This window comes from Scomber scombrus, chromosome 11, assembly GCF_963691925.1.
Source record: "Scomber scombrus chromosome 11, fScoSco1.1, whole genome shotgun sequence".
Classification (NCBI taxonomy): domain Eukaryota; kingdom Metazoa; phylum Chordata; class Actinopteri; order Scombriformes; family Scombridae; genus Scomber; species Scomber scombrus.
In genome coordinates, this window is record NC_084980.1 from 21,428,636 (window position 1) to 21,499,098 (window position 70,463).

Here is a 70,463-nt window from a genome sequence, read left to right on the forward strand (position 1 = left end):
AATGCAGTCAGTAGCAGTAGAATAGGAAACTGTGGCCGCTCCCACTGGGTGATGAGTGCAATGCCAGAGAGATACCACTCTGTGTTCACTGACATCGCCCAGAGCTCAGTGCAGCTGTGAGGAGAGAGCAAGAGAGAGGGAGGGAGGGGAGGAAAGGGGTTTAAGCATCACAGCCAACGAACAAGAAAAAGGAGGGGAATTCATGTGGAGGAGGGGTTTAATTAAGAGTGAGAGAGCTTAAAAAGGATGGTGAGAGAAAGCAAGTAAGAGAGAGTGATTCTGAGTGGGTGTGTGTGTGAGAAAGAGAGAGAGAGAGAGAGATGCTGTTGCCAGGGAACAGCGGTGAATTAGAAACGTCCATCTTTTCAAGCTCGCAGGAGGATAAAAACATGTTCAACCATGGATGCAAAATGGACTGAACGTGGCAAGAAGGAAAACAGTTGATCCTGACTCTGGGCGCTCCGCTCAGCCAAAGAAAATCAAAGAGAAGGAAGGCAGGTTTGATTACATAACTATCACAACACAGCTCCAGTACGGGTGACATCATCACAGCAGGATTAAAGGCTGGGGTGGGGGCATTAGTGTTGCTGGAGGGAGGAGGAGGGTAGAGGGGGATTCAGCAGAGACAAGCAGAGGTGAATGGGAGGAAAAGGGAGAGAGAGCGAGAGAGAGTGATCATCATGAGACAAACTGAGAGCACAGGCTGAGGATTATCCTTTGTCCAAAAAGCAGCATGGGATCTGACAGAGGAGACTGAAAAGATGAGAGCAGGATGGTGTTTGCTGTGTGATGACCCTGACTCTCCTAACTGTTCCTCTTTTTTACAGGAGGACAAGATTTCTCTCTCAGTCTCCATCAGAAGCATCAGCAGACAGCAAGAGTTGTCCAGCAGCTCCTATCCTGAGCACACGAGCGTCCCACCTGCAGATGTAAACAGTAATGAGACTCACTCTGCTGAAGCAGCTTTAAAGAGGAAGCGGGGAGAGAAGAGCGTCTGAGAGCAAAACAGAGACGCTTTCCAAGACGGTGAAGAGGAAATCTTCTTAATTACTCTATGTGAGTACCCTGCTTTTACATGACCCATATTTTTTCCTGATTACAGCTTGATAAAGTGCACAGAATGTGATTCACAAAGAGCACACACTCAATCAATGCTCCTTTTCATTCTGCTCCTATTTGTGGTTCAAATTACTGAGACAGTGTCTGTTTCCATTTGTCAGATAAGGAAAGGGCGGCAGTCGTGTCTGAATAGCTTCTCACACACTGATTAGCCCTGGAAACCTACTGTATGAGGAATTCAACTGTACAATCATACTATTCTCTGCCAAATGTATTTATTTATTCATTTATATTTGTTATTCCATCCCAGCTATTTATGTATTTCTTCTTCTGCTCTTCCAACTTATTCAAAGTGGATGGGGACCTTTAATCAAAATCTGATGACACCTGAAATACACAGCACCAATGAAGCATATTGCGGTTTTGAGTCAATGGATAACACCGAAAGATGTTTTTTGATCTTATTTAGTCATAATTATTTGATGTCATAAAGATTTCCAGCCAAGTTTTCAGAGGCTTTAAAGGCTTTTTGTATTACTGTCCTCTTGCCATAGATTGCAATCAGACAAGTTGAGGAAGGCTCCACTCATGATTTCTCTGGTGCCTTTTATCATCAGTCAGCTCTATCGATGCTTATCTACAATCTGCAAATCATGTAAATGATTTAATAGGGCAGAGGAGTATTAGCAAAAACATTTCGCTTAAATGTCATTCATGTTAGAAGAAAAGTACAGTTTTTTTTATTATTAAAGCATTATTCAGCAGTTGCATACATTTAATTTCCATCTGTGAGACAGACTAATAGGTGTTGGTTTTGGTAGACTGAGCACAGTCAATAACTCTGGAGATAGTGTTTGGAAAATAAATGCTGCCCTGCCATCTGGACTCAAATCCCTACCAAGCACGTGCTGCTGCAACATTACTTTGTGTCCATCAATCAGCAGCTGACTGTATGAGCAGTTTAGCCGGAACGAGAGACATCTGCACATATAACAATCCACATGCACTGAGTTGCTGTTTCCGTGTGAATTTCCCTCTTTTTTTCTCAGCTTGTCACACTCCTTCTTTCGTTCTTGATTTAGCAGGGAAAATGACCAATCCGTTTCAGGAGGCTTTTTTTATGTGAGTGTGACAACAAAGGAAGGCTACTTGAAGTGTAATTTACCCTGAAGGATCTCTATTAATCAAAAACAACTTTTAAGGAATTCCCTATCAAATCCCACATCCCATAGCCACGATATCCTCACGGGACTGATAAACAGCTCCACCATTTAGAATCCAATCACAACACAGCAGCACAAGCAACATGTAGCCTGAAGGCCTTTTAACCCACTTTTTTCCCCTCCATGCAGGCTCTGATTTTATCTCACTGTAGTTCATCAGTGCCATGCCAGTGGACAAATGGACGTCTGCTGCAGCATGATCAATGTCTGGGACAGTGATGTAGAAAGGACAGTCCCCCTCCACCCACCCACCCCCCTCCATACACATTTTTGACACGTGGCTCATACATGATGTCCACTCCATGCATGACTGATTCTTGTTTGACAGGCTGCAACAATTGACCAAAAGAGGAGACAATGTGTATGTAAAGCTTGATGTCACATACCAAGGAAAGGACAGTTCATTTCTGTCATTTCTCATTTGGTTATGTAAAATATGGAGATATTATTTGCTTGTATCACCCTCCGGGGATTGTATGAGCAATGTGTTGTTTTATTTTTGTCTCCTCACCCAGAGATGCAGAGGAAGAAAACCACACACAAGACCTAGTTTTGCCAACTTTGTATTTACACTGACTTGATTGTACAGTATTTATTAATGCCAAAATTGCATATGAGCTGTAAAAATGGGAAGCGTTGTCATTTTTTGGCTGGCTTTTTGGTATTTATCATGTTAGATAGAAGGATAAAAGTTGACTTTTCTTTGGATTCTTCATATGATCATTTCTGCTCTCCAGAATACTTCAATACTCCAGAATCAATTTGTTTAAACTAATATGTAGATGAGTCAGACATTACTCGGCCTATGAAAACAGCTGCACATATCTTCTAACAGTGTTCATAGCATGGTATCCTCCTGACTGATGCCATTTTCCCTGTTTGTCAACCATAGTGAGCTGAATCCCGTCCTCCCCGGCTGAGGATGGGTACAGCAGAAGCAACTTTACGCATGGATAGCATGGAAGTCAAGGACGAGTGGCAGGATGAGGATTTCCCCAGGTATTCCTACATGCGTATGAAAGCGAGAGTGTCTGTCGATGTGCAGTTTGTCTATTCGTTTATAGCCCTGGCAATGATGGAAAGTCACGCGCGTTGAAAGCTGAACGGCAGCAGGTGTGTTCTTTCCGTGATGTAGCCGTTACGTGATGCGTGATGAGGCTGGATCATGTCAGTGAGCAAACTAACAGCTTGCACAAAGAAAAAAAGACAGAAGGTAACACACATGGTAGTGACTCGCAATTAAAAATAGTTGGCCTCCCACACTCTTTAACTGGCAAGAAGCATTTCTAAAGCACTGGAAATGTGCTTGTAAAAATGAGGAAATTCCAGGATATCATCTCTCCTTTAATTTAGTTTATTTATTTATCTCACACGTGTTAAAATAACAAAATGAAATATGAAGTAGGCAGAAAAACATAACAAAATAGAAATGACAGCAAACTGTAGATAAACAACAAAATAATAACCATTCAATGTTTGAGAATGGTGTATGGGTCGATGAAGTAAGGAACTTTTAAAGTCCTACTCCCTTTTTTTAACATCTCCTGCAAGTCATCTTAGTACTAACACAATATGGTAATATAACAATGGTATCCTGTTTGCAGTTGATGAAAAGTCATACAGGGTAATTACATTATTGTGCCTTTTAATATGCAGTTCAGAATCATTAGTATGAGTCATCTCTATCTCTGACTAGCTAACAAGGCCAGAAATATCTAAAAAAACAAACATCAAATGTGGTGAAATTATGTAAAATTCAGACAGGAAATAAGACAAAATTTCATGTCAAATTTTTCTCGTGTCTCACCATGATTTCAACCGAGTATGAGTGTCGTTTCTTAAGGCTGTTTCTTTATGTAAGATGATGAACATACCTGAAAGCACTTTTTAACCAAGAGAATATTCAACATTGCTTCTCCACCACAAATAGTTTTTCTTTTCCCCCCTGTTTAATCTGCTTTTGAATATCTGTTGAGGCTGTCTTTAACCTGCCTCTACAAAGCTACTGACAACATAATAACAGTAATTATCTCAGCAGCTCCATCAGCGAGCCCATACTTGTGGTGTTTTAGGGTGTGTTTGTCTATGCATGCATGTCTGCCTTAATGTCTGTGACTTTCTTTCTTTCTGTGTGTGTGTGTGTGTGTGTGTGTGTGTGTGTGTGTGTGTGTGTGTGTGTGTGTGTGTGTGTGTGTGTGTGTGTGTGTGTGTGTGTGTGTGTCTGTCTGTTTGAGTGCAATCTACTATAATCTTGCCCTCCTATCCCCCAGCACTCAGCATTCAGTTGTCTTATTATAATGTCAGATGGGAGCTGAGAATTACTGGTAGTGCTTCTCAAACAACACATATTGTTTTCATGGACAAACTGTGGTTAAATCACAATAGAGCTTCAAAAACAAAAAGCTAAGAGAGAGGAACCACTTGTCATACAATACTTTATTGTTGATTTTTAAATGTTTCTATTATAGTAATTTATTTTGAATCTTCATATTAATAAGACCAACTATAATTCCAGAGGTCAGTCCATTTCTATTTTTTACTGTTTCTATTGTCATTGTATTTATGCCTAAATGTATTTATCTTCAGGCCACTACCAGAAGATGGAGATGTCGATTCTTCATGTGGCCTCACCGACATAAGAACCAGTATGTGAAATAAATAAACAGCATTGAATTTTTTTTTATTTTATTTTTTTTACTGTATATGCTGTTTTTAAACTTTCCTGACTTGATTTTCTTAGATCCCCCCACCTCTCTGAATGTGGGAGAGTCCCAGTGTAAACGCCGTACACTGATCGCCCCCGACATGAACCTGTCACTGGATCAGAGCGAGGGGTCAGTGCTCTCTGATGACTTCATGGAAACGCCCGACGACCTGGACATCAATGTGGATGACATCGAGACTCCTGATGAGACCGACTCGCTGGAGTTCATCAACAATGGCAACGAGCTGGAGTGGGAAGGTCAGACGGAGGTCCCATAATGATGATCATTTTAGAAACAAAGGCAAAGGATTCATGTTAGAAGCAAATCATATTACCTGTCTTTGATTTGCGCCCTGCCTCAGACCTCACGTCATCTTTCTTTGGCCTTAATTATTGCTTTTCACTTCTCCAAATGAAAAGAAACAGCGAATGGTCTCAGAAGTGCATGGCCAAAAAGCATAGACTGCTTTCTTATTTCACCAACGTTTGCTCCATTTAGCGTCTTTACTTGAGGACTAATTTGGTCTTTTCTCTTTGTTTCCATCATTGATCCAGTACAACAGTACCACTGACAACACTCATAATCCACCATAGAGTTGAATAAATACCTGTCTCACACAGTCTCAACAAAAACATACATTAAAGTGTCTTTTCAAATCTGACAAAAAATTATGTGAAGCGGAATTTTCACAGCTTTTTATTTTCACAGTGTTTCCACATTATGTAGTAAGTTAGATTTTTATTGGTTAAGACTAAAACATGTAGAAAATGTCTCAAGCTATGAGTCATGTTGAAGTTTGAAAGCGGATAGGTATGAAAATATTCAACCCCCTGCCCCTGATCCATCTCTTGTTGAACATATGATATCATATCATAAATGTTAGACAAGCAAAGAGGAGGATTACACGGTCTAACCAACAACTTTTTCACACCTTGCTTGCAGATGACACTCCTGTTGCCAGCGCTAAACGTCTTCCAGGTGAAAGTGATGAAGAGAGAGACTCATCCGGTCGTCTCTGGCGAACAGTGATCATCGGTGACCAGGAGCAACGGATCGACATGCAGGTCATCAGGCCGTACCTGAGGGTGGTTACACATGGAGGTAAGTCCAGGTCACAAATGTATATATGGGCATTTATAAATATGCAAGAGGCTGTATGTGCTTGCATGCAAATAAGTATGTTAAGCTGTTTGAAAGATAAACACTGTCAGGCTACAAGGTTTTTCCCCCCAGAAATTAAATATATTGTCAGGGTGGAAATGCCTCTGAAGCAGTATCAAGGGACATTAAGAGTCATAAAAGCAAAGATGCAGAGCAAAGCAAACTATTTATATGGCTCACTTTACACACAAGGGAAACTCATGTGCTTCATATTAAAAATACATGCTTAATGTTTGCTTAATGGGATTAAAACCCAACTACTGATTCTAAATAAGTACATACAGCTAATTCAATTACCAGAATGTAATAGTTGTTGAAATAAGGCAACAGAAAATAGAAAAAGCTTTACGGCTGCTTTGATATCATAAGTGAGCAATTAAGTGAGCTAAAGTAATTTTTAGAGTTATTTTGTAGACTTCCATAGTTTTTCAGACTATGATAGAGCTGATATCAATATTGATTTTTAGTAAAATGCCTCTGCTTGTATCACTGTTAAAATGCCATTGCCATCATGCTGAATGTGTCTCTCTCCTCTCTCAGGTTATTATGGTGAAGGTCTAAATGCCATCATCGTGTTTGCAGCCTGTTACCTTCCTGACAGCAGCTGTGAGGACTACACATACATCATGGAGAATCTCTTCCTGTAAGAAACTCTCTCAGAGTTAGCAAGCTTTATCATTAATCTTTTTATAAAATTTTTCTTTGTTCTGTTTTTACTGCATTAAAGAATAATTGATTAAAAGACATGACTGGAGATGATTTGTCTATGAAATGCGCATGTCAAATCATGTTTGAAATGATATGCTGGAAATTAAAGATGACTCAGTTTAACAGCGCCGTTTTGGCTTCAAAAAGTTTCCTTTTACAAGCATATCTAAACTGGATCCGCTCCAAATCACAATTTGAAAGCAGGAATTCTGTGTAATTGATATTTCTAATATGCTGCTGTATCGTCTGAAGATCTGAGTGTGTTTGTTCTGTCACCAGGTACGTTGTGAGCAGCCTTGAGCTGCTGGTGGCAGAAGATTACATGATTGTTTACCTAAATGGAGCAACTCCTCGCAGGAAGATGCCCGGCATCGGCTGGCTGAAGAGATGCTACCAGATGATTGACAGGAAGTAAGAAAGAAAAAAACACTGTGATTGGGCTAACATGATGAAATTGTTGATGAGGATGATGATAAAAAAGTAGTGATGTTAAAAATGGTGATGAGAAATATGAAAACATCTCAAACAATTCTGATCTGAATGTCTACTGCAGACTGAGGAAGAATCTCAAGTGTCTCATCATTGCTCACCCAACATGGTTCATCCGGACAGTCCTCGCCATCTCGAGACCCTTTATCAGGTGAGGATATGTTAATGATCCATCAGTCTATCCCTGTCTCAGCATATCTAAGAAACAGAGAGAAGATAGAAAATGACTACATCATGTCGTAAAAAGCCTGTGGTGTATTTATTCAGACCATGACAAAATTTAAAATATATTAAAATATCATAATTCGTCATGTCCTGGTGGCCAAGAGGTTAAAGCGCAGACCATGCAATTACAGTGTCCGTGGTTTGAATCTTGCATAAAGCTTTGTAGTTTGTCAACCCCCTTCTCTCTCTCTGTCGTCAAAACACAGAAAAATAATTTAGAAAAGAAAAACTATAGTCGTTCCTAAATCATTTAACTCAGTTGTAATGTGCTGGCATCTGTCTCAAGTGTCTTCACTGCTTGAGTCTCCTTCAAATGTCAGTGACTGTACCTTTGCTGATTAAAGAATACAGGACCTCGACCTCTTCATTAACTAACACTGTTTTTAGTTTTTATTTGTATTTATTTGTGTTTCTTTTTAGTTTTTATTTCGTTTTGAAACATTTGTTGTCCTCTGTAGTGTGAAGTTCATGGATAAGATCCGTTACATTCACACCCTGGAGGAACTCAGCCAGATCATCCCCATGGAGCACGTGCAGATCCCTGAGTGTGTGCTGCAGTAAGTAATCTCAGCCACCAAGGGTCACTACTGAGACACTACATGTGTCTGTGGCAACTAAAGTAATGTGTTGCATGCATACGGTAATCATGTAAGAATGCTTACAGTACTGCATTCAAACCAAACCTGAGTCAAACTCTCTTTGTGGATCATTAATTAATATTAAGTACTGTAAATTGCTTGCATGTATTTAATTGTATAGTTGCTGCTACTTATTTTAATGAACTTAGCTGAAACAATAGATGGTCAAAATAGTGTGCAGTATAATAGCAGTCACAAAACCTACTCTAAATCAGCATTCACTCTGTCAGCTTGCTGTCTTTTATGGCAAACACCGGGTATCGAAAATACAATGACAGTTAAGTCCTCTACAGCATACAGTATACCAGAATGTCTAAAAACTCATCATTTTAAAAAACTGTAGGTGGCTGTACCTTTAAATTCATGAGTGAGTCTCATAACCAGAACACTGCAGTGAATGCTTAAACAGTCAATAGTGTACAGAAATGTATTATCATTTTCTTTATACATCTGTTGAGAAGTATATGTTTATGTAATGACACATCAGTCAGAATTTTCTATTCTACTTTTTTTTTCCTAAGGTATGATGACGAGAAGCAAAGAACACAAAGGGAAAGGTGAGCAACAGATTTTAATGTGATTTCACGTTAAAAGGATTTAGAGTTCATGCTCTTGATGTAGTATTTATATCCATCTGTCTGACTTACAGGCTTGAGCAAGAGCATCAGCAGACCAACCCAACGCAGCCCAAAGAAAGGTGACCCCATATTTTGCAGTACATACAGTCCAATGCCATTTTTGAATGAATTAAATATTGTTGCTGCTACAGAACTATAATACTACAACATGAAAAGTGTTAAGATGTATTTGTTATTTAATTTAATCCATTAAGAGACTGAAATAAGGCAGCTTCCATCTTTAGTGTCAAGAAAATGTTATGTAAGACTTCTGCAGCCACTTGAATTTATTATGGCTCAACCTAACATGAGTTAGACAGATATTAATAATAATTTAATCTGTCACTTTCAGGCCAAAGTCAGTGATAGCAGAGGTGGGCAGTGACATCTGACATTAAGGTAAGGGTTCTCGTTGACTTAATTGCCCCTCCATCAGCTTTGCAGGCTGGTTTGTAATGTCAGCCCACTGTAACTAATCTCTGACATAAATGGAAATGTTCTCTTCTGCGCATACACACATGCTTATGTTTGCAAAAGGGACACGATACAGTAAATCACTGAAATGCTGGGCGATGTCCTGTCTGGAGTATTGGATCACCAACCAAAGGTCCACAGGGTCACCTCACACTCACCACTCCAAGATCCAGTTTACAGTATAACATCAAGTCAAACCAGACGATGGGATGACTTGGATTTTAAAAAAATGAAATCACATCTGCAAAAGAAAACTGAAGCAGACCACTGTTTCTTTAATTCAATAAATATATACTCAATAATCATTTCATTTTCAAGAAGATGTACATCATATCAAAACATTGGCCATTGCACCTAAATAAAAAGACTTAAAGACACAACTTTTTGATTGCAGGTCTTTGATCCCTCTCCAAGTGTCCAAAGCTAAAGGATAAAGTACAAAACATATTGCTGAATAAGTACTGCAAAATGTTTTGACAACAGAACTCATCAAGGCAAGGCAAGGCAAGGCAGCTTTATTTATATAGCGCATTTCATACACAATGGCAACTCAATGTGCTTTACATAAAACTAACATTTTAACAGTAAGAATTGGAAATAAAAAAACATAAAAAAATGCGATTTGAGAAATAAAAATAAAACCCAATAATACTAAACACATGGAAACATTAAAGTCAAGTGCAGCTTATTTCTTCTTTTGCCAAGTAATGCTTTAACTCAGACTACAAGAGAGTCAAAGAAATGCTAGCTGTACCTCAAACATAGTATTCCCTCAGAACATCATGTTACATAAGACACAGCTGCTCATCTCTTTAAGCCTGCCTGTTCACAACTAATCACTTCTATTTTAAATGGCTTGTACAACCAAGGTCTGGCAAATTGATCCACGCCACGCACTATGTGTTAAAATCAAGGGAAATACCCGCCGCGGCAGGTCGCAGCAGGTTGGGGTTAGTTAGGATGGGTTATTTTAGAAGCTCCCCACCCCCTCTGGTGTACTGTGCTACTGACCATTCCTATGTACCTCCATATATCACAGGACCTATCAACCGGAGGATTGGCTGACATCCCAGGAATGGACAGAGGCACTATCCCCTAACCAAATGCTAGGCGAGGAAGCACGAGAAAAATATATAGACAAACCTGATATGTGTCATGCTAGACTGAGGAGAATAGTTCATGCCCAATGACATACAGCAGATTTTAAAATTGTATCAGGAACATTATATTTGTGCAGGTGCAAAATACCTAAATCATTATCAAATTATCGTTCGGACTGTCAGGACAGAGGTCAGTCGGAGAGAGAGAACTTAACTCTCTGTATTTGCATTACAGCACTTTGAATCCAAAAGCCACTGGGGAACATCCATTCATTAAAACGGGGGCCAGCCGAGACCATCACTTGTTACACTGGATTAAATCACCCGACTGGATTAGGTGCAAGACAATCATTTCTCAAAACATTATTTTCAATATCCTACTTGCTTCTAACAGCTGAAAGCTAATTTACACTAAAGCTTTAAAAAGTAAAAGCTAAATCAAATATATCTGCTCCCTGCATGTCAACCTGAGCTTGGACTTGGATGAACTCTCAAGCACATTCCGATGGAGCCAGGAATGTCGGATGTTTCAAAGTGTACATACTTGTAATATATTTTTGAGACAGGTGTTTGCACAGATATTTGGTTTTGATAAGAACAGCATGGGTAGTGTTTGGTTTCATGATCATTTACAGAAAAATAACGCGCAATGATGTTGTTTCTTCTTAGACCTACAGTCGATGTTACTGATGCAAACATGTATTACAGTTTTCAAGTTTTCCAGAGTTTGATATGCAGGTGGCATGCTTGTTTATATCCTTCTGTCTCTGTTACATTTGTTTTTGTCAAGTTTTTAAGTCATTTTCCATCATGTTTGAAGAGGTACTTTTACAAGAATAAAGAAAAGCATACATTGTTGCAAATGAAATATATTTAAAGAAAGAGTAAAATAATTGAAAGTGTTATTTATGAAAATGTGCCATTTACTGTTTGTAAAAAAATAAATAAATAAATGAATTCATTAAAATAAGCTTTTGTCATGATTACACACGCCCTGTATCCCTCTTGACTCCTACAACACAACAAATATTGTGCAAGGAAAGCTTGCCGATGTACTTTAAAACTTATATTTTAATATTTTTTATTGCCGCCTAATGTCTTCCAGTTTGGTCCAGAATGTTTGGAACATTTTCCGTGTCGTTATCAGCGAACATGGGTATGATTTATGATAAGGCCCTGGTAGCCAAGTTGGTTGATGTCACCTGACAGTCCTGTGCTGCTGTTCCTTTCGGATCCCTTTTTATTTTTATATGCAAGGTTACTGTGATCACAAGGTTATTAGGATGATGTATAACTGATAATTAACTGTATTGTCACTGCCATCTGTCAGCACTAAAAGAGATGTTTGCCTTTGTCCTGCATATTCTTTCCTACCATTGATGAAAGTCTATAATGTAAAATCCATCAGTCTAATCTGATTAATTGGTTTGGTTGGTTTTTATTATATGACATTACTTCATATGTCTCTTGACCTATAATAATATAAAATTAGTTTTCAGCAATAATAGATTGTATACTGAACATATGTTCATGATATCGGCATCTGCGAAAATATGACGAAACAATAATTTATTTCATTTTAAAGGAATCGTTTAGTAAAGTACACTTATTTGCTTTCTTCCTTAAGCTGCATTCAGACCAAAAGCGTCTGACGCAAATTGAGCAGCAAGTCTACATAGAAAATCAATGTAAATGGCACGATAACACGCAATTTCGTATCAGGTGGCGCAAATGAAGCGTCTGAAGCATTGCGAATAAAGTTGGAAAAATGTAACTTTTCAGGCGACATCGCGCCGCGACATCCAATCAGCGGCGACTTTCTCCCGACGTCACATCCGTGACGCAAGCGCGAATGAAGCGATGATCCAAAAATTTTGATTTATGATCAAGCAGCGCGATACAAGCGATTTTTTCACGTTAGGTGTGAACGCAGCTTTAGACTTCGATGACAATATCGAGACCACTCTGAAGTCAGTATGAAGCTACAGCTAGCAGTTGATCAGTTTAGCAAGCTTCAACAAGGAGGAAATCGCAAGCAAAACCAAAATAAAAAAATACACTTATTAACACTTCTAAAGCTTGTTAATAACACATTTTGTTTAATCTTTGTGACAGTTTATGGTTTTACATTGATTTGTGTGCTACTTCTTGATGAATGACTGGGTTCAGAGTCTTGTCGTGACTGTCGTGTCTGCTTCAAGAAGCAGTCACATTTTGTAACTCCCTCTAAAACCACTAATTGTTGTTTTCACAGTTCTTTCTCTATGCATAAAACACATAAGACATACATTGTGTTAATTAGTGAGCTTTTGGGGTATTTTTGAATTTCAGACAGAGCCTCGCTAGCACTTTCTCACAGACTGCAGAGTCTTTATGCTAAGCTTTGCTAACCACTTCCGGACATGAGGTTGATATCAATCTTCTTATCTTGGGCTTGGCATAAAAGCAAACAAGTGTATTTCCCAAACTCAGTCAAACTATTCCTTTTTATCCTTGACATGTAGGTCATTTTTCCATTTATCTTAGCCCCATGGTATCATTAAGACTTTAACAGTAACATTTAAGTCATATTTTAACTGTAAAAATATAATAATTCGACGAAATAGTCATCCAAAGGTCTGTCTGTCCTCTCAGTGTACAGAGAGAAAAAGTATGTGCACCACATGCTTTACACAGTGGACCACATGGTTTGGTGCTTATGTGTGAGCAGAGATATATGGGACAGTTTTGTAACAGTTTTGTAATCTGATTCTTCTTAAAAAAAACATATTGTATGTAACAATTTCTGTTTACTAACATCAGACTACTACAAAATATGAAGGTTCAACCAATCCTTTTGATTTAAGAGATGAAAAAATATTATCATCACATAGTGTCAGCAGCGAAACATGACACCATGTGCTCTGATAGCTGGAACTCAAAGTTCGCCTCTCTCACTCTTGCAGTGATAAGAACAGTTAATTATTTTGTTCAAATACTCAAACAAAAGGTTGGACTAATGTACACATAGATGTGTAATAACTGAGGCTGATAAAAGCTGTACTGTTTAAATTCAAAGAGATAGACCTGTTCTATAGACGCTTTGATAAATATATCGAGGCACTCTGGTCACATGGCTGGTGGTCATGTACTCCAGCTGGTTGCATCAGAAATATGCGTGACACAGCAGGCAGACACACAAAAGCCGACTAAATATAGTGCTTCTGGTGTTCACCCACCCAGAGCTGTCTAAGCATGGAAATCTTTCCCTCCAAAAACCCAAATAATGAGGTTTTCCTCTGTGCTGTGTCACAGATGTTTCAGAAACAGGACATGACTTATATACTCTGGCATGTTTTACAGTAAATTTAAAAAATATATATTGTACAGTTCTTAGCCTGTTCTCCACACAGTTCCAAAACTTTTATTTGGAATTTAATCTATGACCTCAAATTTATAACAAATTAAGATCTGTCAGCATTGTCAGTCTACAGCAGCTTCCTGCTGTAAAGTCTCTAGTATCTTTGGAGAACTGTTAGGTGTGTGGTATTTGTCAGGTATTCAGCTGGCAAGTGTTCACAGACCCCCTGACAGCAGTTGGAAAATTTGGGGTCTACTTTCATGCAAATGTAACGCTCCTAAGTCCCCCCCCCCCCCCCCCCCCCCCATTGGTGCTGTGGGCTGTAAAGTGGTAGTTTATTGGCTGCAGGAAAAGGAGGCTGATTGGTTTGACAGGCTGTGATGCGGCAGCTGAATCCTTTATATGCTCGGCAGGGAGATAGTCTATCAATGAAGTAGTAAAAGGGGGGAACGTTTGTGGCAGAAGAGAAGGAAGGGTTTTTTGAGCCTTTGAGAGACGGTTTGCTTTGGCTGGGTTCCCTTCTTTTATTTACTGAATTCCAGAGGTGACCAATATCCAAACTAAGAAAATGAAGCTAATTATCGGCATTGGAGGGTAAGTATTGTTTCCTGTATTTTCCCGTGTGTCTATAAATGAAAATTTAAATCCTATTTGTGTGGCATGAATTTCATCTTATTTTTCAGAGTGACCAACGGTGGGAAGACCACTTTGACAAATAGACTGCTAAGGACATTACCCAACTGTTGTGTGGTGCATCAGGATGACTTTTTCAAGGTAAAGAAAATTAAAGTAATTATTCTTGTAAGCTTTGAGGTTTGTATATTAAATTTAAAGCTACAATAAATATAATTTTAATGCATCAATGTTTAATTTATAAAAGTATTATGTCCTTGTGACATTTAATGCTCAGAAATAACCCGCTAGTCTGACCTGCAGATGTCCTGTCATGGCCGTAGCCTAGTAATACATCTGGCTGATTGTGTCCTGGACAGCCAATGAAAGGGTTGAGCGTCCCCACTTAAAGTCAGACTTTGTCCAAGCATGTTACAAATTCTGCACCCAATTTATTTGCCCATTTTTTTAATATTATTAACATCATTTGGCATAAAACATGCCATTTTATTTCTACCTCATCCATCGTCCATCGCAAAGGTTGATTGACCGCCAATCACCAATCATGTTTTTTTAAAACATTAGTGTCACTTCATCTCATCACATGTGTTATACCACTACAGCAAGACAACAAGGGTGTCGTTTAGGGCGCATTACTGGAAAAAAATCGCAAGTTCCAAGTCGCAAGTGTCCGAGACCCTCGCGAAATAAGCTAGCTAGAAGTTTCATCCCTAAAAACATCCCTCTTTTCATCAAAGTGAAGCAACAACGAGTGTTTTCACCCTACTTTATAGTTTTTAGATGTTGTAAAACACATTATGTAGAGAAAGGTGGGGTCCTATCGCAATTTCAATTCTGTTTTAAAGCGCACCAAAAAAAATTCACCGTGTGCTGCTTTTGGTGGAGACGAGTCCCTGACTTATCCTGTCCAGGTGTGATCAGCTCCGACTAGTTACTAGGTTGCAGCAATGTTTTACTGTTATTTCAGAAACCCGATCAAATAGAAGTCGGGGAGGACGGCTTTAGACAGTGGGATGGTAAGAATGGATTTCGCATAGGAAAACCATGCAGTAATGTACTTTTTCTTTCCTGCACATTTTTGTAGTTTGGTAACCAATCAATCCTAAACTTTGATATTCTGTCATCTATTCTGTGAATGCTACAGACATTCACTAACCGTGACTAATGTGTTTAAGCACATTGGTGATGAGCGTTGATTGCATGTGTGGTGAAGCCTGCTGTTCTTTCTTTCCAACTTGTTCTTTATTAGTGATCACTGCCATGGACATGGAGGCTATGATCAACACTGTGAAAGGCTGGCAGGAGAACCCAGTCAAGTTTGCCCGCTCCCACGGCGTCAGCCTGTCACCTGAAGCCGAGTTGTCCGACTCGGAGGAGGGGATCCATTTTCTCATCGTGGAGGGATTCCTCATCTACAACTACAAGTGGGTCACTTGCCAACATCAGCTTAACTTCCCACCACGTTTTCTCTCAAATTTAAGCACAAGGTCCCTGATCTCTAAAGCTTTTCATTAATCAGAGCATTGCCTCCCCTCTGCAGGCCTCTCCTTGACGTCTATGACAAATGTTTCTACATTTCCATTCCTTATGAGGAGTGCAAAAGGAGAAGAAGGTAACGGTCTTGTGGAGTGACGCTGACACATTGCACAAGTGTTGCACACAGTATTGCAGGTGTAGGCTATAATGTGACTTGATTGATTATATTTCCTGCAGTACAAGGACATACACAGTCCCCGACCCCCCCGGCCTCTTCGACGGCCATGTCTGGCCCATGTACTTGAAACACAGAAAAGAGATGGAGAGCAATAGCGACAGAATAGGTATGTTAAGACAGTTCCTCACCTGTGGATCTAAATATCAATGATCCCGCAGGTTTCTCCACAACTCTGACTCCCTATTTCCATCCTTACTGCCTAAATACAAACAACTTGACTATAAATGATTCTTATTCACAACTGATTTCCCTTTCTGCACAGAGTACCTTGACGGGATGTCATCAAAGGAAGATATGTACAACCAAGTATATGAAACTATTCAGAACGCCCTGCTGAACAACTTATAGGTAAATAAACTTGTAAACATTGATTAGCTTGAACATTATCCTAGTCAGATCATGAATCACTGTTTTCTTCAGTGTGAGTAACTCCTCTTTCTCTCTCTCTCTACAGCAGGACGGGGACAACAGAGGATTTGTGTATAGACTTGTAAATATATTTTGAGTAAATATGTAACACCAGTTCTGTGCTTCTAGCCTATATGATTTCTGATTTGTAAATAGTTAATCATGTAACTTATTAAGACCGAACAGCAAAAGTGTTGTTTTGTATAAGCTTGTGTAACTTTTTTTCTAAAAGAAGAAGCCACCTCTGGATTGCCCAGTGTTCAACATCAGGGACAGATCTCAAGTCTGATCTGGTTGTACTGTACGTTAAAGTGAAATGCCCACTGGGAAGAAGGATTTATGTCTCGCAACATAAAGAAATGACTGAATCCACTTTATGTCTCCTGTTCTTATTCCCTACTCACTTCAAACACTCATAAAGTTGCCATAAAAGTCCTGCTCTCATTCACAAACCTCACGTTTTCCAGCTCAAATATTTACAGATATTGATGAAGACTGATAAAATCCTTTCTTGAACGAGCCTCTTTATAAACCAGATAAGATTAAGTGCCATAGTAAAAGTGGCTGTAATCATCTCCTCAAAAAGATAATACACGGTCGCCCATAAAGTTGGAATAAAATATTTTTTACTTCTTCTCATGAAATGATTGTGACAAGGTGATTTATTGTTGATAGATAAAGTGTATATATTCTCAAAATTGTATTGATCAATCTCATTGCACCTGGTGAAAGGTGATTACTGATGTGTATAAATAGAAAATAAAAAGAGGAATGTGTCTGAAAACAAAACTATTCCAACTTTATGGGTGCCCGTGTAGATTAACTATTATAGTATACATGAAGAAAAAAGTACAAATACATTAATTTTACTGCCCTAAAGCTACATTGTTTTATTGCATTTGAAATTGTCTTTATTAATTTCAAATAGTAGCTTAATTGTCTGGTTTTATACATCTTGCTCTTGTATGCATGTTGTGTGGTTGTTTAAATGTTTTTTGTTCTCGTGTCACTCTTGAAAAAGAGATCTTAATATCAATGAGACTACATTATTAAATGACCTTTTTAAAGAATTACCATTTTAAAGATCTGGATACACAAATATGAAATGGTCACTTTAATCATGACCATAATTTAAGCTTGTGGTATATACAATAGGAAAAATAGTTACTCTACCTATATCTTAAACATAAAAAATTACATGAATATTGATTCTCCAGACTGAATTTGTTTTAGTGTATAATACAACTAAACTCAAGTATAACACTAAATACAAAAACGAAGGAAGAAAATCTGTGTCTACTGATAAGTAACAATCAGTGGGCATTGCAGGAGCACTTCATGATAATAACTACGGGATATTCAATCATTTTATTTGCACTCTGAACAAGGAGGTCATAGGCCGCCACAAAAACACATTGTCTACCTCAAGGACACAACAGGAGGGCAAAGCCGTAATAATACTACATCATTTACAACGCCCCAAACATGCCCTTGTCTCTTTATTCTTGCCCGTAGCCAAGTGGAAGAAAGGTTTGATTACTGGAATCGGTTTCATCAAGACATGCAATGGGCACACCAACAAATGATCAGGTTACCCACATTGCTCTACCGTCAGCCAACACTGTCTGCACAAAAAAGGAGGGGAAACATGAGCAGTGTAATTCACATTTATTGATATTTCAATATCAAAAACCCCAATGAATTATATACTAACCTTGAAGGTTGTTTTTCCTATCTGCTGCTGATTGTACGTCACTTTGAAGCTTAAAACAAATACTTGTGTCTGACAGGAAGTGATGACTAAGATGTCAGGATTTATACCCAAAGCTTATAATAATGGATTCGCCACCAATCAATAAACACATCTATAAGACTTGCTAAATCTCTCCCTGTTCTTCTTATGATCACAGATCTCCTCACACTGTACATTAATATGAGAAAAGACTTGGGCGGCTCAGGCCCTGGCAGAGCAATGCAGGGTGTGCATGGGAGGGGTTGGGGGGTGAGGGGGCGTTTGGTTCAGGATCTCGTGATGCGTTTCTGGGAGTTTTTACATGCCAGCAGTTGTCCTGGAGCAGAGGGGAGCTGGTCTGTTTATATTTAGGCTAAGTGCCTGAAGTGTCAGGGGAATATATATTTAACGACTGTACAGCCAATTACTGATTGCCACACACACCCACTCCGCTGGTCTGACTCAAGTCGGGCCAGTCCCAACGCACCACCACATGGGCGGGTAAGGTGAGAACCTTGTGGGGTGGCATGCGCTCCCACGTCAGCCTCCACCATGACAACCCAGAAAGGGCAGGGTGTCTACGTTTGGGCCGAGAGGCAGGGATACAGGAGATGAGCAGCTGTCACATGCTCTGCAGAACCCCCCTTGAGTCAGCGAGGACCCACGAGCCAGTGAACAGTTGTGGTTATGCCACCGAATGACAGAAATACTTACGGCTGCCTCGCTGCGTCAAACACATGTGAACAAGTGAATTCATGCCTGTCATAAAAGAACAGGTTGGCCTTATGTTTCTAATTGATTTGAGTTTTTAAAAGACTGTGAAGTGATTTGGTAAGTGACACTTTGTAGTTTCATACTGATTTAAAACCCATAACACAAAAAGAAATTACATCTGGTGCTTTTAAGCCCATCAGAAGAAACATCTTTATTCTTTTTTCCTCTTGAACTGCTCTAATCCTAAAAGTTAAATCCCAAAAATCATATAATTAAAATTGAATTGTTTCAATAATGATGAAGAAAAGAAGAGCAGGCCCCCACCAAAGTACATATAATAATCATAAAATAGTCAGTTATTTCAGTTGATTTATCACCATTCCTCTGCCAATCTAAGTTCATGTCTTATATTTGTCATTGATATTAATGTTTCTACTGTGCAGCGATGTTTTACCACAGGTTCTCCATATTAGTACTCAACATGAATATTTTCCTCACCACCATCACCCACATGTACAGTCTTCATGTCCAACTCTGCCTTTATTGTTTGAATTTTGATCCAGAGCAGTGACGCTGGAGCGCAGCACTAAATTATGTGCATGAATGACTTTCTGTCATTTTTTCTGTCTCCAGCACTGTACTGATGCTATAATGATACTTTTCTACCTTTGTTTTAATGTATTATGTATCTACGGTGAATATGGTACAGTTAATACTTTAAAATTAATTCATAAAAATGTATGGTAAAATAGGTCATGTAAAACATTAAAATATATTAAATCTGTTGCCCACAAACTCCACCAGAAGGCATTCTGGTGGTGTTTGTGTTTTATTTATGTGGTCTATAAACTTTATTTGATAAATATATATATCCAAAAAAAATAGTGGTAGCCAACATAAACCTTGAGGCAAAAGTAATCCCTTTAAAAAAGCAGTTTATTAAGCTTGAGATCAAACTAATGTTAAAAATTAATTAACATTAAAGTTTGGAAAGAAGTCTGGAGAGCTCACATATTAAGTTCTCTCAACACTAATTTGTCACATGTTGATAGCAAAACGTGAAGAAACACCAGCATGTTGCTCAAATCTGAAACACGAGGAGCATAAGAGAGCTGACCACGCTTATTATGGTGTCAAAGATAAGCGAGACATGTGTCACAAGAAACCTGATGGTCGAGATGACCTATATATCTGATATATCTGCATTTCTATTTCTACTCATGTTTGGCTGCAAAACCGGCTCTGTTGTATTTTAAAAGGTTATGGTTTTTACTCTCAGGAGGAACCAAACGGCCACATAATGGGAGACTCACCCACAACAGAGGTTATTAATTTTCATGTACTTCAAACATTGTTTCATCAGCATCTCACCTGTATTGTCTCCCCATGATCTGTGGTAAACCCTCTGGATTTATCATTTACTCCTCAGAATGGCAGTGTGAGGCCTCAGGGGAAGACCATAGGTATAATCCATGTGAGAGAGTTTCTTGTGGTAAAACCATTTTAAGACCATCATCTTCGTTAAATCTCACAAGAAGCAAAGCTGTGAGCAGCCCTGGAAACCTAGATTCATGGGATAAGATATATTCAAAGCGTAAAAGAATTAGTCTTTTGTACGGGGAACCATCTGCTGCTTCTGCTTCTGCTGCTGCTGTAGGCGTACCATGAAAACAACCAGAAACTGTTTATTTTATTTTCAAACACTCCTAATTTACAGTACAGATTAGTTTTTGTGGCAACATTATGTTGTGATTTGTTTACTTTCAGGCACACAATAAAGACTCAATTCAACGTCAATACTTACTGGCTACATTTTGTGGGTTACATGTCTTGCTCGGGAGATCTTGTGCCAAACCAGTGCCGAGGATCTGTCTCTCTTATAAATCTGGACTGCAAGGCGGGGTCTGACACAGTAAAGGTCTATTTGGCTAAGAATAGTTCACCATCTTGATGCCCTATTTGGCTGAGGAAACGTACACCCGAGCGCTCCTTCTGAGGGGTGACAAATACTGGGCTGTGTGTGACGCGTCTGTACATCAGTGTGTGTGTGTATCTGTGACTCATATCAATCAGCTGAGCAGAATATTTAAAAACATCTCAAAGTATAAATATTAAAGTTATGAGAGTGCTGCTAATAGCACTTTTATGACTTTGTAAATCTGTATCATATCACCATTAATATACTGTATTATAATATAAAGAGTTTCAGGTTGTCACAAATAAACCATTTATGTTTGTGGAGCTCTATAATAACTTCATGTCAACTTTATGGATCACAGCTTGTAATTAGTTGTTTAGCACTAAGGAGTAGGATATTCTCAGTGGTGCAAATTGACCCCGTTTATAGTGTTATATTAATCACAGTACTGTGCTAAAATTTTGGGCACTTTAAGTGTTTAGATTCTTACACATGATGCAATACCTCCCATGGAGGCATCTGATCGGTTTCACATTTATTCCGCCACATTACAACGACCGCAAACATACAGCCAGAGTCATTAAAATCTATCTTCAGTGACAAGAAGAAGCCCTGTGACAGATGGTTTGGCCCGACAGAGCTCTGATGTCAACATCATGGAGTCAGTTTGGGTTTACATGAAGACACTGAAATGAGTAAATTTACAGATGAACTGTGGCAGGAACAAAGTACCTTGAACAACTGTGTACTTTGTATAAAGTTAACTGAATTTAACAGTTAACTTTAACTGTTAAACTATTCATGGCATTACTTTGAAAGCCTAACTTTACTTTTAGTGCCTAAAGCTTTTTCACAGTAGCCTACTGTATGAACAGTACATATTATTACAAAATTAATACTAATTCATGTACATGTGAGCATCATTTTAATGTCAATGTAAAGCCAATTTTAACATTAAAATGATGCTGTTGGCTGTACTGTGGGTATATATTGCATATTTTATAAACTGATAATATGTTTTAGTGAATAACTGCATCTGTGAAATAAAATCTAAACTGTAGTGGAGCAGAAATAGCACAAAATGGAAATACTCAAGTTCAGTACTTGCAAGTACTTACATTACATTGTACCACTGTACCATTGACTTCTTTTTTTTTAACAAATCTTACATTTAGTATCTTAATGTTTATTATATAACTTTTTTTAAATTGTTGACCCAATGCCATCATCTGCCATTATGCAAAGTTAAATGTCTTTTTCAAGATCTAAACATGAAAATATGTATCTTTAGCTTTTAAAATCATTTGTAAGGTTTATCAAAAGTGTACCTAACAACATAAATGAGAATTTTAATTCATGAAACTGCAAAAATGAATGAATAATATAAGGAAGGTCACCTGTTTGAATCACCTAATGAGTCACTGAGTTTGTTTCATTGTGTGTTGCTGCTGAAGGTGCTTTTGACACATATCACCAATAATCAAAATGTGTCAAAATTTGGACCCAAACTGCGCCTGTGCTGAACTTTTTGTGCACAGCCAATAAACTGTGCTGAATTAGCTCCAATTGAAGATGATCCAGGTGAGTGACTGAGGCGAATCAGTGGATGGATGAATGTTGAAACTGAGTGGACTGAAAATAAACTAAAAAATATATCGGAAAAAGAATACATTCAAAGAGTTTCAAGATTTTGACACATATGTCACAGGAAACTAGATGAATTTACTATGAAATGATGAATAAAAGTGACAAATTTGTTTAACTGGGGCAGTACTGAACAGGGTGTGTTAAGGTTGTTTGCAGTACATGTCCATGTTAGTATTTTGACTCCAGTGTAAAACAGCTGAACACACAAATAAATAAAGATTAAAAACAGACTTTTAAAACATAACTTTGTAAATTATCCAGCAACAGCGCAAATACCTGTTTGTCATGAAGGATCTTGGTCATGAAAAAGGAACACCGGCTGATCAATGGATTTTTTTATGGACCTGGACTGACAGATTAGCCCAGGAGGGCCCCCAGCGGATAAACGGATCATCAAGTGTTCATCATGGTAACACAGATACAGACTGCCGCCTTGTGGAGAAGTTTATGGTCTGCATGAGGCCATCAAGCCTCTCTGTGCAGTGCTGTATCACGGTTGTTGCACAATGTTGGAAAATGTATGCTATTAACTGATATTTGTTTATTAATCTTGATTAGTAATGGCCGTGTATTTGATTTTAATGGCTTGGTGATAAATTAAACCTGATATTTATGTTACTTAGGTTTTATAATGACATTTTAATACAGCAACAATTCTCTCTGTGAAAAGTTTACATATTTGTCTTCTGATGTTTATATGTTCAGAGTTCAGGAAAAAGTAAAAAAGGCTTTTTTTCACAATTTGATTTAATTATTCAGTTTTTCACTCACTGGATGAACTGGTCCTGGAAAAAAACCAGATTGAAAGGTAACATTCAGATGACTTCAGTTAACACCCGTGCGTAAAGTTTACTCAGCAAACGTCCTTGTGTAAGTCTTGTGTAACAGATCTTAACCGCGGCGAGGGATGGGTTAAATTTTCTTGCTAGAAAGTTTGACTTTCTGTGCATGCGTAAGTATCTGGGCTGAATTCGATAAATGACCAGGGGAAAAAAGCTCCAGCCCTCCTCTCCTCTGCAGTTGTCAGTCCTTCTGAGAACTGATATGTTGTGCTGCTTAAGAGCTGGAACCGAGAGCGTGCGCCTGCTTTTCATCCAGTTTCCACAAAGCAACATCTGTGCGTGCAATTCATGCCATAAAGTAACTTATCATTGATTTACAGCAGGGGTTTCAGTTTTAGAAGGTTTATTGCGATGGCAAAATGGTCTCTTCTATTTTTATACTTTTCCCAAGGACTACTTCCACTCATCACAGGGCAGCAGCATCAGCGCACCGGGCCTTGGCGGCAGCGGATTCAGTGGGAGAACAACGGGCAGGTATACAGCTTAATGAGCACTGGATCAGAGTACCAGCCTGCGGTTCGGTCCAGAAGCCAGTCGAGGGTTTATGTGAGCGGCAGGGATGGCATGAGGAGCCAGATGGCGGGAGCGCACAGAGGAGGTACCATTGTAAGAACCGCACAGTCTGAGTCCAGACAGTTCAGGTATGACCAGGGTGTAGAACCAGGATCTTTTGCCCCTGGTCGCGCGCCAGGGGCCAGACAGCAGCCTGAGCACCCTCACCGAGCAGGAGCTACAGGTTATCCAGGTGCACGACGCTTTAACCCTGAAAATAGCATGAACGCCTCAGCTGTGGGGAGCTATACAGACTTCACGGGCAGAAGAGGAGGTGTTGCCCGCGTGGATGCTACTGCACTACACACCAGAGGAGGTGAGCCGGGGCCCGGTGCGCAGTACCAGCAGTTACGCACGGTGCCAGAGGCGATGCCTGTCTCCAGGCAACCCGCGCAGACCAACCATCCAATCCCAGTAAATCCCACAATTTTGGAGAGAGAATCTGAGGCTCCTGCTCCTTTCCCTGCACTTAGTGAGGATGTTTCAAACCAGGCAACCAGTAATGGAGAGGACATGGTTAACGATGACCCTCGAAACCCGTTAAAAAACCACAGGAATTCAGTCCTCTATAACATGTATCCCACGAGAGGGAGGTCAGCGGCTCGCACGCGCCGTCCACCTGGCACAGGACATGGAACAAGATATTTCCAAAACGGTGAGTTTAATGTCTTAATCATATGTAATGAGCTCAGGCAGCTTAATTGGACTAAATGTAAATGGTTTTAGACTAACCTGATGGTCCAGTGGATGTCTTAATTAGGATAAAGGCTAATGAAGATTAATAATCATCTATTCATTAAAAAGAACATTTTTAAATCGGTTCTTTGCAAGAAAACCATGCATGACAAGAAAGGAAAATATTTTTTTTGGGTTTGGATCCCTGACTGCTCAGGAATGTAAAATATTTAAAATTATGCCAACAAACACAAACAGCTACTCTGTGTTTCAGTGGAATATTCTCTCTGAGACTAACTGAGTCCCTTTCATCTCCTCTCCCAGGACTGCCAGACCTGGTGCCAGACCCTTATGCCATCCAAGCAGGTGCTTACATCCAGCGCATGCAGATGTATGCGCTGCGCTGTGCAGCAGAGGAGAACTGTCTAGCCAGGTAACTTGTGGTGCCAAAAGTGATTCACCTCTTCAGTATCCACACAGCAGCACGTAGACACACGCACCCCCACACACTGTTATTTCCTGTGTTTTCACTCCTCATTGTTCATGTTAATTTTACATGTTTGAGCAGAACTTTTGGCTGTTTTAAGATAACTTCTCATTCACTCTGACAGTTTAATTGTGTTAAATGTGTTAGAATAACCGGTCTTTTGATAAAGCTACAATGACTGTTTGATCATATTATGGAGGAATTATTCTCATCAACATGATGTCCTGCCAAGACATAAATGTTCTGGGTTGGTTTTCCCAAAAGCATTCAGCACAATGGAACAAACCGTCTGCGCTCGGTTACTTATAAGAACACTAGCCCTGGGAGCTCAGCCAGAATCACTTTCCAACTCAGTTTATGCCCATTTCCCTGTGATCCATCCAAGGTCGGCTTATGGACCTGCTGTGCGAGACATCGACTTCAGAGTCCTCCTGCGGTTCCCACAGAAAGTGAAGAATCAAGGCACCACTGACTTCCTTCCTGTCAAGCCGAGATATCAGTGGGAGTGGCACAGCTGTCACCAGTGAGTTCACATGAAATGACCTGACTTCAGTAAAAAATTTGCATGGTTCTGTTCGACTCTGATGTAACCAAAAACACACCACTTCCCAAAATTCAGCTGAAGTTGTGGTCTCAAAGGCATCGCTGAACCCTGTTTGAGCCATTCCACGAGTATAAATTTCCCAGTTCAATTATTTTCTATTGTGTTCTCCACCCTCAGACATTACCACAGCATGGATGCCTTCAGTAACTACGACCTGCTGGATGTCATCACTGGGCGTAAAGTCGCAGAGGGACACAAGGCCAGTTTCTGTCTGGAGGACACAGGCTGTGACCAGGGGTTCAGGCGACGCTATGCCTGCACGGCTCATACACAGGTAATATATTCTTACACACTATGTGAAGTAAATATTATATAACCTTCCTTTCATCAGGTAATCTCACAAGATAAAGATTGGGGTTTTTTTTAGCAAGAGAGGCCTGAAGAAACATATAGAGAGAAGACTTTCAGCCAACTGTCATTCACACACAAGCTCAACTACAAAAAGTATCGAAACATATAAATATGTGGAAAGTTACAAGTTCAAAATCACTGAGTGGGATTCAAGTTTTAAACTGCTTTAAAATTCATAACATGTGTAATATCTAATCCAAATCCAGAACTGTCTTAAACAGCAATGACTTGGAAAGTGGACACTTCAGTCATTCAGCAGCTCATAAAAGAAGCCAAATAGGTCTAATGAAAATACAAATTCCCCCAAATAATAAAAAAATCTTCTTAGTAACTCATAAGGTGGGAAAACAACATCTGTTTAGTGCAAAGTAGCAAAAAACATATTTGACCCAACAAGCTTGTACTGACTTTAATGGAAGAAACCTGTAACTTTTGTTTTTTTCCTACCTTTTACTGTAAGTCATTGAGAAGGCTGCATGCAAAAATGTCCCGTTTATGAGCAACAGTCAAGCAGAAATCAGGAACTCTGGAATTAATTAAAATAAGAGAAATGAAAGAGATAATTTTTCATGATGTTATATACTATATTAGCATCTATCCCATTTGCTGTGGGGTTCAAAGTTCATGTAGTTGTTTGTTTTTTTGACAAATCCTACAGGTCCTCTTCTGAGAAATGTTTTCATTACTAAGACTCAAGTTTATGCCAACGAAGAAAAAAACATCCTGAGGACATGGGAATATTTATTGTATCTGTTGTCTGGGCTCTGTGATTCTGACTTTGTGCTTCTCAGCGCCGGTTTCTTATAACAGCGTCACTGCCAAGAAGTGTTTGTATAACTAAAACTCAAATCTGCCTCATTTGCAGCACTTGTAGGAAAATAGTGGTCAAAGTTGTCTGAAGAGCCTTTAGTCAAAGCTTTGAACCACACTGAAGGGGTTCGGGTTTTGTTTTCAGGGGCTGAGCCCGGGATGCCATGACGTCTATGCTGCCAACATCGACTGTCAATGGATTGACATCACGGATGTACCTCCAGGAAACTACATCTTGAAGGTAAAATGTGTCACTTAAAGTTTAGTTTAAGTTTAAGTTTTATTTCACAATGTGTGACTGCATTTTAGTAACCTGCCTGCAGGGCTGCTAAAACGGTTTTATTAATGATTTGTTTCAGGTTACCGTCAATCCCAATTCTCACGTCATGGAGTCAGACTTCAACAACAACGTAGTGAGATGTGATATCACATACACAGGAACTTATGTTCAGACACGTAACTGTAGAGTAACAAGGTAAGAGTGTTTCTGTTGAACATTTCACATGGATCATTTCAGACATTTTATACCCTTCAGATTACTTATATGTTTCTTAAACAGTGTCAAGTGAAAGTCAAGTGACACTGAATCAATCCAATCTGTTATGTACATGTTGGATGTTATTTGTGCACATATTTGTATGTTAATATCTTTTTCTTCCCATTTTCAGGGCTTGAAGCGTTCGTTTCCTGGACTATTTACAGGAATTTTGCAGCAAACATCTCTCCATGTACTGTACATCAAAATCAACACTCTGACTAACAAATGGTGCAATTGATAACAGGTTGTTTTTTTTAATTTGTGTGTAATTTTGCGCTACTTTTCTGCTCTTGAAGCGCATTTATTTGTAATAAATGCAGAACCAGTTTACACCAATTTTGTGTATGAAACTAGTGACATCATCAGATTTACTTGAGTATGTATTTCTACAAATGTGCCGTGATTCATTATGAAAAGATTATCTTTCTGCGTACTGTCTTGTTTTTCTGCTTTGTGTTGTTAAGTTGCACATCATTAGTTGTTTCAGTTTTATTTAAAGGATAATATGTTCTATATTTTTGTTATTGTCAACAAATCTCATTAAAAAAAAAAAGAAAACCAACAATGTGTTCATTTCCTGAAACAACTGGGTACTGTAGTTTTTAGCTAACGTTACTCAAAAAGAAGTAAATAGTGCATTATTTAGACACTATTTTCAGCAGCAGATCTGGATACATGAGTGGGTTTTACAGAAGCAGGACAGTGTGTGTGTGGGATCAACCCATAATTACTTAGAGTAAAGGTATGATGATAATGATGGAAAATGTCACCCTGGGCAATCATATGACTCATAATAATTTCCGGACATCAGTGGAGGTCGACAGCAGAGAAGAATAAACTATATCAGGCTTTGGATGCACAGACAGAAGTTACTAAGATCAGTTCATTGCTGCTTTTGGGATCTGTTGACAATTTAAAAAATATACTGAATATCAGCAGATTTACTTCTAATCGCTTATTGGTCAAATTAGCACCAACTCCAATTATCTCATTTTATGTTGAAGGGTAGTTTGTTGGAATATGTTTACGTGAATATGTGCTTGTGTGTAACTGAGTGAATGGAAAAATGTGGAAACAGTTAATATTGCTCAAACATTGTTGTTGAAAACTTTATTATATTCTGTTATTACTGTATGTTGGATTTAATGAAATAAAGATTGAGAAGTGAAGAGTTTATCGTTATAACAATTCCTTGCTTTTCTTTTGATATAAAAAACCATGACGTTCAGTTTAATCTTGTTATATGCCTGGCTTTGAAAATTGTTCCACTTTATCCATTGATCTCTAAATATTTTCTCTGGATTGTTTTTGCATGTCGATGTTAAGGACAATTATTAAAAAAGATCCCTTCAATACTTTCTAATCTAGTGTCCCAGGTGGACAAAAACGGCTTGTTCATAGCAAGATAGTTCAGCATTCTGCAGAGATGAATCAGTATTTCATCCTCGTTCTGTTGAATGGAGGAGCTTTACTTTGAGTGATGCGTGAAGATTGCGGCCTCAGAGACAAACAGGGCTGCAGGCAGACGCTGGCGGCATGTTTGCTCACAGGCCTCTGTGAAGACACACTCCGCAGGATCTTATACAGCTTTGGCATATCTACTAAAACACAGCACAGAGCAGGATGAATGGAGGCCTTTTCTCACTCTCCTCGTGCATGTAAAAAGGAACGTCTCTCAGCTGCTGTAAAAGTATCCTTCCTGGCTCAGAATTCACTACAATTTGGCTTCATTCACTTCCTTTGGGGACTGTTTGGGATGACAGGCGTTTTAAAAGCGCTGGGATATTTTGTCTGAGTGGGAGGATTGACACAAACCACAAGAGAGTATCTCCAGTGAGTACTTCAAAGACGTTTTTACAAAGGACAAATGTGTTTTTGCAGCAAGCGCTAGACTGTTTCAAACAGCAAAAGAGCGACACCAAAAACATTAAACCTGCTTGGAGAGTGCCCACTCCGGAGCAGGTAGTGCCACACCTGAATCAAACAGGCATCACATACATTTGAAGGATGTACTGGAAAACATGCGGGGGGCAGACTATACTGTTAAATGCACAGATGTTGAGTATTTACAACAAATCAGGGCTCTGCAGTTTCAGAAAGCAGCTAACTTGGGGGATTAAGCGCAATTGAAATGGTTTACGTTAGAAGTTGCCAAGGTGCTTCCCTGCCAGAATAGATTGTCTGTGTTATTGAAAGTGTCTGGAAAATCCCTCCGACTCCTATTTAGTCGACTCCATTCCTGTCTGTCTAGGAGTTTTCAGGAGAATAATTGCAGACAGGGACTATTTGAGCAAATGATCCCAGTACAACAGGGTTCAAGTCTAAATTTGCTCCTCAACAGACATAAAACAAGACTAAGAATCTACAGCTAAGCCAATTTTCTCTATAAATCTTTGTTTCTTTATATGGCTGAACTAAAGGCCCAGTGGTGCTTTGAGCTATATGCTAACATCAGAATTCGAACATGCTCACAATGACTATGCTAATACGCTAAGTATTAGTAGGTAGACCATGTTCACTATTTTAGGTTAGCGTATAAACAACCTAACATTTGCTAATTAGTGCAAAGCACAAAGTAGCTGGATATTAAGTCATAAACCAAAGTATAGACACATTTTGTAAAGTTTTGACCCGATGATGGCAGTAGAAAAAAACCTTAAGGGTCACTAAAGTTATTACACTTCATCCTGAGGAGGTACCAGATTTGTAGCAATCCATTCAAATAGTTGTTAAGACTTTACTCACCTCACTCAGAGTCACAAATCTAGAACTCATGGTGTCACTAGAGGAAAAGTGAGGGGATCACTAATGTCCGTAGGATACATCGTCTGGGAACCATGAACGTCTGTACAAAATTTTGTGCCAATCAAATATGTAGATGTTGAGATATGTGGAGAATTAGACCTGCTGATGGTGCTGGAGGAACAGTCAGAGGATCACTAAAGTCAATATGATTAATCCTTTGGGAAGCATGAAAGTCTGTAAAAAGTTTCATAGCAATCCTGTGAAAAGTGATTGACGGATCCAATTGACAAACAGATGAAGCTAAGACACTCTGCTAGTGTACTACATCAGATATTTCTCCAAGAACTTCAGTACAGTCAAAACAGGAGGTTGTGCAATGCAGCAAGTAAACCTAGTGAAGCTCTGCGCAGTGGTGTCTGCCATACAAGGAACCTCACTGAGTTACAATCTGGAGCAGTTTCTAAACAAGCTAAAATAACTGATCTCTTAAGGGATGAAGGAACGTGTCACCCAGTTCAGCAGTATGACTCACTGACATGTTTTTAATAGTTTTTGGACGGCAACGGAGGTCTACGGCACTGAGGAATAAGATATATTAGACTTTGGAAACACACACAACACTTGTGAGTAAGATGACTTCATTGTTGATTTAGATCTGCACATATTTTGCCGAGAAAAATACAGCAAGTCACCAGCCGTATCTTTTAATCATTAATCTTTCTTTTTTTAGTTACTTTGCGCTATTGTTTCTAGAAGTTCAACCAACAAGGGGTGTTGAACTTTAACCTGTTACAACAAGGGAATCAGATGTGTTTCTCACATCTCAGCCGGTCTGCTCCTTTTTGGACCGGCATGTCATTTTAAACATGTCATGCTGTAGAGAAGACAGTGCCTGTTTGCTCAGCTGTGGAGCTTCACACCAACATCTGGACTCTCGTTAGCCTTCCACAAGCACAGAGCAAGGAAGGAAAAGGCAGGTTGGCACCTTTCATTTGGCCTTCAGCAGATCCAGCGTACAGGTAGGTAAGGTGAGGAGGGGATGGGTTAGTGTTTTGCCATCTGCCTGCGGCCAACACAGAAAATACTGTGGCAAGGAGAGACATTTTCCGGATGCATCTGCACGTAGGTGGGCAGTGTTTGGAGGGGTTACTAAGGCCATGGTTTGGTATTTGCAGGTCATATTTCAACAAAGCGGGGCCACGTGAGAGCCGGCGGGGACGCAACAGTGGAACGTGCTCGGCCTAAAGAGAGCGTCTTGACAGGTTGGTTTAGGCACAGAGCAGAGAAATTCCTCAGCAGCTCTGTCATCCTGTTGAGATTAAGAACAGCGCTGAGGTCAGCCGTAGACCAGCAAGGGCGTGTAGGGCAGACACACTGGGCAACTTCCTCACTCGGGGTCACTTACACAACCGGCAGCAGACACAGACGCAGTGTAAAGTGTAAATTTAAAGTGAAAACTACACCGTCTGCTGAGACAAAACACAGAGCAGTCAACTTTTGAGTGGGACTGATGATGAATTCTCTTTCAAGCTGGGTGGTATTGTGACTTGGGTGGTATTTGGAGGGATGGCTCAAAGGATTTGCTGTTCTTTGATTGTTGATTCACTGTACTGTCTGTCTGTAAGCTTTTCATCTTGTACTTCAAACACTTGTATTAATTTTTCTCAGAACCAATCTGTTTTGTGCACTAAGATTTCCCAAAGGAAGCCCCAGGTCACGATGGAAATGGCAAAACTGTTGTTTTGACTGAGCTTCTCATTTTGTGGCATTAAACACTGCGAGACAAACATTTCTACCAAAATGAATTCTTTGTTTGAATGTCATTAAGAAATTGATGTTTTGTTGACGACAGAAAGGAAACTAAAAATCCCTAATTGATTATAAACGGCGCACTTGTGTTGCTTTGATTCACACTTCCTTTCAGTTTCTTGGTTTCCGCTACAATTGAAAAATAATTGTCATTACAGACAGCAGTGACTACCACAACCTACAGTAAATTAACAATTGTTTCCACTTTCCATTTTTTGCTAATTAATGTATTTTATCTTGATACTTAATTTTCAGTCATATTAATATATATATATATAATAATATTTAATATTTTTTATTTTCTGACTATCTTTTTTAATTTTTTTGTCCTACTGTTTTTTAGTTAAAGTCCGTATAAAGTAAGAATAAATATGTGTTCTGAGTTTGACATACCACAGAAAAGTGTGTTGTTAACCACCCTGCCAAATTTGAATGATTAAAAAAATCGCCAAATATATGAAATTAGGCTTCAAAGTTGTGTAAAAATCAGCCTTGTTCTCTTCTCCCAAACACTGTGGGAGTGCCCGCCGAGTTCGCTGAAGCCCCGCCCCATAACAAATGTCACCTGTCAATCAAAGTCACCACCTCTACCAGAAACATGGACTGTCTGAGAGCTTTCTGCCACTACCTCGTTGGCTAACTCAGCTAAGTGGCTAACTGTAGACTGTAGTAGTAGTAGTAGTGTTAGATATTAACAATAACTAGCCACTAGGCAGGTTAACCACTGAGGAGAGCGGCTCAGAAAATCAGGGAAAAATGAGAGGGTAAGAAACAGTTTAAGGCTCTATCTCCACAATTCAGTACTGCATAGTTATCAGCCTTTTCACATGTTTTTCATAACCATTTTCCAACATGTTTAATATGTTTAGAAGTAAATCAATGAATTGACTTTACACAGACTTCAATGTTTTCCGACATACTTTTTTTCCTTTCTGTTCTGAAGTATGTCATCCCTCAGCTAACATATTACTAAATAACATTATAGTCCAACTAATGCTGTAATAGGGTTTTTTAGGTATTAATATTCACGAGTAAAACAAATCTGTTGCAATTAAAAGCTGTGTAATTACTCATTTCTATAACCTATCTGTGATTTCTGGTTACTTATCAGCCTACATATGCGCCAATATCAATGTATTTGTGTTAGTCACCAATATATCAGCCTGGCTGTTTTATCAGTGGGGGTCAAATTAACATAATTTAAAATCCATGAAAGTCAAATCATGCAGCATAATATCAATATAGATGTTCCTAATGAACTTTTTTCTAAGCAAAACCAGATCACAGAGTTCTCTAGTCTCTAAAATGAGTCATTTGTTATGTAATAAGTGGGAATCATATCTGAGAGCTGCTGCTGTCTCTGTCTCGCTCTGTTTCAGAAGGCTGCTTGGATCAATTAGCACCTAGCTGTTGTTCAGGATCGGGCCACGGCCTCTGAGACAAAGACTGCGGTTGTTCAGTGTGCTGTATGTCTGTCCAGACCAGGAAACAATTGGACACCTGCAGTATTAACAGCATCCTTCTCATGTATTATTTTTGAATGGATGAGACAAATCGGAGGTGGATGTACTAAGTGTTGTTCTTGGTTTAAATCTCTGTCTGAAATTCCAGGGTCACTCCAGTATTTACAAAGGCAGCACGTCTAACAGCTCAGCCAATATGCCTTCTGTCTGACAAGATTCATACACAGAGTATGCAGAAAGGCATAAACTTGGACAGCAAGCCAAGTCATAGCCTTTCAAAAAGCTCATTAAGCTTCATGCCGCAGACGTTTTCTGAGCCAGGTCTGCAGACTCTGAAGTGACCGATGAATGTTATTTTGCAGTTTCTACTTGGTATTCAACCAGCGTACTGTGCATATCTTATCATTGAGATATTTGTTTAAAGAGTTAGATTTTAGTCATAGAATAGTTGAAAGAAAGGTCTTTTAAAAAACATTTTTACCTCTCTGCCAAAACAGACCTCTCTTATGAATAGCAATCAGAGTGATGTTGAGTCTGGAATAAGTTAAATATTCTGACACAGTTCATGACTAAACTACACAAATATTTAGTCTTTGTTCCTGAAAGAAAATACAGAATTTAGGAGATCCATTTTAAGTCATCAGTCTATGGTGCTAAAATGATCAGTTGGGTATTTGATTAATCAATCAACACAAAATCAAATCTTAATCTTAATCTTTTAAGTCGTTTATCAAGCAGCACTGCCAAACATTCACTGATTACAGCTATTCAAATGTGAATGTGAAGTTAATAATTTTGAGTAGCAGAAGATAAGAAATAGTGAGGTCAAGAGTACAAAGTCCCCCTACTTCCTCAACCATTTAACATGTTTGACTGTTCTAGATTTTCATTTTGATTTTAATCTCTCTAATGTTTGTCTAGATGCTATTCAAAGCTGCCAGAGGATGAAGAGTTCAGAGGATTTTTTCTTTTTAAATAACTTCTCAAAAACAAAAGAGAAAAAGTCTGAGGAATTGATTAAAATCTATTGTAAGCTGCAAATATTAGCCTATCTGTCTCAAAAGCTTACTACCTATATTGTAGTTGCAACCCAGCAATATTTCCACAGCCAAACTACAAGCAATTTATAAGCAAACTAGATTTATTTCTAAACAAATGACAAGCCCATCATTTGAGAGCCAGTGTCGATACTGGATGCTTCGAAATGTTATGTCAGAGTTAAGGCTAACGTTAGATTCTTCTCACTGTTTGGTTTGGGGAAGATTACAGTTGGAAGTGAACATTTCTGAATTCCTTTATGTGTCATTAAATCAGTTTTACACACAGTACTGTCCAACTTCTACCTGTAGACATGTTGCTGCAGTGTTTGTATGCCAAAAATACAGTGTAATCTGCTATCAACTGATATTGCTAACAATGGCTAACCTGGCTAGACCTATGACTGTATATAAATATGGATGTCATGACAGACAGCTCCCCCTAAAGTGAAACCTTGATTGCCCCCTGGTGGCTGGCTGTAGTATAGGTCATAAATCTGACCCCCTTTATTTTAGCATATGGGACATGAGCCAAACTAAAAAGAATCAAAGTATGATTTCTTTTATTTGAGTCCAAAAAGTCATTTTAATGATGTTACTTGACAATGTAAAAAGTTGTTGTGACATTATTATCGACAGCCACTTTTAAATTTTCTGTCAGGTGGCGGGACAGATTTGGGGGTGGGGGGGTTTGGTGCATCTCATGGACCTTCATCCTTTCAACCGACTCTACTGCACAGACTCTGGCTCCAAATGACGTCACACATGGCAGATGGTAGGTCCCAGAAAGGAGATATTTTGGCTTGACTTTGGAATACCGTTTTAAAGTGGAGTCGGCTTGTCCATATTAATAAACAGTAAATAGGTAGAACTGGTTTTCCGTCTTGTACTGGCAAAGCCATGGCATATTTCCAGCTCTGACTTCCAAGGCAAATAGAACGCAGCATTAACCTCATCCTCAAATCATTTCCTCATGTAGTTGAAAAATATATAAAAATATGTTTCTCTGTCAGAGTGACTCAAGTGCCTTTACTCTGCAACATAATATCAATGCCTTTATTCACATGTCTTCTGCAACTATGAGTACTACTATGAGTGTGACATTTACTGGAGCATGCAGCTTTAGCCTCAGAGATTTTATCTTATAAAGTCAGCCGGAGTATTTTCAGACAACCAACGTTAATTATCTATCCGTCAGCTACGGTTGTCATTTCAGCAGACAAATTCGACAGTGGTTGGGCAGAAATGTGAAGCTACCTTGTTCACCGCTGTGTGAACTCAATCCTCGGGATGCTTGAGAATACTTTTTATTTCATTTTTCATTTTGATTGGTGGTCCTGACAGGTATAATGGCCTCGGGCACATGACCTCACCCATCGCTCTAACCTTCAGTGACTTATCAACTGTTTACAGCCTTGCCTCTAACTTGCCTTTGTACCATAATTACTCTAACCGCTGTAGGTCCACTGATACAGGCAGGTAGTGACAAAGTGGCCGTGATAGTTTTAAATTAAAAGTTTGCACGTGTCATCCTTGCTCCATCTGTCATCTTGCCAGCTTGCCATCAGTGATACAGACAAGAGAGAGAGAAAGACAGATGGAGGGTTGTGTTTTGTTGTGAGGTGGATGGATTATATAGTTCTCAGAGGAAAGCGGTGAGCTCTGATAGCAGCAGGAGCTTGCGTGGTAAAAATCTCAGACAAGATTTAAACAAACAGAGACACAGACGCTGGCCTGACTGGCCCAGAAGCCAGCGCACACTGACAGAATAAGGCCATGAGAGATCACACACTGCCATCTCTAGATCAGCCCGAGAATTATTCTTACAACTTCCACAACCGCCTGGGATACTTATATTAGGCTCACTGAATGCATAAATCATTTTTGCAGAGTCAAGGGCAATGAAATGCTGGCTTCATTTCTTTTATTTCATGTTCAAATGTGGGACATTCAACGCTCAATGGATCACCGCTTGAGCTACATAATTGAGATGTCAGGTTGATTTGTATGAGGAAAGTGCAGAAGAATCCATTGTATTGCAATTTAATCCTCACCCTGCTTTTCCAACTTTCCTACCTCCCTGCTGGCTTTTCTTCTTACATACTAAAACATCCATGTAGCAGAGTAAAAGACAGTCTAAACTCTTTATTTGCAAAATATCTGTACAATAGTTTGAATGATAGAAATCTCAGTATAGCATACATTAGGTTAGGTAGTATCCAGACTGGTGTAAGCTGCCTGAAAATATATATTTATATTTTTGCGGTAAAAAACTAAAATAGTAACAATAAATTAATACTGTCATGGAAAGATAACTAATGTTATATTTGTGGGTGTTTACTAGCAGTTCACAGTCTCATTATTTGCCACTGCATCACCAGAAAAGCAGAAATACTCGTTGAGGTTTGACTGCAACTCTTCAGATCCTCCCTCCACGCTTCTTTGCTTGCATGACATACAGTTGCGGGTCGACTCTTGGGGGGAGTTTTCCCTTGGAAATATCCCCACCTTCAGGCCGTGCTCTGTTTCCACCGGCTGACAGCTTGTCTCAGTGGCATCAGCTCCTGCTGGAAACATTATAACAAAGAAGGAGGGGGAAAAAATCATTTAAATTCAGACCTCAGCACCTTAGGGAGCTCAGAGTCAGTTCTGTTCCCCCAATCAAATACTGTATATGTATACAATTTCTGCTTCTTCTCAAGGATTTTCCAGTAAAATCAGTCATTGGCAGAGTTCATCTCTACTGTACAAGCGAGACAGTGCATGTGTGTATGTGTGTGTGTGTATAGGGATGTCCTTGTGAGTCATGTTGCTTATCTTGCGGAGGAGCACAATGAACCAGGTTTCGTCAGAAAGAAAAAAAATGTCTCAAGAGATGTTCACTCACAAAGTTTTAGACCTTGAGAGAGAGGACATTTCCACCTCTCCACTTTTTTCAAGTTATATATACTACCAGAGAGGTGCTCTAACCTGATAGGAGAATCTAATGAACTCTTCTATCTTTCCCACCGCATTGCGTGTCGAACATATTTACTTTACTAATCCATCAACTATAGACCACATGACAGATTACACAGTTACAATCTGTCCGGAGCCTCATTTTGTCACGTATTTTTAACATTTTTGCCTCAGTATCTCTTTAATTTTTATGTACATGACATTTAGTATATTTCAATTACATTTTTTTTTTCATGCTTCATACTGTTTAAAATAGATCTTCATATTGTACATAGTATTCTATTTTTATAATGTTATACAGTACTATTGATATCTTCTTGTTTTTTGTTTTGATGCTGTGACATTTCAGTTTAGTATAGTTTGTGGTACTTTGATTAAACACAAATCTATTTCGGAGTATACACATCATGACAGCATAACATCAACTAAAATTATAACGTTTTTCAGATGTGATTTTGACACAGGATGCCTAAAATTACCACAAATTATTTTTGTCATCAATTAATCTGCAGATTATCTCCTCCATTAATCCATCAATTTAAAAAAAAAAGTTGTAACACAAACCAACACTTCCAACAGATCAAAACCCAAATATATATTCAGTTGTCTTTTTGCCTTTAAAAAATGACTGAAACCATTAATCAGTTACCTCAGCTATTGCATATCACCAATCAATAAAATGACTGACTGCTTGTATTAGATATCCAACTTTTTCCTATCTTTTATTTTTTTTCTTCTGCACCAGGATGACCATCTTAAGAAGCTTAAGATAAGACTATGATCAATAAAGAAAAGGACTGATGGAAAGAATTCTAACTTTTACATTCAAGGATAGATTAGTTAGGTTCAGGTAAGTTCAGGTAAGCATAAAGGGTGTTTGTGCTTGGCTGAGTTGCTTTGCGCAATATCTGTTGTGTTGGCCATTTTAACATTGAACCTGCTCTGGATGACTAATTCAGATGATTCAGGCCTTTAAAATGGTAACAGCAACAGTGCTTTGAAAGACTTTGAAAACCAAAAGAAAGGACAGCATTGAACAGAAGAGCTACACTCACAACCAAATAAACTCTCATCTCACTAAATAAATGAAAGCTCAAAGACATACACTTTTCAATCCATCTCCCTGGCTGACAGCCTCTACCTGAAGCTGCACCCTCGTGAGTGCGTCTCTCCCTGCAGCATAAAGTGTGGAGAGCTGCTTTGCTGTGCAGCGGTGCTCGTGTTTATATGGACGTCACAAATATACCAAGAGTTTGCCTCACTCCATTCTGGCACTTGGCCAGGGGGTTTTATGATTAAAACCAGATTGTGCTTGCCCAACTCTTAGAGGCCAGAAAAATAGATTGCAGTTACGCATACTCTGCACAAGAGGGAAGTACAGAAACATGCATGTATGTCTCTTCAGCATCTGCAATGCTGGACCTTTTTTTTAGGGAAATACTGAAGTGTATGTATCTGCTGTTTAAATGTACACTTCTGCTCCAGGGTCTTTTTCACAGATGTCATCTTAGGTGCTCTTCTAGTTTACAGTCAGTAATGACACATCTGACTGTGGCATGAGAAGAAAGGCTTAGCTCCTCATCAACCCCTAACAGTAAATTATGCCAATCCTGAGTCAGAGCTATGATCATCCTGTAAATAAAATGACGCCTCCTTTGTGTCACATGATTCAAAGCAAGCGGCTGTGGGGTCTTCCTTTGCCAGAAACGACTGAGCTCCTGCCAACTCTCAGTTCCCTCGAAGTTATGACTAAGTTACACTGCAAAAAAAAGTCTGTCTTAAGATTTTATCTTCCTGTCTGCCTTCAAATTTTGTTACTAAAGTAAGAAAAATGTATATGAGGTTGGTTTATATATAAATGTATATACGTTGCTTTCTGTAATACAACTTGCCTTTTTTTTAAAGAGCTGTGCTTTAAAATATGTCTAAAGCAGCAGCTGAGAGCACTACTTTGTTAGCAAGATCAAATGTTTAAAATGAAACTCCTCAAATCACCTCAAGTTTACTTCATCAAGTGAAACGATCTCACACATCTGGGTACATGTCTAACCAAACTGAAGATTTCAGGAATTTAACAAAACACTGATTTCTTATTTCCCTTGCTGAAGCAGACACATTTTGCAGTGTGGTGAAGACTGGGAAATCATGTGACATCAACAAAAGCAGACACATTACACTCCCCCCGCCGCCCACACAGACACCACACTCACATACATCAAACACACACATAAACCCTTTTTTGTAAGAGGGAGGAACACTGCAATTCATTTACTGACTTTGAAAACTACGCTGCCAGTAAACACAGCAAACGTCATCGGCTGTGAGTGCTGACGGAAACATCAACACCGTAAAAGAGGAGAAGAAAAAAAGTCCTCTTCTATCTGCACTTACCATGAGTTGTTCCCCTGCCTGGTCCCACTCTGACCTCCACTCACTGCAGCAGGGTCTCATGTTTCAGGCCCCCATGGCACTGGGGCAGACCACCCCCTCCTTCACACCATGCTGGTGCTCTGGCGGCCTCTACCTGGGTACGCAGGGGTCCTCACAGGCTTGGGAGGTGGGTATGAGCCCTTCCCACACCGCCCATTTTGAGGGTACGGTGGAGGCTTCTGAGTCCTTGAACTGGAGGTGCTGTTCCCAATGATGACCTTAGGGTCTAAGCTCTGCGGATGAGGCTCTGGATGGCCGATATGGTTGGAGTCTCTGTGGGAGTACAGGTGAGGCTGGTGGCCGTTTACACCTGGCTTTTCATGGTTGATTTCCTTACTGTGGCTGGGTGGGGTGAAGCAGCTAGTTTTGACAACCGATGCCATGTGCACAGGGGATGGAGAGTTAGTTCTTAGGATGATGCAGTCTTCATCGAAGTGCTGCGACACCTGCACTGGTGCAGGTTTGTGATTGGACAGCGGGGCAACTCTGAGGTCACCTGGATGAGCTGAGCCGTGAAAATTATTGGATGACCCATGAGTGATGCTGAGCGCCTCCTCATTGAGGTCGATATTGGCTGTGAGACGATCAATCTGGTCGACGACCTGAGGGACAATAAAGAGAGTCGATACCTGTCCAAACTGTACTGCATAAATGTAAAAGTACTCATCCAAATCAAAGCTGGTGTCCCTGGTCTTCAGCTGTCTCAATACACAATCACAGAGATATTTTTATTCATAATGTTGCTTCAGTACAATGCTAGGCTTTCGACAGATGCATTCAACTGTGAATCAGTGCTGTTTTACAGCTGCATGCAAGAGCAAGGCATAATTTAGTTAGTAACAGTCTCGAGCCAGGCGTTTTAATGTGCTGGCCGGAACACTGCCAATTTCTGCAGCGTTCTGCAAAAGGTCATTGCAAATTGTTCTCAATCACCACTTCGGTAAGAGATGATGAGTGAGTCACAAACAATGCAGTCGGCGTGCGCACACACATGAACAGACATTGACACACACGCAGACAGCAACCTGTGTCAAACTGATCTGCACAGTGGCTCATTTTGTCAGCATCTGAGCTGTGTGTTAATAGTTTTAAATGTCACAATATCCAGGGGAGTACTGATGAAAGGCTGGGGCATCTGCACCTGACGCAGACCTTCATGTTAAGACACCTGATGTACAAAAAGAGTAAACACGTATAATAATAGACCTTCCTACCTCTTTCATCTCCACGTGAACTTGCTTTAAACCCCCCAACACGTCTTCCAGGTTTGTCACCACTTGTCGTATTTGATCCCTCACCAAATCCTGCCTCCTCTTCTGCTTCACCACTTCCGAACACTGGCGCTGATGGTCGTTCGATTTTGAGGCTTCTGGACTGATGATGTCAGAGGGAGCACCATAGGGCCCCTTCCGTCTGCTTTGGTTCAAGTGTTTTTGTGGGACTTCAGTGGGAAAAAAACCTTTGTGAGAACCACTGCGTCCATTACATCCCTCCTCTGATCCACCCTTCAGTCTGCTCTGGTCCTGATGGATATCTCTTTCCTCCCCTCCCTCAAAGAACACAGACTTTGGTCCACAGTGGCCATTTGGTACATTTGGCATGTACAAATGACCTGACTGGGGAGCGTGCAGCTCCAAATGACAGTTCTCAGAGGTGCATTCATAGCCTTGCTCTTCCTTGTCCACAGATACGTACCTGACAGTCCTCTGGTGCGCATACCCCTGACTTTTGGCCTGAAGATGAGGGAGTGGATGCGGTATTACAGTGTTAAAGGGGTGTGCCCTGGTGTTGTTGCGCACCACACAGCCACACTGTTCTCTGACAGACGGGTAGTGTCTCACCCCAGGCTCCAGTGGGTAGTTCCACTGGGCAGGGTTCAACTCCCAGGGGCAAACTTGGCTCAAGTCATCCGACTGGCTGTAAGGACCGGGCCCTGCAAACACAGGCCTCCTCTGTGGGCTGCGATGACCGCTTCTCTCAACTCTGTCCACTCCGAAAGCTCTCCCTCCTACGTCTTTAACCCGAGGAGCCTGGATGTCTCCCCTGCAGTCCAGCGATGGGTGGTCTGTCTGTCTGGCTGATGCTGATTGGTATCCCGGCCCACCGTGATGACTGTACGTCTGCTCATAGTGGACGCAATGCTGGCAGGGGTAGGGGATGGGGGTATTGTTGTGCTGAAGGAATCGGTGGTGTCCCGTTGTTTGTGCGCCTTCTGTGTACATGTCCAAAGAAGTCCAGAGGCTTGTGGGGAAAACGCCTTAGAAAACAACTGGTTTCCTCCCCTCCCTGCTCTCTCCAGCCCAGTCATTCACTCGCTCTGTTTTCCTCATCTGCGTCTTCCCACAAGAAAACTTTTCTTCAGCTCTTTTTTCTCCTCTGCCCACGACTTCTCCCTCCCCTTCCTTCCTGTCCGTTGTTTCACTTCTTCTTCTCTCCTGTAGTTGTTAATCTCCTTGCCCGTTCTTTTCTTCTTCCCTAGGACTCCCTTTCTCCGACATGTACTTCTGCTAACTTTTTCTTACTCCTTCTGCTTCCTCACCCTGTAGCCCTCTCTCCTACATGGGGCCCCTCTCCTCCTCCCTCCCACTCTGTCTCTCTTTCTACCTCTCCCGCCTCGTTGTTCTGTCTCATTTGCTGCTGCAGGCTTCCAGTCTCTCTCTCTTTCTCTCTCCCCCTCTCTCTCTCTCACTCTGGCTGTGTATTTCCCGTTTCCTCCCCTCCCCTCTCCCGCTCTACTCTCTCTCTCTACCTCTTACTCCGTCTCTTGCCTCTGGTATATTCTCTCACATAGTCGACTGTACCTGAATATGTGAAATCCTTCTTTCCTCTCCACCTGAAATCCAGCCCCCCTGTGAGGCTCCTCCGGTAAAAGACTCCATATGGGTTTCTGTCTGTCTGAGAGTGCGTGAAAGAGTCCCAGCTCCGGTGCTGAGCTCATTAGCCCAACTAAAGCCTTTGCACTCTGCAATTAAATGCTGCCTGGGATTCCTCGGCCAGAGACTGAGAGAAGAGGGGAGGGGAGGAGAGAAGCTCTGGGGGAGGTGGGGTTTCTAACATACACAGACGAGGGAGTAGACGGCGCTCTGACTCAAGGAAAGACAGCCACTGGCTACAAGGGGAAGATTTTTCACCATATCTTCTTTTTTTTCTACCTCTCTCTCTCTTCCAATTCCGTTCCCTTTTGGTCCTTTGTTGCCTGTGTCGTTCCCATTCAATCACAGCCTCGGTTAAAGTGATTTCACCTCAACAGTTGAACAAAACTTCACTCTGCACTGTAGCGGCTCTCTATATGAAAGTATGCACCCTTTTTCCGCTCATATCCATACAATAGCTTTAAAATGCCACTTCATAGTCAGAAAAGCTTCACAATGTGCTCACGCCGTGTTAAATTCATCGTCCTACTCATTGTAAATCAAACTTGTCTCGCTATAGATAAACATAATCTCCAACTGAAAGGAACAACAACAAAAAAACTCCTTTATACAAATTTAGAAAGACGGGATGAGCAATCAAGATCTCTCTCTCCAAAATAGCATAACATGCCTGTGTTGTGGCTCTTTGTCCACAGCGGCAGAGGACAGGCGTTTATTTTCAGAGAAAATAACTGGAGCTTTGAAAACAATGGGTTGTAAAAAAGAACCACTGGGAACAACAGTAGAGGAGGATGAAGGGGATTCATTCATCCCAGCAGGAGGATAAGCAGTCCAGTCCCAACTGCTGAGAAATGTTGTTATAGATGAAAGACAACTGGAGTAACTTTACCTTATATATAGATTCACAGTAGGGAAGGGATAGTCACATAGGGATGCACGCTCACATTCAAAGGATTGCACCTATTGTATAATTCAGTTGCTTTTTACTGTGACAAACTAGGAGTGGATGTATGGATAGAGCCCTATATGGGATCAATAACTTTATGTATCATTATACAGTACATTTTTTGGGGGGGGGGGTTGATTGAAACCAAACTAATTGACAATTTTAAAATTTGAACCAACCATGATACTAGAAGGACATTTAAAGGATCACCAAATTTACAATCACAATTGATCTTGATGGAAACATGAATGTCTGCATCTAATCATTGTAATTCATTAAATTGTTGTTGAGATATTTCACTCAAAACCACAAATATCAACCTGGGAAACCTGAGGGGAAAGTCAAGTGATCACCAAAGTCATGAGGATTCAACGTTTGAGGAACATAAATGTCTGGACAAACTCTTGTGGCAATTTATTCAATAGTTGTTGAGACCTTTCAGTCAAAGTGGTAGACAGACCAAAAGACTGATAGTGCTGTTCATAGAGTGATGGCTGAATATATCTAATATTGTCATAAATTTGAGATTCAATAATGTAGAAGCAGAGTAGCTATTTCTGGAGCAACTTCACCTTCTTCTGAGTTGAAATCACACATTTCTTTCAAGGTAAGAGATTTACAATGTACACTGTTGAACAAGGCCAAGAGGTTATTAGTCCTTGGAGCTGTTTCTAAAACTTTTATTAGTTTTTGGACAACAACCGAGGTCAATGGCACACAGGAATAAGATATATCAGCCTTTGGATACATGCACAATACTTTTAAGTAAGAACAATTAATTGTTGGTTTTGTGCTGCACATGAGGTTTATTAACATTGTATAATGTATAATTACACTTTTAAATACCACCTCAGTACATTTTATCTGCTGTTACACAACTTTGTTGTCTCTCAATGTGCACAGAATCATAAACTGGTCCATTGTAAAATTGCCGAAGGTGGAGCCACCCACAGCAAATAGTCAGTCAACCGAGAGAGAGGAGCAATCTGGCCTTACTTTTTTTTTTTTAAGTCAACTGAGTCCTTTAAGCCACTCTAATTGCATCATTGTTCACTTTTGATAAACAACTCAGGGAATTTTTCACTCTGATCTTTTTTACATACCTTGACTTGAGACTTGAATATCAGCAAACTAGCAATATTTACACCTGACTGGGGGATTTTGGTGTATTTTCCATCCTAAATAGAAACACTGCATTGCAACTGTCTGGCTCATACATATGCATACACACAATCCAGACAGAGAGACAAGAAATTCGATGAGACAGGACACAGTAACACCTCAACCTGTCATCTTAATCTCACATTTTCTCAGTGGGGGTTCCTCAGTCAGATCCTTGTTTACAAGCTACAAAAAGGAATATCAAAGGTTGTAGTTGTCATACCGTCTGCACCCATACATATATATGGGTGAAGTATGTGCGTGAGTTGCCTCAGAAAGTTCCCTGCTTGTGCAGCTCTTACATCACACTGTTTTGTGTTGGTCTGCCCACCTCCCGCTTGGCTGCACGACTGCAGGGCAATGGTGAAGTAGAGAATGGGAGCCACACTTCACCACTCTGCCACTCTGTCCGCACTTATGTCCTTACCATCGTCAAGACGACCTAATTAGTACATATGGATATTTCAAAATTAGTCTATAGGAAGAGGTTAATATGGGATGTGTCAGATGTTTATCTTCCTGCAGATGCACAGGCCCAAATATTTACTGATACAGACTTGTCTGCCCACATCACACAATATGCAGATTGCTTGTAATGCATTAGCATGAAAGAGACACTGTGTGTGATATGATTAATGTTATGTCTGTGATATCACTGTATGGGCCAGGTTCTGCCTCATTAAACAGAGTCCCAGTTCATTGTATTGATTTAAAATTATTTTAATTACTTAAAGGGCGCTACATGAAAAAGGCCCAGAGTGCATTGCTGAATTTTTATGGACATTCTGTCTCTAACATTGTCTGCAGTCGTTTGATCATTAAAATCCATTAAAGTCTACGTACGTGAGGACAGAGAGCTTCTGCAGATTTGGCACCTAAACTCTAGCTTACCATATTATGATTTCATGGCCGATATTTTTAAATTATGCTTGAAAGCTTATTTTTATAGCTTGAGCATTAAGTATTGACCTGTAGTTATTGCATCTTCTATTTACTTTATAATGTACTGAATCATAAATCATTCTTTCTTTTAATATTTCTATAGGTACACCTTTGTTTGCACTTTCTGTATACCTCTAATATTTCCAACCTGGGGATCAGGGTCTCCCATGGGGTTATAAGAAGGATGAGAAAGCGGTGGTGGTGAATTAATGGATTAATGGAAAAGTATTAGAATTATGCATATATTACACGCATATATATAAATAAAGCTTCATGGTCTTACACCTTGCTAAAAAGGCTGGGAACTAGGTTGCTGCGCTATAGTATTTTTACCTCTCAGGGTATTGGCATACTAAAAAAGTACATATATTGCATATGATTACTAGGCCTGGGTATGTTGTTGCTGTTGGCTTTCAGTTCATAAAAGTTTCCAATACTTGGTCAAACATTTTTGTTTGTACCAAAAAATGTCAAAAATAAGCCCTAATTGACATTTAATGAAAACCTATTACAATATCTCCAAAATATAGATCTCAGAGAATGTGAGGGTCAGATTTTACACTGTCAGCTGCTCAGTCACAAACAGGACTTGTGATGTGTTTACCGTGATGTTTGTGTCATTATCTAAAATGGAAACACGAGCCTCATATCACACTGTTGTAACTACACCGACACACTGATATTGTATGTTAAACGTCTGCATGATACAGACACTTTTCAGTGCTCATTGTGTTAACTAATTTCAGAGCCAACAATGCAGTGATTAAATGACACTCTTTATTTGCAGAGGTGTGCAATATAATGTATTTTAAATTCATCTTTATGTACATTATAATTACAACAGTACAGCTAAAAAGAGCAGCAGACAACAGTGACTTCCCCTCCTAAAACAGATTCAGCAGTGTGTCTTATTTGAATGTTTCTGAGTCTTGAGAAAATCGAATATTTGAATCATTCATGCGGCTAGTAACATCAATACTCTAATGTACACTGAATGTATAAAATATTAGGTGCATCTTCATTACACTTGTCTCCTTCTCTGTATATACACCCTCTCCTTAGTAAGTACTATAAATGTAATGAAGGAAATCAATGACAGATAATGGCTTTCACCTGTTACCTCGTGTTATTTGTCAAGTATATGAAAAGAATAAGAAACCCTCCTATTTTGCGCATTCAATGATGACTGAGTGCTTTTAATGAGGATAAATCATCCCTGCATCTCTAGATGAGGTCAATCTAATTTCACTCCCAAATGATTTTCTATTGTGAGTAGATTATTATATTTCTGAGGAGCTATCATCATGAAATAGCAAGGACAATTTCCCTCGAGCTTGAAAATGAGATTGTATTTTGTTAAGGGTAAGAAATAAAGTAACACCTGACCAGTGGTGCATTTAAAAAACATCATAAACAGACAAAAATTAACAGGTATTCCTCTCCAGTAGCTTCTTTAAGGTGTTTACATTTCCAAAAACATTGGAAGCAAGACTGGACTCCCTGAGAAAAGAAAGTGCTCACAAAAACTGCAGTCAGAAGTGATTTCTCCACTGTGGGATAGTGACTAGTGACAGTGTCGAACCTATTTTACAGAAGACTACGTTAGATCTAACACACAGTGAGGTCATATCTTATATCAGTGCTCGTTGTGTCGGTGCACGTCCTGCTCGTAGGAACACAATGGTTACGTTGTTCCAAAAGAGGATTATAAAACAATTCCTATTTCCAAGCCAGGAAACCCAATTGCATCATGGCTAAAATGTGCCACAAAAATGCTGGCTCATGCAATTCATAAGATAAGTTATTCTTTGAGTTTTGCGGGGGAAGAAAATGGTGTGACGGTTGGAACTTGAGAGACACAATGTGTTCTTGCATTATCAAGCAGATCACTGCCTTTTTTCCCCCTTCATTGTATGTTCAAGGTTGGAAAACTACTGCAAAAAGAAAAAAATATTCCACACAGTTTAATTTTGATTATTAAAATTTAAATTAAACCTACAGCTTGAAGTACTGTTTACACTGTATATTGTACAGACTCCGGATCTGAACAAATCTGTAAAAGACCTCAGGCTGTTGTCGATAATTTGTCTCTATGTGCTGAGCATCAAGGACACCACACTGGAGTCAGCTGTTAAAAAAGGCCTGACATCCAAATGACAATGGCAAAAAGCACTAATGGACAGGATAATGACGGAGGAGAGCGAGTGTTGCCTTGAGAAGCACAGCTGAGATGGCTCGCAGACAGTTGTTGCCATGGCTGACAGTAAGAAAATGGGAATGGAATGATTCATTTTGCCCTCCCTGCTGGCGTGGGATTATATATGCTGTTGGGACATGGGGACAAAATGAAAGAAAGACCGAAAGAAAGAAAAAAAGATTTGTATTTACCTAGTTTGGCTCTTGAGTGGTGGCAAGGGGAGGGAGAGGAAGATGGCGGGCATGGGAGAGCAATTTTATCAGCTCTGCACTGACAGCACAAAAGGACACATCACAATGAGTGCAAGGGCATGTTTGGAGTTAAGACCGCTTTAAGCTGCAGTCAGGCCAAAATTCGCCTGGTGACATTTACTCGCCTGCTGATTTGAACTTTGACTCAAAAATTCACGAGGCTCTTCGATGTTCAGCCAAAAAGGGGGTGTGGGATTAACCTCTCATTCAAGAAATACTGATTGGTTACATTCTTGTTTCATGACAAAATAGTACAAGCAGAAGAAAAGAAAGGACGTTGTTTGACTGCAGAGAGTAACTGACAGATATTAATGAAAGTAAAATGTTTGATAAGAAGCTGTGAAATGTATAACTTTTTGGGCTACTGCAGTTAGCCATGCTACATCTAGCATTTGATGTTACAACCCTTAACCTAGCAGCTTGAGGCGGAAGTGGAACTACCTTAAAGTGCAATGGCACTTTAAAAATATCCCTGGCTCCAATAGACTCCCATTAAAAAGCTTTAAATTCTCTGTAGAAATACATTCGACCATTTTTTTCAACACATTATTACAGTCTAGTGTGTCTAGTGTGCTGGTTGTCTTTTCGGAAATGATTTCTCTGTAAATACAATTTTTAGTAGCTTTGAAGTCTGTGTGGGCGTTGATTGACAGCTGTGATTGACCACCTGCTGCTCTGCCCGGCTCCAGTACTCGCACTGAGCCAGACTATCTGAGCTTATGTTAAAAGAATAAACTGACATTTTTCTGCAGACATGCAGCTCTATTGTGTTTGTGGTTTCACCATCAAGACACCTCACAGGATGCTGTCACGCATTATTTTGGTAAGTTTAATGTTTCTTGATTATGAAACCCTGCTAACGCCATTTAGCTGTTGCTAAAAAGTTGCTAATCGTTAGCCAGTATGCAGCTAGGTATTCCCAGTGAGCTGGCATTTACTTTGGCCCAAAGTAGTGGGATTTGTTTCCAGAGTGTGACAGGCAACATTACACAGTCCTTACATAGAAGGTCCTGGCTCCAAAATGAAAAAAATAGCGTCAACCATAAGTAGTAACTCTGGGTTTCAGCCGGTCTAACTGCAGCTTTAAGGAAATACTTTGCCAGATGTGAGACGTCCCTATTTGCTTGACTTTAAGGCAAATTAATGCTATTAACAAATTGGAATCTATAGAGGATGATTTAACTGTCGGTCTGATTATCAAAGGAACACTTAACAATTTTCTTCATTCATGAGAAAGATTTTTTTCTTCACAATCTGTTATTTTTCCCTTTTAATGTGTATCATGGATACAGTTATATAAAGGGAGAGCAAGAGAGTCTTTCAGCACATTTAATAATCTACTCTATTGTCATTTTCATTCAATTACATGTGTGTCTGAAAATCCCTGTGCAGCTGGTATAAATGTTGATGCCTGATATATTTAAGTTCCATAATTTCCGTTTTCCCTTAAACATTTGGGCTGCTTAATAAAACTTTGACCTGATGAAGGCACTAGATAAAGTCAGGGGATGAAAGTTATGACAATTAGTCCTGAGGAGAACATTCAAATCCATTTAATACTACAAATGTCAACCTCATTGTGACACTAAATTAAAATTTGTAAGACCACTTAAAGTTATTAGGATTCATCCTCTGGGGACCATGAAAGTCTTTGTGGCAATACATCAGATAGTTGTTAAGATTGTTCTGGACCAAAGTGGTGGGCAGACCATCAGACCAACATTACCTTCCCTAGAGCCATGCTGGTAGTGTGGCTAAAAATAAATATAAAAAGTTTTTTAAGGATGAATAGAAAAGGTTCTTACATGGCTTTTGTTTTATCTGGGAATCAAGCAGCGTGGCACCATGAACACACAACACAGTCTGAGACATGAAAGTCTGGCCTGGCTTGGCGTCACAGCGCGGGACACTGCGTCTAAAACAGGAACAGACAGTCAGGCTTCTTTTCAATCGGATGTGACCTGCAGCAGTAACATACACTGACCCAGATAAGCCCACATCACATTGTTCATTAAACAGCATAAAGCCAAGCCCTTTGGTGATAAGTCCAGTGCTGAAAAATTGAAGTGACCACTGCCAAAGTTCATTGACTTTATGCCACGGTGGGGGAAGTGTTGAGATCTTTTACTCTACTAAAAGTACCGATAGAGCAACATAAAATATATTTAATTTCTTGTAAAAAAAAAAAATTTAAAAAAATCCAGCATTTAAATTTTATTTTTACTCAGTAAAAATGTGTAAGCATTATCAGTGTACTTAAAGTATCAAAGTGTAAAGCCCTGTGAGTGTCATATAATTATACATTATGTTCAACATTAGTAGGTTTGGTGTAGAGCTCATTTTAGGTACTGAACTTGCTGTTGGATATTTTAACAACGTCTCATATTTAAAAAATTGATTGAATGTTTTGTATGTGAAAACTTTTTTAGAAAAGTAAACGAGTCTCCAAAATGTAGTTACGTAGAAGTATAAAGTAGCCATAAAATGGAAATACTCAAATAAAGTGCAAGTAGCTCAAAATTGTACTTGAGTACAGTGTTCGAGGAAATTTAAAATACTATGTTTTTGACATAGTATCTTATCTTTGACCCAACCAGTCAAGGCAGATGGCTGACCACCTAGAACCTCTTTCCTCGAAGTTTCTTCCCATTAAAGGAAAGTTTCTCCTTGCTCATTGGGGAATATTGGGTCTCTTTAAATTACATCAGAGTATGGCCTATGTGAAAAGTACCTTTATGTACTTTTGTTGTGATTTGGTGGTATATAAATAAAATTGAACTGAGTTGAATGGAATCTCCTGACGACTGAAAATGAAGAATTAAATTGAATTATGAAGCATTTCTCCTGGAGTATCTTGGTAGCCAAATGGTTAACTGCGCATACCACAAAACTGCAACGTCCCTAATTTGACTCGAGTCAGGGATGTTTGTTGCATCTCATACAATCTCTCTCTCTCCCCTTGTTTCCTATCTGCATCTTCACTGTTCTCTGCCCAGTAACAGCAAAACACAAAGCACTTTTAATATGAGGTGTGAGGCAATAGTACCAAGTAACACAATTTCATCAAAATTATAAACATAGCATCCCACTTGTCAAGTGTATTAAGAGCTGATATGTTGATGATTCATGCTTACATTTCCATAAGTGCAGGACATTTTCAGCTACACACAATAGACAGTTTTTGTTTAATGTAGCAGTTACAACAATTGACTGAATGGATCCATATCCCCCTTTCATATTTAGAAAAGGGCTGCCTTTGAGGAAACAGTGTGAAGGTCAACATCTTAAACAGAAGACAATTTCACAGAAAGATGGTCCAGTTCATGTTACAGTAAGCTCAAGTAGTTTGTACTCTTCTCTTTGAGCGACTGAAGACACTTGCAAAAAGAGAGAGAGATAATAAATTATTCATTTTTAATGCAGAACAGTAAAGTAGGTGAATGTAAGTATCTTCATCAGCTAAAGTGACCACAGAAACTCTTGGCATATTATATAATAAAAAATAAAAAAAATTCAATCAGCTTCTCTAGTGTTGGCTGTGCTTCCAATTTGTTCCCAACATGAGGACCCTCAACGGGGACACAAAATAAAATGCAGGGGTCGAGAGGCAGTTAAAACAGGAAAAAAAACCTTTAGGCCACAAAAATGAATTACATTGATGCACACTTTGCTCATTTTCTTGTGAATTGCTTGATAATGTTATCTCTTTGGGCATCTAAAAATCTCACAAGTGGACATTTTTTCATTTTGAGGAGTTACAAGATAAAGGGATATAAAGACCAATAGTGAAAGGTAGCCACATATTTCAGTTACAGGGTAAGGTATGCAGATATTTAAAACTGATCACGTATGATTTGGGGAATTAGAGTCTCACCTCATTAAACACATTAGACCTTCATTATTCAGACTTGATTAAATAATTCTCCGATGCAGGCGACATATAATTACTCCAAACGTCTTTGCTGTAATACATATTAAGCAGAAAATATTCAGTTTGCAGCAATTTTAACATTTGGTTTAAGAACAAACAAGCCTTGAAATAGTCAATTTTTATTTATTCTTGACCGTCCATTATTCATGGACAACCCTTTGTTTGGAGCAATTTCTCATATTTACCCACAAACAAAAGCTGAATCATTTCTTCACTGCCATTCAAAGCATTGCATCTCCAAACTTTCCAGAAACACAGCAAAGTCATAGTTGATGGTGAGACAGGAAACAGTTGAAAGCACTGCCTTTTAACACATACACAGAGTAAAGCCTCCAGCTTTCTTTCTTTCCCATCTTAGATGAATAGCAGTGCACTTAAAGCTTCGCACCAAGGGAGAAAGCAAAGCTGTACTCAACTTGACAGCCGCTCACTACCTATTGTTCTAATTTCATATCTGTTATGATATTGCACAAAATCCTCCAAGTTAACCAGTTAATGTCAAAGACATCATTTGCATCTCACTGTTTCACATCTGCTTCAAACGATGACTTTAAATCAGTCTCAAACTAAAGTTTCCCCCAGAAAATGATAAGTACAGTCCTTTTGTGCATGTTTCAAGTACCTAACAATGTTTTAAGAGTCTTTTATTGCAGAAATTGACAGCAGGTGGTGAAAGAAAATTATCTTCTAATGCACTGTGGAGACACTTGAAGCTTTCTTGCTGGTGAGAACATCACTTGGTTCACATCTAATCTGAGGAGAAACATGCCAACACAGATCGAGCATTAAAAAGGCCAGATGACCTTATTTAAAGAAAGTTGGCAAAGATGCCCTCATCTAGGCTAAGCTTTAGATGAGTTACTGATGGAGATTTTGAGGGGTTTTGTGCTTTGCAAACAGTCGTTAAAGAGAAATGGACAGTTCTGCAAGACCTTGGTTGAACTAGCTCCAGGATAAGCCAAGCCTGGGAGTGTGGTTTAAAACACTGTGCTGACACAACGTTCAATCTTGGCTCCAGTGGTGCAACCTCTCTTATTTTCCTAAGTGGCAGTATCTTATTTAGTGCTGCAGCTCTTATATGGCATTGTCTATGAGTGTTGAAACTTTTTTGTCCTCTAAATCATAGACAACATGAGTTGATGTCACTTCCAAACTAAGGTCCAGTCCAGTTAAAGGACATCTAGCAGAACAGAGTTGGCAGAAATGGAATACAATAGTCATAATTATATTTTAATTAGTGTATAATCACCTGAAAATAAGAATTGTCATATTTGTGTTAGAATAAGCACTTTTAGAAACACTGGCTCTTGAGAGAGCCTTTTGCAACCATCAAAGGTTCCCCCTAATGCTTAGAAGGGGAGGGGTATTTAGTTGGTTGCAATCTGCAACCTCACCATTAGATGCCACTAAATCTTACTCACAGGTCCTTTAAAGGGGACATGCCAGCTTTTTGTGATTTTCTGTAATTTCTATACTGTTAGGATGTAACATATCTATGTCACATATCTCGAAATCTATCTCGAACCAACTTAAAATAGTGGGGCTCATTCATGTGTTTTTATGTTTATGTGTGTCATAGACCTCACCTCACAGAAGAATATATATTTGGCTTTGGCTAGAAAGACCATTCTTACTGGTAAGGTCAATTATTTTGTTGGTTTGGGTCATTTGTGGGATTTGTTGATAATAAGAAGTCAATGAAATGTGTAATACTTATATTATGAAATTATGTTTATGTGCTGTCTCATTTCACTGCCGTGTTCACCACAGCAACAGGAAAGACTGATTGCCTCAGAAACAAATACAATCTGCCCATGTCCACCAGCAGCTGGCATCAACAATGCTTTATGTAAAAGAGCCTTTGGATGACAAACATCAGATTCACAGAACAAGAGACCATTTTGGATAAAAGCAGCCTGTATTTGCCATTTGCTGTAATGTTGGAAAAAACAGTGTGCTCAACATCAAAACTACATATTATTTACTTAAACTGTACTTATAATTATACTTTTGTTACTGTAATTTAGTTCAAGTACAATATGAATATAGATGAATCAACTGTAAATGGTACGATGTCTTTGAAAATAGATATTTTGAGTCTTGACATTATAAGTCATACTCATAATGGGTACATTTAATGTGTTCACACTGGAAAAAGTGAGAGAAGATTAAGTATATTATGATAATTCAGTATACACAGTAAATAAGATTTTTTTTTAATGATTAACATTGACTTTTGAGTTTGCTTTTTTCCAGCTGAAAAGAAGGTAAAATAAATTGCAAACGGTGTCGAGAAAACCACAGAAATTCTTAGATGGCACATGTATCGGATCATTTTCTTTTAGTATAAAACTTAATGAAAGTATGTTGATTTATTTTTATTACTAATGCCCCTATAAGGCAATGCTAAGGCTCAGTAGTGCTTTCACCAAAAGCTAACGCCAGCATGCTAACATGCTTGCAATGACAATGCTAATATTCTGTTTTTTAATTTAGCAGGTATGTTAATCATGTTCTAGTCAAACATGTGTTTTGTTTGTTTGGATCCTTGCCTAACCCGATACTTTTTTAAAGATTTTGAGCTAATTTTCACAATTGTTCACTTCCACTCTGGCCTTTCCGGAGTCAGACTCTGAAAGGATGCAAGATGCCTCCTGCCCCGTGTTGGACTCTGAACTCTCTACATCTAAGCATGTTGAGCACCTTTTGACAAAAGAGACACATATGAATCTACATGGCTCAACTCTGTCCCAGTTCTGGTGCAACAAACACATCCCAAGGGTGGATCAATAAAGGATCAATAAAGAACCCACACTACCCAAGAAGTGGTACAAGGTGTTGAACAAATGCTCTTTGGATCTAATGTTGCTGCCAATTAAATTTTTACCAAAGATGAACTATCTAAATGCAATATGAAAACATGGATCTAAAGAAAGAAATGTTGAGTAGGTTTAAAACTTTTCCTTTTTGATAAAGCTTAGTTAGGGCCAGCCCAGGCTTGCATCAGACCTAGTTATGCTGCTTTAGGCCTAGACTGCCGGGGGACTTCCTGTGACGCACTGAGCTCCTCTCTCCTCCTCTCCCACTCCATCTGTACGCATTCATGTACCATTAATGCATGCTAATAACCTGGCTTCTTCCCCAGAGTTTTTGTGCTTTCTTGTCTCGCAGGTTCCTTTGGATCAGGGTCATGGACCCCTTAGTTATGGTTGGTGGGCTATGGGGAACTTGTGCTGACGTGGTCCTGCTTGACACCTACGCCTGCTATAATTACTGTTATTGTTGTTATTGTGCTTCTCTGTGTCTCCTCTCCTCTCTTCCACTCCCTCCTTCTTTCTGTCTTAACCAAACCGGTCAAGCAGATGGCTGCCCACCAAGAGTCCGGTTCTGCTTGAGGTTTCATCCCATAACAAGGGGAGTTTTTCCTTGCTGCTGTAGCCAAGTGTTTGTTCATGGGGGAATTTTGGGTCTCTGTAAAATAAAGAATACAGTCTAGACCTGCCCTAACTATAAAATGCCCTGAGAAAACTTCTGTTATTATTTGGAGCTAAATAAAAATTGATTGATTAATACACATGGCTGTCAAGTACACATTGCCATCCATACAGATGAGAGTTCTTCATAATTTGATTTGTCCACGGAGGACTCAGGAAGCGAGGGCTCATCTGCTAAATTCAGATCACACTCTTTTTCACATGTGCCCCACCACTTAACCAAAGCCACCTAAGAAAAGACACTCGACACAGAGAGGTGGCAAAAAGCACCGAGAACAGGGGAGGACTCATCAACCTCTCCAACAGGCTCCTGACTCCTGATGAACTGTCGCTATTGTCAAAGGGTTTATCTTTTGTTCCTTTTAAGACTCTTTAAAACCAGAGTAGAACTATTCAAGTCCTTTAGATATGTAAAACTAAAAGCATTATATGAAAGAAGACTATCCCCGTCTCCTCATACGCAGCATGCCCCTCCTCCTTTTCCTCCTCCTGTTGAACCCACACGTATTCTGTCTGGTTTGAAATGTAAAAGTACCTTTATTCTCCCAGTATGCAATCCCTCTGTAGCCACTTTCTGTCGGGTAGTAGACCAGGAGATCTCATCCTTTTTCAAAACAGACAAGTATAAAGGCTTCTCCTTCATCCTCAAAAGAGCATCAAGCTCTTAATAGTTTGTCCAATGATAATTCTGTTGTTATAAGGAGTGCCGATAAAGGAGGAGCAGTGGAGGTTCAAAATAAGGAAGCTAATGCAACTGAAGGTTTGTGCCAACTTGGAAACAGTGACTTTTACGGACCCCTAAATTGTGATCCCACTCTTCAGTTTGCCAAAGAGATTCCAAGGTTTCTTAGTTCAGCTATAGGTGATCAGCTGAAAATCAGAAACTGAATTTGATTTTATATTGCAACACCTATTTTGTATATACACTCCCTAAAATTCACAAATCATGCAATAAACTGTTCCCTTGGCACCCTTTAGTTGCAGGTTTTCACTCTGTTAAAATGTTGGTTTCATTTATAGATGATATATATTTTCATATTCTCTGGTACTGTTGATGAATTGGAGGCTTTCAGTCTACACCTAAATTCTGGCATGTCAACTATGACATTTTCATTAGAGTACAGTAGAGAATCTGTGTCATTCCTCGATGTGCTTGTAAAGTGAACAAAGCATCTCAGCACTAGAAAACAGACTGATAGAAATACAGTTTTACACTTATAGTAGCTATCATCCTCCAGGTTTTAAGAGTCTTCCATATGGTCAAGGAATCCGCAGCAATGCCAGCGTATTTGGAGAACAAGGTATAGATATGTGTAATCATTTCATAGATAGAGGCTTTAATGATCATGTGATAAGGAACCGTTTTGATGAAGTGAAAGATGTTGACAGAAACAGTTTATTAGCCCCTAGACCTCCCTCTAGAGAGACTCTAAAATTGTTGGCTACAAAGTTTTCTCCATTATCCAAAGAGATTAAGATGTGTGCAGTGACCCTTTAGTAGGTCATTCTTTTAAAGATTTGCCAATCTTTGCCAATAAGCGTGCCAGGAACCACAGGGACACCTTGGTCAGGGCTGATTGCTGATTACCACCTCAGCATTGTCTGTCTAACCTACTAGGTGGTAATTTGACATGTTTGAACTGTTCCCAGTGTGGTACTATGATTAGAGGACATGTCTTTTACACCCACATACTGGTAAAAAGTTCACCTCCTTCATTAGAAGAGGCAGAAGAAGTCGGTTCATTCACAGATGTATCCTGTTATATAATTATGTATTTTCTTTGAAGATTAGTGTTTGAACCTCACCTGTTTATACAAATTTGCCATTTCCTTTTTCCTTGTTTTTATATGACTTTAGTGTGTTAACATGCTAACATTTGCTTATTAGAAAGACAAAGCTGAGGCTGATAGAGATGTCAGTAGTTTTATTTGTATTTGCATTGATTGGACAATTTAAAAGTGTGAACAGATAACAACACTGGAAGAAATTAGGGGATCACCAATGTTATTAAGAAACATCTGTGGGAACCATGAATGCCTGTACAGAATTTCATGGCAGTCTATCCAATAGTTGTTGATATATTTTTATCTGAAAAGTGTAGAGCCATGCTGCTAGTGTGGCTAAAAACAGTGAATAACAGTATTTATACAGTTTGTTTTCAGTATGGATTCAGACACAGTTTTGAAACAAAGTGCAGTATGTGATGATATTTCAGTTTTTTTTTATTGGTTTTGGTAAAACTCACAGGAAACCCACTTCAGTTAGTTTAACAGACTCAGTTTAGACTTTAAGAGTGACATATCTACCATTTAAAATAAAATAACATAGTGTCACCTCCTCTAAACAGATGATTTCTGGATGATTTATCAACTTTCAAACTGAAATGCTTATTTTGGAGACACTATAAACTTTCTCATTATAATTAGCTGAGCTGCATTTCCTGTGTGACACCACAGGGATGCGGGGAGGAGCGGTGCAGCTGACCTGACAGCTAGGAATGCACAAGTGTCACTGACTCCCACTAACCACTGGGAGGGTCAAAGGTCAGCCAGTCATTTTCACAGATGTTGTTTTCCTGTTCTGCGGGCAACTGGATATCCACTGATCCTGCTGAGAGAGCCCAGAATGTGTTGGTGTTGAATGCATGATGCTTTGTGCTTTCACAAAGTAAATGATCCTGGATGTATTATACTATTAGATTGTCTCCTCCAGTTTTAACCATTTCCTCTTTCTCCTCTGAAATAGATTAAAATTCTCATCTTGATCGATAGGTGGCACTCATGATCCTTGACAGTTTTGCAAGGTCATCTTTTTGTAGGCATAAATTATGGTTTGAAACAGTGAGCAGGTTACAAGTGTAAGGGTTTTTCACTAGTTTTCATATTTTTGGCCCTGTTTCATCTATAAATATGTTTTTAAAATGTGGCATAAAATATAACTGAATAAAAAATAGAAATGAGGTTGCTCAGCCTTTTCATAGATGTTATACTGAATAACCCTGCTGACAGAAGCAACCCATTTTGACACAAAACCACTGCCCATCTCTGTCCTTCATTCTCATTCTTGGCTGCTGAAACTCTTATTCAGGCATTTATCACCTCCAGATTTGATTAATGCAATAGCACCCTCTATGGCACATCCTCCAAAGTCCTGCAGTACATCCAAAAACCTGCCGCCTGAGTGCTCTCTCCCTCTCGCTCCTGCTCTATTACATTACTTACTGACTCCAAAACGCCTATTGGCTTTGTGTGCAGCAAAGGACGCAGAGCAATCCACTTTTCTCTACATAAAGAGCTGTTTATCACATGGCCTCTTCCCATCCAGGTGGACTTTTTTTAACTAATACACACACCTTCCTCCAGAGCTGCTGCCAAGATCCTGGACTCCACTACAAGGACAGAAAAACCACAAGTGCCTCGTTATCCGCCTTCAATCAAACTATTAAGTCGCCTTTTCAGTGAAGCAAGGGGTCATTTCTCTCCCACAGGCCATATCTGATTTGTCTTGCCATTTTATGTGAATGTCAGATTACATAAAAAGAATGACAAATTGAATGGAGTTGACTCACAGTAATTTTCCAGTTCTTTTTATTCCTTGATTATATTCCTGTTCATATTTTTCCACTGGGGCTTCCTGCTATTTGTTTGTGATCCTCTATGAAGCGAAATAAAAACTCAATGAATAATTTAGATGGATATATGACAATGCTAACATGCTCATTCATCCTCTTAGTTTTAGTATGCTATCATGCTAACATTTGCTAATTAGCTGAGGCTGATGGGAATGTTGTTCTTTTTGCAAATATTTTGGTCATGAATCATCATCAAATATTGGACAAATTAAGTTGGGTGAAAGGTTACATGATTAGGTTATTAAACAATCTATATGTCCAGAGGAAATTATCAAAAAAAAATCATACATTTTAACAGCACAGGCATCAACATCACATAATGATATGTGACTTTAGGGGCTTGTTTGACATCACAGTAGTCAAAAGCAGTTTACTGTTTTCAAACTCTTCCAGCCGTAGCTGCACATAATGGACAGTCAGGCCTCTTAGAGCCAGCTAGCCCATTAGCCCGTGCTAATGCATCCAGGACTCCCCGCCATGCGCTGCCCGTATCACTCCAGACTGGATCTGGTTTCACACAGAAGCCGCCACATCTTTTGGTGCTCGGGGCAACTCCAAAAAAATTACCCCTGAGAAACCGGACAGATCAGATTGATCATGAAACAGTTGATGCTGGATAGGGAATATGCTTTTTGTCCAGCATACTAATCGGTTTGTGGTTGAGGTTTCCATGAAATTAAAGTCTAGCAGAGGATGTTAGGTAACTGGCAAAATAATAAATATTTCTGGGTTAAAAGACAAATTGTTAAAGAGACACAGTTACAAGTATAGAGAATATTGTACATGTACAATAACACATATCAGATTCTGGTGTCTCCTCAAAATGTAAAGTGGATATTGGCTCAATCAGAGGGTGAAATTGTTTTTGACCATGCCTGTGATCTTGGGTTTCACAGCTCTGCCTTGCTAAATGGACTTGGTGCATTAGGGGCCAGAGAGGAGCGTGCTGCAGAGTGCTCTTAAAAGGCGAGAGGAGAAAAACAACTCAAGATAGCCTCCCTGTTTTTTTTTTCAGCCCTGCTGCCCTGCTGTAGAAGGACAGTGACACATACCAACCATGTATGGAAGCGCTGCGTATCGGGTTACAGCCGTCAAATCAAAACAATAGTCCTGATGGAGACAGGGCAGAATGTATATGGAGGGTATGGTGAGTGACATGAAGGCACCTCATGTGACGGAGGGTAAAAGTTTTCCATTCCTTTGTTACAACTGGATATAATTTTTAGTCTTTGTTTTAATGGGCTATCGGACAAGTGCCACATACAGTAGGAAACAAAAAGTGAGTGCAGTGGTTTGTAATTTAGTAACCATCTTTTATCAGGTATCCAAGGGAGACAAAACAAAACACAAGAAATAAGTAATAATATTCTTTTGGCATTATTCTTACTGGCTGGGATCCTAACTTAGGCAACTTTTCTCTCATTTGGTTAAAAAAGCATCTTCCTTACAAGTTAAAGGAGGTGTTTTTCAGTGTTTTTTTTATTGTCAATAGATAACTCGATGAAAAGACCAAAATCAACAATGTGTTTTTTCAGCACTTTTCAGCTCAGGCACTCTAAGTCCATTAGCTCCTACTGACTGTAATTCTTTAAAAACAGGTCAAGGATATATGTTTATTCTTTTCAAGAAGACTGACTCATTTTAAGAGGCACTGCTCTTGTACTGGAGACTAAAGTCAGGATATTTCATCCTGTGATGCTTCAGTTTTTGTTTTAATCCATCTCATGTGAGTTTCTCAACATGAGGAAGTGGCATGAAAAATTGCTGGAATGCCCCTTTAAATGTTCAATCTTGGCTATGTGTGAAAAATGTGGTAATGTTCTGTAACTGTCAAACTCATTTTATCAATAGTACCAAGGGTTGAATCTTTAGCGTTTTAGTAAGAAAAACCCCCAACTCAAAACCAAAGAACAACACCTGCTGACATTTAATAACTTCATAGCCACCCAGAGAGTAGAGTGAGGCTGCAGTTTAACCGTCTGCTCAGTAGAGAAAATCTTTGGCTGCAGCCTGTCCTCCCTCCATGACGTCCACACCTCCAAGGCTAGGAAATGGGCCAGGGGCATCCTGGCTGACCCCTCGCACCCCATTCTACCACATATTCCAGTCCCTCCCCTCTGGAAGGAGATACCTGACAAATAAAACCATCAGACACGAGAATACTTTTTCACCTGCGTCATACAACTCATAAACTCCTAAGCTGAACTCCCCCATCATCATAACAGTGTCTATGTTTTATGTTTTTTATTAGATTTCTTTACAGAATATAAATGTCTTTGCATGTTTTTAAAGCTGAGCCAAGGCAAACTCCTTTTTATACTTGGCAAATAAATGATTCTTGAATCCTTGAATCCTAAATTTCAGCTTGTGTCTCCCTCTCATTCGGGAACTAAAATTTTCTCTCACTTCCACTATAGGAAGGGTGACTCATCACGCTGAAGCAGATATGCCAATAGTGCACACTACCAGCAGGGTGTGTAAATTCCACACCTGTCCCATCATCCTATCTCCCTCCCCTCCTCTCTCACCCCTCCTCCCCCTTTTGTGCCTTCTCTCTTTTCACACATGCTCCCCCCTTCGTTCACCCACACCTCACACTGAACAGCTTGAGGAGCAGAAAGCAGCGCTGTCTTGCTAAGAACATGCAATAGAAAACAGAGAAATCGGGTTTAACGGCACTGAAGGCCTCTCTCTCATCTCATCAGCATTCCTCTTTGCAAGCAGGTAAGTTGAGATTCACATTTCTTGTGACTAGATGCGTGAAGATTTGTTTATTAACTCTTTGGTCAACAGAGGAGGAATGTGATGCATCAAACATGTAATCCATAGCATGTGTTGAAATTATTCACTAATCCAATTAAAGCATCTTTTCTTATTAAGCCAATTTTGCTGAATATGGCGCTGCCGAAATGCTTGTACAGACTGTGCCGCCCTTACGTCTTCCTCTATCCCCCTCTTCCACCCACTTTTTCTCATAACATCGTCATCTCTGAAGTGTTTTTTTTGGTTCACTTTTTCTACAGGGGTCCATTCACCTAAGCAAGACAACAACAAGGCTGAAGAAGTTGAATAAAGTCACGTAAGGGTTAGGCAGTGAGCACAGACTGCTTTTGTTATGTTGTTGTTGTTATTTACCCCCAAAAGGATCATCTCACATCTTCTCCACAGGAGAGGAGGTGGCGGGATGACAAAGGCTGCAGCTGCCCTTTCTCCTCCTGAAGCAGGGTGAAAAATGACATAATGGCTGTCGAGCTCAGGTAACTTCACTTGGACACCGATACCCTTGAAACTTATCCAACTCTTGGGTTGTGTTTACAAGATTTGTGCCGCTGCGGGAGTGTGAAATCCAAGTCGTTCTGAATACACAGTCTGTGACGGTCTCATAAATACTGTTGCCACCTTGTCATATTCTCGTTAATGTACTGTTAATTAACCAGAGCAAGTTGGAGGAGGGAATAAACTATCTTTGTTATTATCAAAAATAATCAAGAGTAGAGTATCAAGACAGAATTTGTGCCTGTATGCGTGTAACGATTTTATATGAAGCTCCAGATGGAGGCAGCATGAACGTGAGAGTAAGTTGTTTTCCACTGAGCGGTGATGTCATGACACCACTGTTTGGGCGGACTAACAGTTTAATCTGAAAACTGAGCCTATGTCCTGAGGCTCAGACAAACTATCTGAGTACAAACGTCGATGGTAGAAACTTCTCCAAAGCTGTGGTGGGAAAAAAAACACACCCTGACTGAAAGCTGATATCTGCATTTAAGGTTTATAAAACACTGCGTCGTCATGACATTTAAATGCAGTTCACTAAACCTTTCAGCGCTGAGCTGCTCAAATCTGGGCCTGCATCTTTAGTAATTATATTTGAGGGTTGACGTGAGACAATTTAGTCTTTTTCAAGGCTTTTTAACAGGCAGGTCATGAAAAGAGCAATTCAGTTATTGCATTTGAAAGTAATGAATTGTGGTCTAATATGTTGCCTGCCCTCGCCACCCGCCGCACATTCTTCATTCATTTTGGTGGTCACTGTATCATATTAAACTAGTTCAGTGTATTTTTATAAGCAAATCACCCCTGTTTTTCTGGATCCTTTTATATCAAATCACTGCAGTTGACCTGGATTTCTCATTTTGGATACATGGCAGCATGAGCCAGCGATTTAGGCAGTAGACATGATCATTTTGCATGACAGGAATGAGCATTATTGTAGCATCGTTTCAATCTGTGATCTCCATTAAGAAAAAAGTATGATTTTATGAATTGTATTAAGATTTTTTCTCTCATTCAGAAATAGATGTGCAAAGTTCAGATTTCACCCAGATGTCCATCATGTAAGCACCACTCTCCATGTGACTTTTCTGAAGATGCAGAACTTAGCTCATTAGTGAGCATTGAGCCAAACAGGAATTGTTCACAGTGGCTAAGTTCAGCGTCTGACATGAAATAATTAGCTCCTGCATACCTGTGAGCCCTGACGTACCCGAACGGAGTCGCGTGAGGAGAAGATGTACAGGATGAAAAAAACCAGGACACCTGTACTGTAAAGCGAAGAGGAATGCTGTAAATGTCTTAGCATGTCCAGACACAGTATTCAGCTTATCTTGATTTATGGGGGGGCTGTGAAAAAGAAGAAAGGGCAACAATGGATGGCAGATGGGCTAGTCAGTGTGATTTGTGAACCACAGCACTAATATTCACAGACCCTCTTTGATATGAGTTCATTTTCCACAATATATATGTCTGTTTTGGAAAAGATTATCTCCTGAAGCTGCATCATTTCTCAGATGAAAATTATCTCAGTGTACAAAAGCATTAACAGTGTATTAACAGTGAGCTCACTGTGCCTTGCAGAGTTTAATATAGAACCACAAGTTGTTAAATTTTCTGCTGTAATCATTTCAGGATTGTGGTAACATGGCGTTTGTCAGGTTGTGTACTCCTGTGCCTACTGAACTGGATTCAGTGTGTCTTTGCAGAACTGGCTCAGTCCAGCAGGAACAAGAGTGACACCCGATGTGACACCATCAACATTAACAAGGCTGTCACCACTGTCCCCATTAAAATGATCAGAAGTAACACACCAGACATGACCACAGACATGTTTATAGCACTCAGCAGCAAGGATTTTGTCAGGAGTGATGAATTTGCGATTTGGACACAAAGAAATGATGTGTGTGTGCTTCTTTCTTCTGTATCTGTGTTTGTTTGTGTGTGTGTGTGTGTGTGTGTGTGTGTGTGTGTGTGTGTGTGTGTGTGTGTGTGTGTGTGTGTGTGTGTGTGTGTGTGTGTGTGTGTGTGTGTGCGCGCGTCCTATTTTGTCTCCCTGTGTGCCTGAATCTGGCTGCCTCTGCAGGTAGTCGTTATCAACAGCAACTGATTTTTGCTGAGTAACACTTTACGTTGCCTCACTTCATTCCTCACTTCATAATAAGCTGTCAGTGTGTCTGCAAGCTTCTCCGCCAAATTGGGATACACCAGCTCATCACCTCTGCAGTCATTACGTACCTGAATGGAAAGGCACTGCATTAGCATTTGCAAAACTGATCATCATAAGATATGTTATTGATTTTGGATGTCTGCAGTTATCAGGTGCCATTAGGTTTTCACCTTGGGCCATCTTCCTGTGGACTCATGTGTTAGAAAATCTGCAGATGTGCAAGAAAGATACTGCTTTGGTTTTTTTAACACAGTAATTATCTGTGGTATCTAGCTAAATGCATTTTGAGAAAGCCCAAAATGCACTGTGGAAATTTTATTTAATCCTTATGTGGGTAAATGTATTAAAACTGTGGAGTTCACATCAATTTCTATTCTGTTAATTGCACTATAGATGCCATCCTTATCTTTCCGCCTTTCTGATTTAAATATCTTGTAAGGAAGATCAGTCTTGTTAAGGAGGATTAAAGAACTGAAGTTCTTAATAAACCTTTTTTTACAGAAGACACTTTGACATGTCACATTAGCACAAAAGCACCGGTGTAAATAATAAAATGAATGATGGCCACGTTCAATTTAGCTGCTTCAGTGACAGAGTCTTGGTATTGTGCTGGCTGAGTCAGTGTCACACTGTAATGGCTTACTTTAATAAAGAGAGCCGTCATTGATGTGATTAGTATTTAATCTGTTTTTTTCAGACAATTCAAAATATCTTCCATTAAAAAAGTTCCGCAGTCAACATCAGATGGCACTCCCCTAAATGTGCTTTTGTGTGGTGTCATTTACTTCAGCTTACTTTAGTTTATTTGTACCATTTTTAATAGCATGGGTTGATTGAAAATGTAGTTAAAGGATTGGTTCACAATATTGTCTTGAAACAACAGTCAGGTGCTCATATGAACACTGAAAGAGGTTTTCCTAGCTGTAATCATTCTTCCTGTTTATACTGGCTATAAAAACATCCCCCTCAAAATGTGCTTTCAGTGTAAGTGATAGGGGCCAAAATCCACAGTGTGTCCACACAGTCATTTTGTGCAAAAATATTTTTAATAGTTGATCTGAAGATTATATGAGGCTTCAGCAGTCTGAGTTAGTCACATAAAGTGGATATCTGCCACATTTACAGTCGTTTTAGCATCAAATTCCCTCTTTGTGTTTCCCTGTTGAGCTGCAGTGAAAGTATATTAACAATAGAAACAACTGTTATGTACATTTTGTGGACTTTGGCCCCCATCACTTACATTGCAAGTGCATTATGAAGCGATCTTCTAATGCTTAGTATGGAAAGAAGGAATAATTATGGCCAGAACTTATTTCAAACTTCAATATCATTGTTCATTTGGGTATCTGTCTGTTGTTTAAAGACAGACTTTAAAAATTGTGAACCTGTCCTTTAACAATAAGAAGAGGGGGAATATCCCATTTATGCAGGAGAGATAAAAACAGCAGCTACAGCAGGAAGTGACCCAGTGATTCAAGATGAACGTCTTTAGATATAAAATTAATGATTAACTGATGATAGAACTGAACTTCCTGAGGTTTTTTCCCCATTAAAGTAGTTTACAAGGATAGACGATGTCATATGCTGCACAGATTGAGAACATATTTGTGGCAAATGTGAGATTTTGGACTGAATCACAAAACTGACTTGACAGACTGCAGGTTATGCACCACTCTAAGTTGTAAAAAGATAATTATTTGCATAATGCTGCAGCTACACCTCGCAGGCAAATTTCAGCTTTTATCATTTCACCATTGAATTGAATAAATGCCAGTCTCAACAACACAATATGCTCCACACAGACACTAAAATTTACTGCAGATTTGTGTTGATTTGCATTATATTGCTCAGGTGCTGCTTTTTTAGTATCCATCACCTGTATGAACTGAATATGTGAAGGGAAGAGAAAGCATGTAAATCAAACTGAAAGCATGTAAGTATACTGCTACAAGCACACTTTTAGTCCCTGTTAGGTGTTGGCCATTATCATTTCTATAATAATCCAATATTATCAAGATTATTTACATTTAACATTATAGAGATTTTTCTATTACGAGAAGCTTAGGCAGCTACAAGCCACAGACATTTTAAAATAACCTTATATGACGCCCTCTTAAACCCTCCAACTTAACCAACCCGCCAGTTCTTGGCTGCTGCTTTTACAATGAAAAGGTTTGAGGTCAAAATGTTAATTAAAATTGTCAGAATGATTTGGAGCGTCTGGACCACTGCAGAACATTTCTTCTACAAGGAGACAGTGGCTTTCGGTTCAAACTACCTCAAAGGATGAGTTCACAATTTTTCAAGTTTGTCTTAAAAACAACAGTCAGGTGCCCAAATGAACACTGGAACAGGTTTTTCTTTCCATGATCATACCTCCTGTTCATACCGACCATTAGACGATCCCTTCATAATGCACTTACAATGTATGGGGACAAAATTCACGGCTCTCCATCTAAGCAAAATATTTTTAAAAGTTTATCTGAAGCTCATATGATACATCAGTCATCCAAATTAGTCAAATTAAGTTTATTTCAACATTATAATCTTTTTGGTGCCGATGTCCCTCTTTTTGTAAATGTGGCTGATTTACACTTGATGTGAATACCTCAGACTGCTGAAGCCTTATATAAGCGTCAGACACACTTTTTAATGCATTTCTAGAGAAAAATACTGCATGGATGCACTGTGGATTTTGGCCCTCATCACTTACATTGAAAGCATATTATGAGGATCTTTTAACAGTCAGTATGAACAGGAGGAACTTATCCTTTCTCCACATTGTTTTTTTTTAAGTCCATCAACCCATGCTATCAAAAAATGACAATTAAATGATAATGATCATAATTTAATTGAACTGGGAAGAAGAAATTTCGGTCATATTCAGTGATTTCAAACGATACATTTTTCCAAAGTAACAAAGTGAGCGTAGATCAACAGTAAATTGGAACAATTTACGAGACCAAAATAAATGTACCAGCGTTTCTCTGAGCTCCCCACAGAAGGTACAACTTTGAGTTTGTAAGGTGTCCTCGAGTGTCCTCAGAGGCACCTATAAATAAAATGTATAATAATTATTACTATTATTAACTTACATCAATGTCTTTCCTGAGTTTCTGCAAATAATAATTAGTTGGATAAACCCTGTGAAGAATTTTTAAAAGAAAACACTGCAACTCTGTTAAGTGTGAAAAACTCTTTCCCAACAAATATCTTCAACAAATGTGGACCACTATGATAAGACAGAGAGTTGACTTATGATGTCTGGTTGGGAAAAGTTGATGGATTGCCTCTTTTTATTCTTAATTTGCCATTAAAATTAAGTTCTCTTTTTTTCAATCTTTACTGAGAAAACATTCAAATATAAAAACAGTGTAGACATGTGCTCAACATAATGGTATACAAAGAAACAAGAATATGAATCTAAATAATATGAATCTAAATAAGTAAATATTGGAAAAACACAGTTAGGATAAATAAATTCATTTATATGAAATTATTAAAAAAATAACATACATACATTATTCGTCTTTAAAGAGCTCACTGTACAGTTTTAGAAGCTGTATAATTTCTTAAGATTATTTCAGTGTAAAAAAGCATTAACAGTGTATTAACAATGGGCCCACTGTGCCTTGCAGAGTTTAATATAGAACCACAAGTTGTTAAATTTTCTGCTGTAATCATTTCAGGATTGTGGTAACATGGCGTTTGTCAGGTTGTGTACTCCTGTGCCTACTGAACTGGATTCAGTGTGTCTTTGCAGAACTGGCTCAGTCCAGCAGGAACAAGAGTGACACCCGATGTGACACCATCAACATTAACAAGGCTGTCACCACTGTCCCCATTAAAATGATCAGAAGTAACACACCAGACATGACCACAGACATGTTTATAGCACTCAGCAGCAAAGATTTTGTCAGGAGTGATGAATTTGCGATTTGGACACAAAGAAATGATGTGTGTGTGTGTTTCTTTCTTCTGTATCTGTGTTTGTCTGCATGAATGTGTGTGTGGTCTGTCATAGGCTACTTTTGGGGACAGATTTCAGACTTAGGAGTTAATTGGGGATAGTTGGTCCAATTGGGGACAAAAGCTATGTCTATGTGTGATTAGGGTTAGGGTGAGTCTCCAGGAAGTGAATGCAGGTGTATGTAATGTCCCCAAAAGTGACAATGATCTGATAGCTGTGTGTTTGTTTGTTTGTGTGTGCGCACGTCTTTCCATTTTCCATCTTTGAGAGAGCTAATTTCAGTTGAAAACCAGCACTGTGAGGATATTTTGGCTGGTCCTCACAACTTCAAAGGTCAATTTGAGGGTTAAGACTTTGTTTTAAGGTTAAGGTTAGAATTGGGTTTAGGTTCAATTTAGGATAAGGGTTGAGTTTAGGCATTTAGTTGTGATGGTTAAGGTTAAGGTTAGAGGTTAGGGAAGGCATTATGTCACTGAGTGTCCTCACAAGGATATAAAGACAAATGTGTGTGTGTGTGAGAGTGTGTTCTAATTTGTCTTCCTGTGTGGGTGAATCTGGTGCCTCTGCAAGCAGTGGTTATCAGCAGTAGCTGATTTGTGCTGAATAACACCTCTACGTTGCCTCACTTCATTCAGTTCACAGTTTGACAGTTGTATTACTTTTTTTTGTGTGTTTATAATAGTCTTAATACATTCTTTAATTCACACAAATATCCTGTGAATTTGGGAGTAACGTTTGCTTATATGCATTTGAAGACGAGTGACAAATGAAAGGAAAAAACAATATAAACTGTCTTTTAGTAAAGTGTTGGGTCACCACGTGTTGCCAGAACTCTACAGGAGGGATGAACACCATTCTTCCAAAAGATACTCCCTCATTTGGTGTTTTGATGATGGTGGCGGAGAGCGATGTCTAACACGTCAGTCCAAAATCTCCCATAGGTGTTAATTTGGGTTGTGATCTGGTGACTGTGACGGTCAGGGCATATGATTCACATCATTTTCATACTCATTAAACCTTGTGCTTTATGGATGGAGGCATTGAAATGTTTCATCATAGGATAAAGGTGATCACTCAGAGCTCCCCCACAGCTTAACAGAGCCACCGTGTCCCCTTACTGTTAGGGATCAAGCATTCAGGCCTGTACCAGTTTTTCCTTTAACTTCGCCAGTTTGCACGTTTGAAATTATTAATATAGAATCATTAACTATACAACGAAAACAAAGTTATATAGATCATGTTCAAAATGTCAAAAAAGTTTGTGGTAGACGCGCAAATCTGGAGTAAGAAAATGAGTGCTGGACCAAATAACAGAATCTATAAAAGCAAGAAAATAGTCAGCACACTGCAGCTCCCAATGCAGGTATTAGTCCCACGGTGGGAAAATGTACATTATTGCAGCAGCAAGTGGATAGCAAAAAATAGAAAGAGCATCAATAGATAGAAAAAATAACAATAAATAATAAATAAGTACACAAGCAATAAAAAGACAATAGTAGTAAAACATGTAGTAAAAAAAAAAAATTAACATTATTATATACAATATTAATATTGGTGCTGAACGATGATAAATCTGAGTTTGATATTGATATTGCACTAGTTGAACTGAAGTAAGAGTGTACCAAAAATGCTGATATTGCACAGTTGTGTACATTAAAAAATGCAGTTTTGAAATTTTTTTTTAGACATTCTAAGTTTCTGACAGTGACCATAATAAATAAATAATAAATAAAAATCAACATCAAGACACCAAAAAAAAAAGGACACACATTGAGGGCCCCTTTTTTGCTCAAGGGTCCCTGGGCACTTACCCAGAT

The 70,463-nt window shown here is 39.3% G+C and overlaps 4 protein-coding genes and 1 long non-coding RNA gene across 7 annotated transcripts; 3 read left to right on the forward strand and 2 right to left on the reverse strand.

Annotated features, from left to right (window-relative positions):
- Positions 1–3,204: 3,204 nt before the first annotated feature.
- atcayb (ATCAY kinesin light chain interacting caytaxin b) lies at positions 3,205–9,217 on the forward strand. The gene is made up of 11 exons (XM_062428818.1): positions 3,205–3,281; positions 4,869–4,927; positions 5,023–5,244; positions 5,930–6,088; positions 6,689–6,791; positions 7,136–7,267; positions 7,410–7,496; positions 8,029–8,127; positions 8,730–8,765; positions 8,858–8,905; positions 9,178–9,217. The coding sequence occupies exons 1-11, from the start codon at positions 3,205–3,207 to the stop codon at positions 9,215–9,217; spliced, it is 1,062 nt and encodes a 353-aa protein (XP_062284802.1).
- A 343-nt stretch (positions 9,218–9,560) lies between these two features.
- On the reverse strand, positions 9,561–20,788 carry LOC133990489 (uncharacterized). The gene is made up of 3 exons (XR_009926964.1): positions 20,745–20,788; positions 20,312–20,503; positions 9,561–9,722 (listed from the first exon to the last, which is right to left on the reverse strand). It is a non-coding gene; the product is annotated as an uncharacterized LOC133990489 (long non-coding RNA).
- Positions 14,190–16,867, forward strand: LOC133990515 (nicotinamide riboside kinase 2-like). 2 transcript variants are annotated; one of them, XM_062428854.1, is made up of 8 exons: positions 14,190–14,333; positions 14,423–14,513; positions 15,340–15,388; positions 15,622–15,796; positions 15,913–15,984; positions 16,086–16,192; positions 16,349–16,434; positions 16,541–16,867. In XM_062428854.1, exons 1-7 carry the CDS (start codon positions 14,308–14,310, stop codon positions 16,432–16,434), a joined length of 606 nt encoding a protein of 201 aa, XP_062284838.1. In that variant the 5' UTR covers positions 14,190–14,307; the 3' UTR covers positions 16,541–16,867. The 2 variants fall into 2 exon arrangements, with proteins under 2 accessions (XP_062284838.1, XP_062284839.1); XM_062428855.1 differs by having other exon boundaries at positions 16,544–16,867.
- Positions 20,789–23,698: 2,910 nt separating the features above from the next.
- On the forward strand, positions 23,699–27,305 carry loxl5b (lysyl oxidase-like 5b). The gene is made up of 7 exons (XM_062428959.1): positions 23,699–24,246; positions 24,337–24,554; positions 24,899–25,007; positions 25,447–25,584; positions 25,783–25,939; positions 26,972–27,067; positions 27,186–27,305. The coding sequence occupies exons 1-7, from the start codon at positions 23,699–23,701 to the stop codon at positions 27,303–27,305; spliced, it is 1,386 nt and encodes a 461-aa protein (XP_062284943.1).
- A 9,089-nt stretch (positions 27,306–36,394) lies between these two features.
- LOC133990902 (uncharacterized) lies at positions 36,395–42,401 on the reverse strand. 2 transcript variants are annotated; one of them, XM_062429323.1, is made up of 3 exons: positions 41,021–42,401; positions 39,768–40,408; positions 36,395–36,982 (listed from the first exon to the last, which is right to left on the reverse strand). In XM_062429323.1, exons 1-2 carry the CDS (start codon positions 42,026–42,028, stop codon positions 39,869–39,871), a joined length of 1,548 nt encoding a protein of 515 aa, XP_062285307.1. In that variant the 5' UTR covers positions 42,029–42,401; the 3' UTR covers positions 36,395–36,982; positions 39,768–39,868. The 2 variants fall into 2 exon arrangements, with proteins under 2 accessions (XP_062285307.1, XP_062285306.1); XM_062429322.1 differs by having other exon boundaries at positions 36,395–36,985.
- Positions 42,402–70,463: the final 28,062 nt, after the last annotated feature.

What these genes read in the sequence shown, in the direction of transcription:
- atcayb (XM_062428818.1), top strand. Translation starts at nt 3,205, where the DNA reads ATGGGTACAGCAGAAGCAACTTTACGCATGGATAGCATGGAAGTCAAG. An exon ending in CAGGATGAGGATTTCCCCAG is followed by an intron (nt 3,282 to 4,868) that starts GTATTCCTACAT and finishes ATTTATCTTCAG; the next exon opens with GCCACTACCAGAAGATGGAG. An exon ending in CAAAGAACACAAAGGGAAAG is followed by an intron (nt 8,766 to 8,857) that starts GTGAGCAACAGA and finishes TCTGACTTACAG; the next exon opens with GCTTGAGCAAGAGCATCAGC.
- LOC133990902 (XM_062429323.1), bottom strand. Translation starts at nt 42,028, where the DNA reads ATGTACACAGAAGGCGCACAAACAACGGGACACCACCGATTCCTTCAG. An exon ending in TTCACGTGGAGATGAAAGAG is followed by an intron (nt 40,409 to 41,020) that starts GTAGGAAGGTCT and finishes ATTGTCCCTCAG; the next exon opens with GTCGTCGACCAGATTGATCG.
- LOC133990515 (XM_062428854.1), top strand. Translation starts at nt 14,308, where the DNA reads ATGAAGCTAATTATCGGCATTGGAGG. An exon ending in CTAATTATCGGCATTGGAGG is followed by an intron (nt 14,334 to 14,422) that starts GTAAGTATTGTT and finishes CTTATTTTTCAG; the next exon opens with AGTGACCAACGGTGGGAAGA. An exon ending in GAGTGCAAAAGGAGAAGAAG is followed by an intron (nt 15,985 to 16,085) that starts GTAACGGTCTTG and finishes TATTTCCTGCAG; the next exon opens with TACAAGGACATACACAGTCC.
- loxl5b (XM_062428959.1), top strand. Translation starts at nt 23,699, where the DNA reads ATGGCAAAATGGTCTCTTCTATTTTTATACTTTTCCCAAGGACTACTT. An exon ending in AACAAGATATTTCCAAAACG is followed by an intron (nt 24,555 to 24,898) that starts GTGAGTTTAATG and finishes CTCCTCTCCCAG; the next exon opens with GACTGCCAGACCTGGTGCCA. An exon ending in CAGGAAACTACATCTTGAAG is followed by an intron (nt 27,068 to 27,185) that starts GTAAAATGTGTC and finishes GATTTGTTTCAG; the next exon opens with GTTACCGTCAATCCCAATTC.